The following is a 70,963-nucleotide window of genomic DNA, read 5'->3' as shown; positions in this document are numbered from 1 at the left end:
CCTCCCTCACATGGCCGTGGTCTCCCTGTTTCTCAGCACTGGTATATCTGCCAATCTGAAGTCCCCATCACTTTCTTCCCCATTTCTGGACCTGGTGCTGGCACTGTTATACACAGTGGTACCTCCTGTAGTGAACCCCCTCATCTACAGCATGAGGAACCGGGAGCTCAAGGATGTCCTCAAGAAACTATTTCTATGTATGTTTTTTCAGCATTAATTATATCTTCATCATCTTCACATGATTACCACAAACTGAAGAAAAGCTGGGAATGGCATCATGTAATATTTCTTTTTTTTTTTTTTTTTTTTTTCGCTGTTAATTTTTTTTAATTATTGCAATAGTTTTTACTCCACTTAAATAATATTATTAATTGATATTTCCAATCTACATTTTTTTTTTCTTACTCCTGAAATCTTTACTATTCTTCAAGCACATGGCTGTTTGAGTAGATTAAAAAAAATAATAATAAAAATAAAAATTAGATTATCATCTGTATCTCAGAGAGCAGCCCTGCACACAGGAGGGCTGCAGGAACCAAGAGCCCAATGCCACACGTTGCAGCAGCCCTGGTGTCTGTGGGGCTGCCCCTCACCGCCCGCTGGGCGCTCCCTCTCTGCTGCCTTGGAGTTGTGCTGCTGCTTCCCTGGAGCCACGGCCATGGGCAGCAGCAGGACGTGCTCTTTTCAGTGCTGCTCTCTTTGCACCACCTTTGCACGCTGTTCTCCTTTCTCCTTGCACTTGTGTCAGCCCGCAGGCATGCATTACATAGCAGTACAACAAAAAAAAATTTGCCTGCAGTGTGCCTGGAGTTGTCTCAAAGGCTTGGAAGTGCATTGATATGTCAACAGACTGAAGGCTGGACACTTGGGGAGGAGGGAATCCTGTGAAAAATGAGACAGCCTTGCTCTGCCAAAACGTTCCCATCATGCTGTAGGAAGACGTGACTGCAAACTTGTTTTTGATGGACTTGTTTATTGCCAGCTCACTCACAGCCCTGGATGGCACACCTGTAAACCTAGGAGCCACAGAAGGATGCCAGAGAGATCCTTGAGGTCCTGTTTGGAGACTTTCATGCTTCAAAACTATGAGACAAGCACGCTTACAAGTCAAGGACCCCCCACCTCTCTCTGCTGGATCAAAGCTGGGACCAGGACCTGTGATCTCTTTCTCTGTCCTTCCCCACCCCACCCCCCCCCACCCCCAACTCTGTCACTCCCTTTTCTTTCTTTTCCTCTCACAAAGTTGTCAAGTAACACAAGGCTTACTTTGATTTCTTAAAACATCACAAGCTGTAGCTGCACATGGAAATAACTGTAGAAGTGCCAGTACCTTACAGATAACTGTAGTGCACAGATTCACATTAAAACTGATGCCTGTGTCTGGACACTGAGTGTCAGTTTCACTGTTATCCAACCAGGGGTTGCAAATCAGCTGAGGTTCCCCATCCGCGCTCGTTGTGTAATCAGTGCAACCCACTTACTCCAAGTGGCATCAGTTGCATGATGGGTGGAGGGAACCTTTCATTTAAACATGCAGTTCAGCACTGGCAGTCGAGGTGCCAGAGGAGCTGTGTTTCAGTACCGACCACTTCAGAAGCAGCCCGAATCCCCTCATATGCAGCTAAGATCTCCTTCTCAGTTGCAGTGTAGCACTCTTTGGACCCTCTTTATACTCGCCTCCAAAATCCCAGGCATCATCCTCGGGTCTCTCCTGAGGATCTTTACCACAAACTCCAAGTGGGACCTTTCTCTCCAGCAGCAGTGTACAGGATGTTCTTTACATCCTGTCCCACACATACTGGCCCTAGGGCCATGGCATGGGCTATGTCCTCTTTAATCTGTTCAAAAGCCTGCTGCTTTTGAAATGTAAAGTCATTTTTCATCCGCGTCACCTGATGTAGGAAGTGCACAATAAGGCTATAGTTTGGAACATGCAGTCTCCAAAAGCCCACTACACCCAGAAAAGACTGTCTCTCTCTTGCTAGTGGGTGGAGACATAGCAGTGATGTTGTTGGTCACATCTGCTGGAATGTGATGACGCCCATCTTGCCACTTTATACCTAGGAACTGAATCTCCTGGGCAGGTCCATTCACTTTGCCTCGCTTAATAGCAAAACCAGCTTGCAGAAGAATTTGGATTATTCACTCTCCTTTTGTGAAGGTGACTTCTGCTGCACCTCCCCACACAACAGTATCACAAATGTAATGCAGGGATCCTTGAAATGCCCACCTCACTCTTTACTCCAAGTTCTCTCACACATTACTCTGGGTTTATTCACATTTTGTGTGTGTGTGTGTTTTACTCACACTTTCCTCAGCGTTTACTGAAACATTTCTTCAAGTTTACTCACACTTCACTCTGGGTTTACTCAAACTTTTCTCCGATTTTTACTGACACCCTGCTCCGGGTGTACTCACGCTCTACTCCTGGTCTACCCACACTTTGCTCCTGGTCTTCCTCACACTTCAAGTTTATTCACACTTTAGTCCAACTTTATTCACACTTCTCTACGTGCTTTACCCATACTTCACTCTGGTTTTTACACACACATTTCTTTAGATTTGCTCTCAATTCACATCCAGTTTTCTCTTCCGTCCTCCCCATGGGCAAAGAACCCAGAGTTCTGTGGTGGCACCAACCTTTCTGCCACTTATTCAAAGCCTGCCATTTCCTAGACTGCTCTGCATCCCTCACCACCCCAGAAGAAGGAGAGAGAAAAATACCACTTGTGAAGCCACTCTCTCAGCCATTCGCCCTAACCCCTGAAATCCTTTTGCATAGGTCGCAGGCTTCCCTGAACAATTTCATCACTGCTTACCTGAACTATCAAGAATGGGTAGTAATCAGAGGAGCGAACCAGACCTGGGACTTTTCTGGTGATGCTGGTGGTGCAGGGAGGCCCCAGGGAGGCCACGCACTCTGGGAGAGGTGGAAGGGCCGAGAGCTAGTAGATGGGTTTAACAAATGGATCACAACAGCAACGATCTGAGGAGGAATGGTAATTTACTAAATCCTACTGAACCAAAGTGTGCCCAAACTGTGAGTCCCCACGATAGTACAAGGGAAGCACATGCCCTTCTCTGCTGCAAACTGAGTGGGGCCTGAGGGAGAGCCACTGTGGTGCAGTCTGGATCTCCACCTATCTTCCTCTTCACACCATGTGCTCCAGGGAATTCTGCCCCTCCCCTCCCATCAGAATGCTCAAAATGCCCATAAAAGGCAGCAAGTGGAACCAGAACGCTAACTCTTTAACTCCCACTGCTTCACATGATGTTTTGGTGTGGAATACTGACATAAAAAGAAATCACAACACCACAACAGCCAGGACCTCATCACCCTCTCTCTGAAAAGATCCTCCCAGTCTCTAATCTAAATCTCAACTCTTGTAATTTAAAACATTTGTACCTTGTGATATCTGCCCATGTTAAAAGTTGATTTCCATCTTGTTTCTGAGCTCTCGGTGAGTACTGGAAGGCTGCAATGTGTTCTCCTCCAGGCTGTTTCTTCTCCCATCTCCCTCAGCCTGTCTTTCCAGGAGAGGTCCTCCAGCCCTCTGATCACCCTCGTGGCTTTCCTCTGGACCTTCTCTAAAAGCTTTACATCATGCTCCAGATGGGGCCTTCTGAGGGCTGAGTACAGAAGGACAGTGCCCTTGTTGAACCTCATGCTGTTTCTTTGGGCCCACTTTTCAAGCCTGGCCAGGTCCCTCTGGATGGCACCCCTTCATTCTGTCATGCCAACTGCACCACACAGCTTGGTGACATCAGCACACTTGCTGAGGGTGCTCTCTGTCTCATCATCCATGCCTCTGATAGACGTTGAACAGCTCTGGTCCCAAGGCTGACCCCTGTGGACATAACTTGTGATCAGCCTCCACCTGGTGGAGCCGATTTCCCAGAGAGCCATTTACCACAGTCCTTTGGCTGCGACCTTCCAACCAATTTCTTATCCAATGAACACTCTGCCCTTCAAATCCATCTCACACATCTCTCCACAGAGATAAGGAAGTGATGTGGGACCATGCCAAAGGACTTCCAAAAGTGCAGGGAGATTTCTGTACCACTCTGTGTAACTGATGTACTGACAAAGCATCCACATTATCATTCTGACCATAAAGAACCAGGACATGTATTGAACTGTGGGGAAAATACTGATTTCTCATTTAGATCCTTGTAATATTGAGCTAAAGAAAGCATTGTAGATCCTAGGACTAAGGCTGTGTTATAGTAAAACACATCTTTTTACAGCACACACGAAGAAATTGTTTATTAGATTGATTCTTTGCTTACAAGTGGCACCTGGTAGATAAGTGTGTTTCTGTAACTTAGCAACCTTCCCTTCAGTACCCAGAGAGCTGCTATTGGAATGGTCTGGAGTTCAGCAAAGGAATCATTACCAGAGCTGCAGTGACACAACAGACTGGGTCTGACAACAAGAACAGAAATAACAACTTGTACACAGGGGTAATTTGGGAAGTTATTATTAAATATTAGGGAAAAAAAGTCAGGACATGAGACAATAAAGATTAAATAGAAACATGGCATATCACTTTGATTAGAGTAAATAGGTAAGGAAGAAGAGGATGTGAAATCCTAACTAACAGTGAGCAGATGTATGTGTTGGAAATAATTTATATTATATAGAATATCAGTGAAATGTGTTGTGGGTTAGGTGCAGTTTCAAATAATATATTAACGTGAAAGGGATGCAGAATTCAATAGCTGATCCCAAGTGTGCAGAAAAAAACAAACAAACAACAACAACAAAAAACCCTGCATTGATATGTAGCCATTGACACACACAGTTTGTTGTCTTTGGGTTTTAAGCAAAGAAAGAATAAAACGCTTTGTGCCTCAACCCAGGAATTGCTGAGATGTGTTCTCTCCCCTGTCCTGTAGAGGGGCAGTGACAGAGCAGCACAGGGGGCACCTGGGAGCCAGGCAAGGTGAGCACAGCGCAGCTGGGCGCTGAGTTCCAGGCTGATTTTGGGGTCCCAGCCCCGCAGCATGAGGCTCCGTGTGCCTTCCCCTCTGCAGGACAGCCCGGCCCCACCGCCCCACAGGCAGCCCCTGGCAGCTCAGTGCAGGCACTGTGTGGGGCAGCATGCGTGCAGTAGTACAGAGATGGGCCCCCAGCACAGCCCCTGACACCACATGTCCTCCTTCTCACAGCACCTACTTCCTCCCCTTTAGTTCATCTTCCTCTTCATCATGGTGCACCCTGGCTCACCTTTTAGCTCTTTCCCCCCAATTTGGCAAACTTCCATTGCCTGTTTTGCCACAATCAACAACTTTCTATCTTGGTCTGGTGTAAGTGCAAACAGTTATATCAAACCCAAGAACAAGTCCTTGCACCTGGTGGAGGCAAAAAAGTGATTTCAGAGCTTCTGTGAAACAGGATCATTGATAAAAACAGGGCTGTTCACACACCAGTCAAAGCTAAACACAGAAGTTTTACCACGAGCACACACTGATTCCTTCTGCTAAAGTAATATATTGTTCAACCGGCTAATACATTGATCCCATTTGCTAATCAAGCCTATATCAGCTCCACGGTGCCTGCTGGCATCTCATTGGCCTGCAGACACAGAGGTGGAACATGGAGGCTGTGAGAAAGTCAGCACTGAGCCAGAGTTCCTATGGCCTCCAGGAGAAAGAGAGCACGGTGATGCCTCAGTACAAGTAGAAGGAAGCCAAACATATGTGTAGGACCATGATAACCACTAATGATAATTACACACACACACATATATATGAACAGCAAAGAAAAATGAAGTGATAAACATAAATAAATATTATAATCAGTAAGAAACATAAGTATGTTATTGTACAGAGTGAGTCACTTGCTGAGACATGTGAAGTTTAAGCCTGCTGAAATGTGACCAGGGCATCATTTTCCTCACTGCATCCTTGAGCTCCTGGTTCCTCATGCTGTAAATGAGGGGGTTCACTGCTGGAGGCACCACCGAGTACAGAAATGACACCACCAGGTCCAGGGATGGGGAGGAGATGGAGGGGAGCTTCAGGTAGGCAACCATGCCTGTGCTGACAAAGAGGGAGACCACGACCAGGTGAGGGAGGCACGTGGAGAAGGCTTTGTGCCGTCCCTGCTCAGAGGGCATCCTCAGCACGGCCCTGAAGATCTGCACATAGGACACAACAATGAAAACAAAACATCCAAATAAGACAAGGACACTACACATAATAAGTCCAACTTCCCTGAGGTAGGAGTGTGAGCAGGAGAGCTTGAGGATCTGGGCAATTTCACAGAAGAACTGGTTGATGGCATTGCCTTGGCAGAGAGGCAGAGAAAATGTATTGGCAGTGTGCAGCAGAGCATTGAGAACACCACTGCCCCAGGCAGCTGCTGCCATGGTGGCACAAGCTCTGCTGTCCATCAAGGTCCCGTAGTGCAGGGGCTTGCAGATGGCAACGTAGCGGTCATAGGACATGATGGTGAGAATGCAATACTCTGCCGATATCAGAAAGACAAACAGGAATGTCTGGGCAACACATCCAGCATAGGAGATGTGCCTGGTGTCCCAGAGGGCATTGGCCATGGCTTTGGGGAGAGTGGTGGAGATGCAGCCCAGGTCGAGGAGGGCGAGGTTGAGGAGGAAGAAGTACATGGGGGTGTGCAGGCGGTGGTGGCAGGCTACAGCTGTGCTGATGAGGCCGTTGCCCAGGAGGGCAGCCAGGTAGATGCCCAGCAAGAGCCAGAAGTGCAGGAGCTGCAGCTGCCGCGTGTCTGCCAACGCCAGCAGGAGGAACTCGCTGATGGAGCTGCTGTTGGGCATCTGCAGTTCCTGGGCATGGAGTCCTGTGCAGAGTGCAGAAGATAATGACGAGTCAAGACCATTCGCACAAACACTCTTCCCACTACTATACAGAAGTTTTTCTATGTCTATGGATAATGTTCATTTAACTCCATTACGGGAGTTTAATTTAATGAGCTTCACCGTACCTTAATAAGTAGAAACTTATGGGGTTCTTATTTCCTCTCTTTCTCTGATCATATCTCAGCTGCCTGGATATTTTGCTCTTACAAGCCATTTCCATGTCTCATGTCTTTACCTGTCTGCACGCAGAGTGCCCATCTCAAGTTCTCTGCATTCAAAGTTCTCTTAGAGAAAGCTGCCTGTTTGCAGACAAAGTGCATTGTTCCCGTCTGCAGAGAATTACGATAATTTCAGCTGGTGCTGTCCTTTGGGAGAGGAGAAACTGAAAGCACTTGAGGACATGATTCATATAACAGCAGAATGAGAAATGTACAATTCAGGATTCTCAGTGCTCATATTCCACAGCTCCTTTCAGATTTCTGTCTAAAACACTTCCCCTTTCCTATGTACAGAAAATGGAAAATCCCTGCCTTCTCTCTCCTCTTGCAAAGTGCCTTTGGAAACAGCCTACAGTGCAGTGTAGCTGTGATCCCCCTGCCCAGGCAGCAGCTGTGGCAGCAGAAGGCCCCTGCCCTGCCCTGCCCTGCCGGGGGGCTCCTTCCCCCACACATCTCCCCACAGCGCCGTGGGCAGCTCCCCGGGCAGGCTGAGTGCTGAGTGCTGAGTGCTGAGTGCTGAGTGCTGAGTGCTGAGTGCTGAGTGCTGAGTGCTGAGCCTGGCAGGCGGCAGAGTCCCTGGCCCGGCACACAGCCCCTGGGGCACAGCAGGGACCTGCTCTGCAGGACAGCCCTGGGCACCCGGCTGCAGCCCCGGCTGCACAGCCTGCAGCCGTCCTGGGACACGCAGCCCTCAGGGCTGTGCTCTGATGCTGCAGCACAGAAGCCCTCAGCTGGAGCAGGTCTTTTTCCGTGATAAAGAACCAGAGTTTGCAGCCTGATCTGCAATGGGATGTCACCAGCATAGTGATCCCTGCAGAAAAAGCCACAACATTGCCTGCAATGAGAAATTACCTTGTCAAGGGTTGTGAGCAATGCTCCTTCAGTGATCTCACAGCCTGCAAACGTACCTCACAGCCTGTAAGCACTTTCCTTCTGTCCCAGCCACCTGCAGATCATGCTCCCAGTCCAGCTGTGTGCTGCACAGGAGCTGCTCCTGGGCACAGCTGTCTCTCTGCTGTGCTGCCCACTACTATAAGCTCCCTGTGTCCCAGGAGCCCAACCCAGCTCAGCAGCAGAGAATGTGATTTCCTTCTCTCCCTCGAGGTATCCATGGCCCTCCTGAACTGAGAGCTCCTGCAACGCAGTAGGGTCATAGCTACAGAATGTACTTCAAAGTCAGCTCAATTAATCAACACATCCACTGGATTCCGAAAGCACAGTTGTTCCTACAAGAAGAAATTTTATCATGAGAGAAACAAATGGCAAATCTGGAAATGCTCCATTCATGACTTGTAAATGCAGTCGTAACATTACAGAACCATAGAAAAGTTTTGGCTGGAGGGGACTTTGAAGATCATCCAGTTCTGGTCCCTAGCCATGGCCAGAGTTGCCAAACACCAGATCAGGCTGCCCAGAATCTCATCCATTCTGACCTTGAATGCCTCCAAAGATGGGTCATCCACAGCTTCTTTTGGCAACATTTTCCAGTGCCTGTGTGTAAAAAAATGTCTTCTTAACATCTAACCTCGGTCCCCTTTTAAATTTAAAGCTATTTCCCCTTGTCCTGTTTCTATCAGGCCATCTCACCCTAACACTAAGTTTAGGCATTTCATCTTCAGATGCAAACCTTGGGGCTGAAATGGGATTCTGTTCCTCACAGGATCATGGGACCTAGAATCCCCTTAGCTGAGTTCAGATGTGCACAGTGAGGTGTCTGTGTGTGAGCCCCTCATCTGAATCCTTGCTCTTTATTCAACAGGGACTGCACTGCTCACACACACACACTCAGGGATGACCAAGGTGCCTGGGGTGATCCTAGCTGTGTGCTCGTGCTTGTAAACTGTGGTGGAAAATCTGTGAGACAGACAGCTCCTTCCTGAGCATCAGCTGAGGGCCAGAAGGGAGGTATTCTTGGCCATCCTAAATGCCACCACAGCCCTGTGCTCGGGGCACCCACTGTGCCTTTTGCACCTGTCCCCATGGAGCATGTTGTGTCATTCTGCTGACCAAAGGGATGAGCTCAGAGCACAAGAGCCAGATCTTCCTCTCTGCTCCATCTGTGGCATAGTCTGGAGTTCAAGGCATTACAAAGCTATGACACATCTTCAGTCTTTCACTGATGACACCTTATTAGTTTGCTCTGGGTCTCACTTGAATGGCATCAGAAGAAGTCTGGGGTTATGCCAGTTCCCAGTTGACAGGAAGCTGGCAAACATTGTTCCAGTTTTAAAGAAAAGTAAGAAAGAAGACCCCAGCAATTATGGACCTGTCTGTCTCACTGTCTCTCAGTGTGTTAAATTGATGGAGAAAATAATGCTGGGAGTTATTGAAAAACACCTGAAGAGGATGAATTAAGAAGAATTCTGTCATTGGTCACAGGCAATGCTTGCTAGTGAGGGGAAGGTCCTGTTTAACTTAACGTCCTTTTGTGAAGTGCTCACCCATCTGGTTGACCAAGGGAAGCCAGCTGCTTTCAGTGGAGCTTTTGATACTCTTTCTCATAGAATTTGCGGCATCCTCTGGAGTTCAAGGTGTTACAAAGCTATATGTCACATCTACATTCTTTCACTGACGACACCTTATTAGTTTGCTCTGGGCTCTCATTTGAGAGGCATCAGATGAAGTCTAGGGTCATGCAAGTACCCAGTTGACAGGAAGATGTCAATCGTTGTTCCAGTTTTAAATAAGAACAAGAAAGATTATCTAGGCCATTACAGAGCTGTCGGTCTCATTTCTATGCCTGGTATAATTATGCAAAAAAAGATGCTGGTATTTACTGAGAAACACCTCAGTAGAATAATTCTGTCAGTGGTCACAGCCCACACAATTTCGTGAGTGGAAGTTCCCGTTAAACTTAGTGTCCTTTTATGACAAAATCACACATCTGGTTGACCAAGGTAAAACAGCTGATGTTATCCTTGAGGATTTCAGTGGAGCTTTTGATATTCTTTCTTAGATAATTCTTCTGGACAACATTTCCTGCATAGGTCTAGACAGAAAAAACTGCTGGGTGAGCAGTGAGCAGTTGGCCAATGGATCCTGCCCAAATGATCACATTAAGTGGAGTTCGATCAGGCTGGTGGATGGTCACTAGCAGGGTTTCCCAGGGCTCCATTTGAAGGCTGCTTTTCTTCAATGTTTTTGTGAATGACTTGCATGTAGGACTAGAAGATGTTTGAGCCAGTTTGCTGGTGACACCAAATTCGGTGGAAATGTTTCCTCCATTGAGGGTGGAGAGGACTTACAGAGAGCTGTGCTGGAGTTAGAGAACTGGTTAAACACAACCACATGAAGTGTAACAAGAACAAGTGCCTGATTCTGCACCTGGGTAGGTGCAACCCTGGACATACACACTGACTGGGAAATGGGATACTGGAGAGCAGTCCCAATGAAAGGGATTGGGGGTCCTGGCCAGCATCAAATGGAACGTGAGTCAGCAGTGTGCCCAGGCAGCCAGGAAGGCCAACTGTCCTCTGAGTGCATTGAGCATGGCATTGCCAGCTGGGTGAGGGAGGGGTTTGTCCCACTCTGCTCTGCACAGCTGCAGCCTCAGCTGGAACACTGGGTGGACTTCTGGGCACCAAAGAACATAAAGGACATAAAACTATTGGAGACAGTCCAATGGAGGGCTCGAGCACTGAGACATCTGAAGTTCAAAGTTCTGTTGTGATTGAGTACATGTCCAGACTGGGCCCTTCTCACATCCCACATCCTGGCATGAGACACACTGCCCACATGGGACTTGGGCCTCACGGCATCCTTGCACCCCATGCAGAGTCTGGCAGCTGCTGTGCCCTGGTCTTTCATTTGACATCAGACAAACCTCCATCCCACTGCCCCAGGAAGGGCCCTGAGCCAGCACGAGGGACACGATCTCCCTGCCAAGGCTCTGGGGATCAGGCCTTGGCCTTTCTGCTTCAGAAGACAAAGGAGGCTTTGCTCAGCATCACAGCCACCATCCCAGTGCCTTGGTCTGCCTGCAATCACGGCTTCCAATTATCTGCTCTAACAAGTCCCTGGGGAAGCTGGCTTGTCCATGGCCCTCAGTGGGGCCCATTAATACTCCAGGAAACTTCACCGTTCCTTCTGATTTTGGCTTCTTGAGCACTTCTTGCAATCTTCTCTCAGCACTGGAGGTGGATGGACTCAGCAGCAAAAGTCCCGTGGGGCCCATTACAACCTGAAGAGCCCTCCTGTGCCTTGTGCCTTCCTGTCATCTTCTTCAGCTGTTCAGAACTTGTACAGCAAACTGGAGAGGTATCTCGAAAGTGCTTAAAGAGGAAGACAATGATGGGCATTTATGAAGACTATTTATTTATTTATTTTATAGTTGGGTTTAAACAAGAAGTTGCAGCAGCACTTTGTAAATTATATTGACCCAGGATGTCCCCTAATGAGCTTTGCCCCATCACTGTGTGGACAAATGTCCTCCCCAGCTACTCCACCCCATTTCTACTCCCATTGGCCCCATGGGACTTGCATCAGTTTTTCTCACATCACACTTCTCTGCATTCCTCCACTCGGTGTTAAACCTCATTTTACCAACTCCCACTGGCTTTCCTCAGTGAACCAGCTGCACAGGGGAAATGAAAGATTTTTTTTTTTTTTTTTTTTTTTTTTTTGCCATCAGCTGTAAACATCATGCAATTGAATGAACAGTAGAACAATGTAATCAACTGCATGCCTTGTCCAAACCACACCTAATGAGGTTTGTCTTTTACTGGGAATATCTGTACAAGAAATATGTTAGGCAGAGATAGGAAGACATAGATAGACAGTTAAGGAGTTGATCAAAGAGTCCATCAGACTTTGCAGAGATGGAGCACGTTCCAATAATCTCCCTGAAGTTCACAGATCAGCCAGATAACTGGGAGGTATCTGAGTGAACAAAGAGCAAGGGAAGGAAAAATTTGTAGAGCAGTGGGAAGAGCATGTGTCCAGATGGCCTGCAGAAAACTTGCCCTGAACCATGGTCATTGATTTCGGAGAGCTGGAGACACCTGGAGGATGAGGGACATCAAATACACAGCAGGGTAGAGCAGCGGTGGATGCTGGGCATCGGTCACAGGGCATTGGCACTGGCACCAATTCCTCAGAGAACCAGCTGCACATGGGCAATGAAAGATTTCTCTTTTTTCCAACAGACAGAATTCCTTCCTGATGAACAATGAAACACAGTCTGTGTCCCTGTACGTGAAGGCTTGTGTTTCCTGCTAACACAGTTCTGCAAAATGTTGTTCTTTTTGGAATAAGATAGAAAGGACACAAAATCCCCTGAAAGACTTGAATTTTCAACTTAAAAAAAACAGATCTCATGAGTATTTCAGAACTTGAGAGGTGCGTTAACTCATTTTCACTGATTTCTGTCTTGGTCTTCAATCCATTCAATTCAGTTCAGTTGCTTCAGTTTTATTGACATGAACATCTTTCAGACTTACAGCTTCAAAAATAAAAGAAAATCCGTCTGTGTTTTGAACAGAGCCTGGCGCTCCCCAGAATTTCCCTGCCGAGAATTGTCCATGGCAGCTCTCAGTGTTCCCACTATCTGGGTCACACTGTGGTACTGAGATCTTCTCACGTTCTCAGACCTTGTTTTAGAAGGTCACATGCAGCACAGGACGCTTCACGCCCTTCATGCCAGGTAGCATGCCCCATTTCACTGTGAGCTCACATTCACCCTAGCTTTCCTTTTGCTGTGTATAAATTTCTGAAAGCCCTTCTGTCTTTGATATGTCTGGGCAGGTTCAATTCTGTGTGAGCTTTAGACTTTCTAAATTAATCTCAGCAGGTGCACTAGGACAAACACTCTGCATTGCTCCCAGCTGACCACTTCTTGTTTCCAATTCCTATATCTGCTTTCTTTCTGTACCGTACACCACAGACACTTGAAGAAGCCAAGGTGTGCTCTCCTGAAACCCAAAGGTGTGAGGTTGACTTTTGCCCTCCCTTCAGACTCCTCAGCTCCACCATCCCATGGCCACTGCAGACCAGGTTCACTTTGACCTTCAACTTCTCCACCAGCCCTTCCTTGCCGGTGAGTATGAGATCTGGCAGAGCACCTCTCCTCTTTGGTTCCTCTGAGGTTTGGCGAAGAAACTGTCAGCTGCGCTGTCCAAGGATATCCTGGATCTTGTATGCCCTGCTGTGCCGTCCCTGCAGCAGATACTGGAGTGAAAAAGGCCCCCAAAGGGGACAAGGGCCTGACAACATCAGGCTCCCATCTGTCTGCAGAGGGCACCTTCCACTTGCTCTTCCTGATCAGGAAGCCAGGAGCAGACACTGTTGGTCTCCTCGGTTTGCCATTGCCATTCACTCTGACCTGGCTGCTCTGCCATCCCCAGGAAGAGCTCAGTGCACTCCCACAGAGAGCAGTTGCCCTTCCTTGTCTCCTCATCCATCTATCATAAAGACTTGTGCTACAGTCCAGTTGTGGAAGCCATTAAACCACGTCCCTGTGATCCAAGCAAGAACTCAGACCTGCAAGTGTACAAAGCTTTCTAGCCCAGCACATATTGGTGTTCTCATTCGTGTAAAACCACATAAGAAATCGTCCTGTTCAGGAGGCATTATTGGATTCAGTGCATCCATGGTATCTATGAAGGTAGCACATAATCATGGGACCCACTGTGGGGCGCCAAGTTGTCCAAGCAGCATGGACACTCCTGGGCATGGCTTTCCTGAAGGCCCTGTGCTGCATTTGCAGCTGCATGTGAGTGTGCTGGACAGCCCTGGGAACTGGTATGACACTAGGCTGCTTCTGATGTCATTCACATGAGAGCACATAGAAAACTGAGGCTTCTTCAGGTGAAGAACACAGATGTGTGTCAGCTCTGTAGTGCCTTGAGCTCCAGAATAGGCAGCAGATGGAGAACACAGGAAGATCTGCCTCTTCTTTTGTGAGCTCATCCATTTAGTCAGCTGAATAACTCTGCATGCTCCTTGGAGATGAGTAAAAAAGACATACTCCAGTGCCCTAAACGCAGTGGTCTGCTGTCATTTGGGATGGCCAAGAATACCTCTGTTCCATCTCTGGCCCTCAGCTGATGCTCAGGAAGGAGGTGTCTGTCTCAGGGATTTCCCAAGCACTTCCCAAGCACTAGCACACATCCAGGAGCACCCCAGGCACCTTGGTCATCACCCAGGGTCTGTGTGTGAGCAACTGACTCTCCTCTGGAGGACCAAGGACTCAGAGCAGGAGCTCACATGCAGGCAACTCCTTGTGCACATCTAAACTGAACCAGAGAAATCTCAAACCCATTTCCGCCATAGGGATTCCATCTAGGGATGAGATGCCAGTACTGCCTCAGCTGGATCACTGCCCTGCTAAGGGCAAGTCTACCCATCCCTGTCCATGCTGTGTGTTCTTTTCGTTACAGCAACACTGAATGAAGGACTAACAACAGTATGTCTGGAATTCGTCCTTGTCCAGTGGGCATTTGGTGGTTAATTCAGCATATTTCAGAGTACAATCATGACACTGTTGTCATTCAGGAGCTGTTGGCCACAGAGACCCAGGGACATCGCATGGGAGATCATTGGGAGGATAGAAATCACATCTTCCGCTGCTGAGCTGTTCTGAGCTCCTGGGACACAGGGAGCTCCTACAAGTGGGCAGTGCTGCAGAGACACAGCTCTGACTAAGAGCAGCTCCCGTGTACTGTGCATCAGTACTAGGGGCACATTCGGCAGGTGACATGAAGATGGAAGAGAAAGGAGAGAGGGATTACAGGATATAAGGGGTGTGAGCAGGCTGCGACCTCACTGCAGGAGCATTGCTTTCAGCCACTGACAAGGTAAGTCTCTCACTATAGGTAATGCAAACACTTTTCCGAGAGGGATCACCGAATCTGGCACATCCCAGTGCAGATCAGGCTGCATACACTCTGTGTTTCTTTATCATGGAATAAGAGCTGTTCCAGCTGACGGCTTCCCTGCTGCAGCATCAGAGCTCAGCCCTGAGGGCACATCAAGAGAGAATCCTGAATGCATTTTACCTCTCTGCTTTCCTTTAACGTATATATTCTTTCAGTAAAGCCATGGGAACTCTCTTAGGTTCCCTTTTTCATTTGAAAAAAATGAATCTGAAGACGGAGTGGTTTCTGGACAGCAAATAGGAATGCAGAGATTTGGGCTGGTGTCTGCATGCTCAGTCAGGGAAATGGCAGGAAAACAGCCCCCAGGATAAAAATCTGCAGACCACAGAGATATGATCAGGGAATTACCCCCTTCAGTGCAGGGACCTTCCTCTGAGCAAGCTCCCACCTAGAAAAGCCTCTGCCCACATGACCATGGGGTCCAATGCATGAACCAGCTCCTGTGCAGGCAGAGCTCCAGCAGAGCAGAGCAGCATCTCCCCAGGCACGTGTCCATCACCCTCTGCAGTGCACAGGGGCTGAGAGCCACTGCCTGGGGCTGTGGGCAATGCAGTCTGTGAGGCTTGGAAGGAGCTGGCTTTCCCTTAATGAGATGCCATCATTAGGACACATCTCCCTGAGGTGTCCTTAGGAACCGTGAGCTGACCTTCAGGATGCAAATATTTTCCCTAGTCATGAAATCAAAGTGCAGGGAAGAAGCAGAGAGATGCAATATGCAAATGCTGTGGGTTTGGTGAAATCAGTGTTAGGGGTCATTTGCAAGATGTGTGGTGATGAGGCACTGCTGAAGTACGTCGAGAAAGGGTGAATACACAGTGATGGGCAGAGGACTCCTGTTTTCTGAGCTGGGTCTGACTTCAGAACTTTATGGGAATGCAATCGTCTTGCGTCTGCTAAGTAGTCAAGCTCAGAGCAATTGGAAAGAAACCCAGTCAGCTCCCCTTGCCCTGCACTAAGCAGCAGTGAATCCCTTTGCCTCTCAGGTCTTACAGCTGTTCAGACTTCAGCAAACACTCCTTAGGCATGGTGAGCAGGATGAGAATTTGTAAGAAAAAGTGATCCCTAGAACTTCTATTTTTTATCCACATATTTTTGGCATTAACATTCAGATGCCAACCAGCACTTCTGCATTAGAAGTGATTTTATCTGATACATTCTGAAAGTAAAGTTTGACTCCACACCATCACCATGGTTCCATGTAACCATAGGGACAAGTCTGCTTCATTGAGATTAAAAGTGCAGAGACTCACATGGCAAATTTGACCTCATGAAATGTAGATCACATCATGGAGATGAATGAACACAGCCCACATGGAAAGACTTGTCCTTGACTTTTATCCTCTTTGAACAGGTCCTTGTGCCCAGAAGTACTGCAGATGCCCAACAGCAGCTCCATCAGCGAGTTCCTCCTGCTGGCGTTGGCAGACACGCGGCAGCTGCAGCTCCTGCACTTCTGGCTCTTGCTGGGCATCTACCTGGCTGCCCTCCTGGGCAACGGCCTCATCAGCACAGCCGTAGCCTGCCACCACCGCCTGCACACCCCCATGTACTTCTTCCTCCTCAACCTCGCCCTCCTCGACCTGGGCTGCATCTCCACCACTCTCCCCAAAGCCATGGCCAATGCCCTCCGGGACACCAGGACCATCTCCTACTCAGGATGTGTTGCCCAGACATTTCTGTTCGTCTTTTTCTTTTCAGCAGAGTATTGCATTCTCACCATCATGTCCTATGACCGCTACGTTGCCATCTGCAAGCCCCTGCACTACGGGACCTTGATGGACAGCAGAGCTTGTGCCACCATGGCAGCAGCTGCCTGGGGCACTGGGGTTCTCTATTCCCTGCTGCACACTGCCAATACATTTTCCCTGCCTCTTTGCCAAGGCAATGCCATCAACCAGTTTTTTTGTGAAATCCCCCACATCCTTAAGCTCTCCTGCTCACACTCCTACCTCAGGGAAGTTAGGCTTATTGTATTTTGTGTCCCTTTGGAGTTTGGGTGCTTTGTATTCATTGCTGGGTCATATATGCAGATCTTCAGGGCCGTGCTGAGGATGCCCTCTGAGCAGGGACGGCACAAAGCCTTCTCCACGTGCCTCCCTCACCTGGCCGTGGTCTCCCTGTTTCTCAGTACAGGCATGGTTGCTTATTTGAAGCCCCCCTCCATCTCCTTCCCATCCCTGGACCTGGTGGTGTCATTTCTGTACTCGGTGGTGCCTCCAGCAGTGAACCCCCTCATCTACAGCATGAGGAACCAGGAGTTCAAAGATGCTCTGCGGAAACTGATGACCAAAAGTGTTTCGAAAGCAGTGAACTGCCCACCTTTTTCTATCTAAGAGTTGTAATACAGATTTTAACGGAATCAAACTGTCTTACATGGTTTATATATTAGTTTCCTAAGTGTAATTTATTGAATGTTTTATTCTGTGTTTTGTATATTGTAATGTTTTTCACTTAAATGTCATTATCCACATCAATTACTACTCAGTTTGTTCCTATGCATTATAGCCCAGACACAATGTACATAAGGAAGCAAGCTCTCTGTGAATCTTGACAAAACAAAGGCCATGCAATGACTTTTTCTGTCTTACTTCCTGTGAGACATGTCTGGAGCTGCTGGGGTCAGCTGTTCTCAGCACCCCATAATCCAGCACGAAGCATGCAGCTGTTAATCAAACTGTGGAGTGACTGCAGCCTGCAATAGCTGACGGGCCATCCCTTGGCGCCTGGCTGGGGTCTGTGCTTTCAGGCTCACATCTGTCAGTGCCTCTGACAGGCCAGCAGCAGCACCTGGTTTGCACGCTGGTTGTCAGATCCCATCTTCATCAGTTCCTTGGAGACCATGCATAGTAAAATATCTTGGATATGGGTTTTCATCTCAGAGGCTTAAACTTTTCCCTGAAGTCTCCCTTCAGTCTTCTTTCCATTTGCCACACAGAGGTGGGCACTGCCTCCACGATGCCCTAGGGTAGCAGAATCACACATGAGAGCCAGGGAAAGGTTCCCCAGGACTCTCAGGAGACATTCTGGAGTATGAATTTGTAGGTAGGAAGTGCAACTGTGGGGTAGCACAGAGCTGCTGGGCAGGTGGTGCAGGTCCTCCTGCAGAGCTCTGTGTCCTTCTCCTTCCTGAGTCAGGTGCCACTTCCATCTCAGGAATGGAACAGACAACAGAGATGAGACAGAAGCTTTTCCATGAAAAGGCTCAGTGTTGCATTGAGACAGAATTCAGTGGTGTGGTGGCAGTGTTGTTGCTGACAAGAACATTACCAAGTAATGGACTGCACAGATTCCCACACTTACTCTCCCACTCATGCTAAAACCAAGCTGTCATGGTTTTGGTTTTTGCTTATTTGATTTTCAATATTCCACATCAAAACATCATGTACTGGAATTAAAGTGTTAATGCTCTAATTCTACGTACCTATCCCTATACATTACGGAAGTCATGGGATCTGACCCTTCCGGGGGGGGCGGTCTCTTACTGCCTGGCAGTGGGTGCTGGAGGTGCTTTCCTAGCCGTTCCAAGCTTTTTCAGGTTTGACTCGGTCTCGGGAACTCTCTCTCATATCTTGTTTGACTTATTAGTCTCAATTCCAATTAGATTGTATTATATTGTATTATTTTGCATTCCGATATCATAGTTAGTAAAATAAGTTTACCTCCATAGATTGTTGCCGCTGTTTCTTTCCTTTTCCCCCTTCCTTCCCATTTTGTGGGCCCAGGTGGGGGGTGGGGAGGGCAGGGGCCTACTGCCCCCTGTCACGGGCATAAACTGATCCAGTTGATTCCGTGACAAGAACTTATTAGGGGGCATCCTGGATCAATATAACTCACAAAGTACTGCTTAAACATCTTGTTTAAGCCCAACTATAAATAAATACTCAAGAGTACAAAGTCAGAAGGAACAGTAAAGTTTCCTGCAGTATTAATGGGCCCCACTGAGGGCCATGGACAAGCAAGCTTCCCCAGGGACTTGTTAGAGCAGATAATTGGAAGCCATGATTGCAGGCAGACCAAGGCACTGGGATGGTGGCTGTGATGCTGAGCAAAGCCTCCTTTGTCTTCTGAAGCAGAAAGGCCAAGGCCTGATCCCCAGAGCCTTGGCAGGGAGATCGTGTCCCTCGTGCTGGCTCAGGGCCCTTCCTGGGGCAGTGGGATGGAGGTTTGTCTGATGTCAAATGAAAGACTGTAGGACAGCAGCTGCCAGACTCTGCATGGGGTGCAAGGATGCCGTGAGGCCCAAGTCCCATGTGGGCAGTGTGTCTCATGCCAGGATGTGGGATGTGAGAGGGGCTCAGTCTGAACAAGCAGTCAATCGCAATGACACTTTGAGCTTCAGATCTCTCAGTTCTGGAGCCCTCCTTTGGACAGTCCCCAGTTGTTTTATGTCCTTTTTGTTCTGCAGTACCCAGAAGTGCACCCAGTGCTCCAGGTGAAGGTGCAGCAGTGCAGAGCAGAACGGGACAATTCCTTCCCTCACCCAGCTGGCGCTGCCATGCTCAATGCACCCAGAGGACAGCTGGCCTTCCTGGCTGCCTGGGCACACTGCTGACTCATGTTTGATTTGATGATGACCAGGACCCCCAATCCCTTTCATTGGGACTGCTCTCCAGTATCCCATTTCCCAGTCAGTGTGTATGTCCAGGGTTGCACCTACCCAGGTGCAGAATCAGGCACTTGTTCTTGTTACACTTCATGTGGTTGTGCCTATCCAGTTCTCTAACTTCAGCACAGCTCTCTGTAAGTCCTCTCCACCCTCAATGGAGGAAACATTTCCACCGAATTTGGTGTCATCAGCAAACTGGCTCAAACATCTTCTAGTCCTACATGCAAGTCATTCACAAAAACATTGAAGAAAAGCGGCCTTCAAATGGAGCCCTGGGAAACCCTGCTAGTGACCATCCACCAGCCTGATCGAACTCCACTTAATGTGATCATTTGGGCAGGATCCATTGGCCAACTGCTCACTGCTCACCCAGCAGTTTTTTCTGTCTAGACCTATGCAGTTTGTCCAGAAGAATTATCTAAGAAAGAATATCAAAAGCTCCACTGAAATCGTCAAGGATAACATCAGCTGTTTTACCTTGGTCAACCAGATGTGTGATTTTGTCATAAAAGGACACTAAGTTTAACAGGAACTTCCACTCATGAAATTGTGTGGGCTGTGACCAGTGACAGAATTATTCTACTGAGGTGTTTCCCAGTAAATACCAGCATCTTTTTTTGCATAATTATACCAGGCATAGAAATGAGACCGACAGCTCTGTAATGGCCTAGATAATCTTTCTTGTTCTTATTTAAAACTGGAACAACGATTGACATCTTCCTGTCAACTGGGTACTTGCATGACCCTAGACTTCATCTGATGCCTCTCAAATGAGAGCCCAGAGCAAACTAATAAGGTGTCGTCAGTGAAAGAATGTAGATGTGTCATATAGCTTTGTAACACCTTGAACTCCAGAGGATGCCACAAATTCTATGAGAAAGAGTATCAAAAGCTCCACTGAAAGCAGCTGGCTTCCCTTGGTCAACCAGATGGGTGAGCACTTCACAAAAGGACGTTAAGTTAAACAGGACCTTCCCCTCACTAGCAAGCATTGCCTGTGACCAATGACAGAATTCTTCTTAATTCATCCTCTTCAGGTGTTTTTCAATAACTCCCAGCATTATTTTCTCCATAACTTTATCACACTGAGAGACAGTGAGACAGACAGGTCCATAATTGCTGGGGTCTTCTTTCTTACTTTTCTTTAAAACTGGAACAATGTTTGCCAGCTTCCTGTCAACTGGGAACTGGCATAACCCCAGACTTCTTCTGATGCCATTCAAGTGAGAGCCCAGAGCAAACTAATAAGGTGTCATCAGTGAAAGACTGAAGATGTGTCATAGCTTTGTAATGCCTTGAACTCCAGACTATGCCACAGATGGAGCAGAGAGGAAGGTCTGGCTCTTGTGTTCTGAGCTCATCCATTTGGGCAGCAGAATGACACGACATGCTCCATGGGGACAGGTGCAAAAGGCACAGTGGGTGCCCCAAGCACAGGGCTGTGGTGGCATTTAGGATGGCCAAGAATACTTCCCTTCTGGCCCTCAGCTGATGCTCAGGAAGGAGCTGTCTGTCTCACAGATTTTCCACCACAGTTTACAAGCACGAGCACACAGCTAGGATCACCCCAGGCACCTTGGTCATCCCTGAGTGTGTGTGTGTGAGCAGTGCAGTCCCTGTTGAATACAGAGCACGGATTCAGATGAGGGGCTCACACACAGACACCTCACTGTGCACACCTGAACTCAGCTAAGGGAACTCGCAGCTCCCATGGTTCTGTGAGGAACCGATCCCATTTCAGCCCCAGGTTTTCTATCAGCTGATGAGTTGCCTAATTTTAGGCTTAGGCTGTGATGGTCTGATATTAACAGGACAAAGGGCAAGGACATTAAATAAAAAACTGGAGATTTAGTTTATCTGTTAGGGAGAAATTTTCTGCTCAGAATATATGGCACAGGTTGCCCATAGAAGTTTTGTGTCCCATCCCTGGAAGCATTCAAGGTCAGGATTGATGCAATCCTGGGCAGCTTGATCTTGTGATTGACAGCCCTTGCCCATGGTTGGGGGCTGGGAACTAGGTGATCTTTCAAGTCCCCTCCAACCTAAGCAATTCTGTGATTCTGTAATGTTATTACAGAATCTGCACTTACAGATCATGAATGGAGGATTTCCAGATTTGGCATTTGCTTCTCCCTTGGTCAAACTTCTTTTAGTACAAATAACGGTGCTTCTGGAAAACAGTGGACATCCTGATTAACTGAGCTGACTTTGAAATACGTTCTGCAGTGATGACCCTGCTGCCTTGCAGGAGCTGTCAGCTCAGGAGAAACATGGATATCTCCATGGAGAGAATGAAATCACATCCTCGGCTGCTGAGCTGTGCTGGACTCCTGGGACACAGGGAGCTTATAGAAGTGGCAGCACTGCAGAGAGACAGCTGTGCCCAGGAGCAGCTCCTGTGCCCCATGCAGCAGGTCTGTGGGCATGATCTGCAAGAGACAGGGAGAGGAAAGAAGGAAGAGAACTAACAGGCAGTGTGGCACGTTGGGCTGTGAGCTCATGGAAGAAGAATTGCTCACAGCCATTGACAAGGTAAGTTTCTCATTGCAGGCAATGTATCAGTTTTTATTGCTGGAATCACTAAATTTGGGGCATCCCATTTCAGGATGTAAACACTCAGTGTTTCTTTATCCATCAACTCCAGCTGAGGGCTTCTGTGCTGCAGCATCAGAGCACAGCCCTGAGGGCTGCGTGTCCCAGGACGGCTGCAGGCTGTGCAGCCGGGGCTGCAGCCGGGTGCCCAGGGCTGTCCTGCAGAGCAGGTCCCTGCTGAGCCCCAGGGGCTGTGTGCCGAGCCAGGGACTCTGCCTCCTGCCAGGCTCAGCACTCAGCACTCAGCACTCAGCACTCAGCACTCAGCACTCAGCACTCAGCACTCAGCCTGCCCGGGGAGCTGCCCAGGACGCTGCAGAAAGATGTGGGGGGGGAAGGAGGCCCCCGGCAGGGCAGGGCAGGGCAGGGGCCTTCTGCTGCCACAGCTGCTGCCTGGGGCTGGGGGATCGCAGATACACTGCACCCCAGAGTGTTTCTAAGAGCACTTTGCGAGTGGAGTGACAAGGCAGGGATTTTTCATTTCTTGTTCTTAGGGACGAGGAAAAAGTCGTAGGCAGAAATCTAAAAGGAACTGTGAAATATGAACACATCTCTGAGAATCCTGAACTGCACGTTTCTCAGTCTGCTGTTATGCAAACAATCTCCTAAAGTGCTTTCAAACTCTCGTCTTCCAAAGGACAGCACCAGCTGAAATTGTCATTGTTTCCCACAGAGATGAATAATGCACTTATCCTGCAGACAGGCAGCTTTCTCTAACAGAAGTTTAAGGGCACAGAGGTAGGGATGGGCACTCCAAGAGCAGACAGGATAAAGATATGAGACAAGGAAATTGCTCAAAGATGGAAAATATCCAGGAGGCTGAAATATGATTAGGAAACGAGAGGAAAATTAGAGCTCCCTAAGCTTCTCCTTCTTAAGGGATGGTGAAGCTCATGAAAATAAATTCAAGTTAAAGAGCTAAATGAACATTTTCCATAGAGAAAGAAAATACTTTTATAGCGTCTGTGTCTGTGTGAATGATCTTGACTCACCATTACTTTTCTGCACTCTGCACAGGACTCCATGCCCAGGAACTGCAGATGCCCAACAGCAGCTCCATCAGCGAGTTCCTCCTGCTGGCGTTGGCAGACACGCGGCAGCTGCAGCTCCTGCACTTCTGGCTCTTGCTGGGCATCTACCTGGCTGCCCTCCTGGGCAACGGCCTCATCAGCACAGCCGTAGCCTGCCACCACCGCCTGCACACCCCCATGTACTTCTTCCTCCTCAACCTCGCCCTCCTCGACCTGGGCTGCATCTCCACCACTCTCCCCAAAGCCATGGCCAATGCCCTCTGGGACACCAGGCACATCTCCTATGCAGGATGTGTTGCCCAGACATTTCTGTTTGTCTTTCTGATATCGGCAGAGTATTTCATTCTCACCATCATGTCCTATGACCGCTACGTTGCCATCTGCAAGCCCCTGCACTACGGGACCTTGATGGACAGCAGAGCTTGTGCCACCATGGCAGCAGCTGCCTGGGGCACTGGGGTTCTCTATTCCCTGCTGCACACTGCCAATACATTTTCCCTGCCTCTCTGCCAAGGCAATGCCATCAATCAGTTCTTCTGTGAAATTGCCCAGATCCTCAAGCTCTCCTGCCCTGGTTCTTACCTCAGAGAAGTTGGGCTTATCATATTTAGTGCCTTAATCTTTCTTGCTTGTTTTGTTTTCGTTGTGCTGTCCTATGTGCAGATCTTCAGGGCCGTGCTGAGGATGCCCTCTGAGCAGGGATGGCACAAAGCCTTCTCTACGTGCCTCCCTCACCTGGCCGTGGTCTCCCTCTTTGTCAGCACTGTCACATTCGCCTACCTGAAACCCCCATCACTTTCTTCCCCATTTCTGGACCTGGTGCTGGCACTGTTATACACAGTGGTACCTCCTGTAGTGAACCCCCTCATCTACAGCATGAGGAACCGGGAGCTCAAGGTTGTCCTCAAGAAACTATTTCTATGTATGTTTTTTCAGCATTAATTATATCTTCATCATCTTCACATGATTACCACAAACTCAAGAAAAGCTGGGAATGGCATCATGTAATATTTCTTTTTTTTTTTTTTTTTTTTTTTTTTTTTTTTTTCCGCTGTTAATTGTTAAAATTCTTGCAATAGTTTTTACTCCACTTAAATAATATTATTAATTTATATTTCCCATGTGCATTTTTTTTTTCTTACTCCTGAAATCTTTACTATTCTTCAAGCACTTGGCTGTTTGAGTAGATTAAAAAAAATAATAATAAAAATAAAATGTAGATTATCATCTGTATCTCAGAGAGCAGCCCTGCACACAGAGGGCTGCAGGAACCAAGAGCCCAATGCCACACGTTGCAGCAGCCCTGGTGTCTGTGGGGCTGCCCCTCACCGCCCGCTGGGCGCTCCCTCTCTGCTGCCTTGGAGTTGTGCTGCTGCTTCCCTGGAGCCACGGCCATGGGCAGCAGCAGGACGTGCTCTTTTCAGTGCTGCTCTCTTTGCACCACCTTTGCACGCTGTTCTCCTTTCTCCTTGCACTTGTGTCAGCCCTCAGGTCCTGCAGACCAACAAAAAACACTTTGCCTGCGGTGTGCCTGCAGATAATTGTAGTGCACATATTAGCATTAAAGCTGATGACTGTACCTGGACACTGAGTGTGTTTCACTGTTATCTAACCAGGAGCTGTGAATCTGGGCACCTCTCCCTGCCTTCGTGTGTGGGGTGTGACATGTTCCCTTATGACAATCCTCAAGGCAGGGGCAGAAGGATGGATGCCTCTCCCAAAGCTGGACTCAGCAATTCACTCACAGGGCTGCTCTCTGTAAAGACCCATTGCTTTGATGGGATTCTCCATTGGGACTGAGGGGACAGTTTCACAGTCCCACGGTAACCTGAGAGGCATGAACGTCTGACCTTTTTGCTTGCAGGGTGTCACAGAGCTATTTCAATCAATCTGTGCCCGTGACAGGGGGCATCAGGTGCGTAGGCCCCCTGGACCCAAAATGGGAAGGAAAAAGAAGAAGGGTAGGGATATGGGAGCTGGGCTCCAAAAACAGAACAGCTGCAACAATCTATGGAGGAAAACTTAATTTTACTCAATATGGTATCAGAATGCAAGATAACACAAAATAATACAATCTAATTGAAATTGAGGGGAATAAATCAAATAAAATAAGAGAGTCTCTGAAATTGAACATTCCATTTTGAACTGAAGGCGCATGGCTGGGGAGCACCACAACACTGCCAGGCAGCGGGAGAGGGAGAGATCCCGTGACTTCCTCCCATGACTTATCTTCCTCTCTGAATGCGCAGTCCCCTGGGAAATGCAGTTCTTCTTCTCTTCTGAGAACCAAATATCCAGAAAGTTGTCAGTCCACGGAACTGGAGCATTAACTCTTTAATTACCTGTGCTTTACATGATGTTATGATGTGGAATACTGATAACATGAGTAATAAAATCATGACATTCCACCCCTTACTCTACATCACTACATCATGCTTAATATATCTACATATATACAAAAAGAATAATTAAAATGCATTACACACACATGTCTATATACTTATATACACATGGAATTACTGACTGCATTCCCCAACATCAAATTCCCTTCTGGTACACATTGAACATCCCCATCTTTCTCCATCACCCACCAGGTGGACCCTGGTCTCTGTGCAAAATCAGTTCCACAGAGGAGAGGTTTGCCCTTTCCAGAGGCTGGAAGGACCCAAACTCTTTTCCCAACATGCACTGTACATGTACTACAGGGACTTTATCTCCCTCTACAGCATGTAGGAATCTGGATTGGGTAGGACCATCACGATTGATAGATCCTCTGGTATTGACCACCCAGGTGTCTTCTGCCAAATGCTTCTCCCACTGCTTAATTGTTCTGACACTCATTACTTTCAGCACAGTTTTTAACAACCCATTGTATTGTTCAGTTTAACCAGAGGCTGGTGCATGGTAGGGAATATGATAAATCCACTCAATGCCATGATCTTTGGCCCAAGTATTTCCAAGAGAATTTTTGAAATGAGTCCCTTTATCTGACTCAATTCTTTCTGGGGTGCACTGTTGCCACAGGACTTGTTTCTCAAGACCAATAAGGTGTTTTGGGCGGTAGCATGGGGTACTGCATATGTTTCAAGCCACCCAGTGGTTGCCTCCACCATGGTGAGCACATATCACTTACCACTGGTGATCGTGGCAAGGTGATAGAATCAACCTGCCATGCCTCCCCATATTTATACTTTTGCCATCGCCCTTCCCCCCAGAGAGGTTTCATCCTCTTGGCTTGTTTAATTGTGGCACATGTATCACAGTCATGGATAACCTGTGCAATAGCATCCATAGTTAAGTCCACCCCTCGGTCTCTAGCCCACTTATGTGTTGCATCTCTCTCCCTTAATGGCCCGAGGTCTCATGGGCTCACCGAGCTAGAAATAATTCACCCTTGTTTTCTGCCAGTCCAGGTCTATCTGAGCCACCTCAGTTCTGGCAGCTCGGTCTACCAGATGGTTTTTTTGCTGTTCATGTGCCCGACTCTTGGGCACATGTGCATCCACATGGTGCACCTTTGCAACCATATTCTTTATTTGAGCAGCAATATCTTTGCACAGTTCAGCAGTCCAAATAGGTTTACCCCTCCACTGCCAGTTATTTTGTTCCCACTGCTGTAATCACCCCCATAAGGCATTTGCCATCATCCATGACTTGCAGATGACACCAAGGTGGCAGGAAGTGTTGATCTGCCTGGGGGTTGCATGGCCCTACAGAGGGATCTGACAGGCTGAAGCCAATGGGATGAAATAGAATAAGGCCAAATGCCAGGTCCTGGGCTTTGACCACAGCAACCCCAGGCAACCCTACAGGTGTGGGGCAAAGGGGCTGGAAGACTGCATAGAGTAAGTGGACCTGGGGGTACTGGTCGATGCTCGTAGGAACACGAGCCAGCAGTGTGCCCAGGTGGCCAAGAAGGTCAATGGCATCTTGGCTTGCATCAGAAAAAGCATTGCTAGCAGGAGTAGGGAAGTCATGGTCCCTCTGTACTCTGCACTGGTGAGGCTGTAACTTCAGTGCTGCATTCACTTTTAGGCTCCTCACTGCAAGGAGGACATTGAGGCCTGGAGCAAGTCCACAGAAGGTAACAAGGCTGGTAAGGGGTCTGGAGCACAAGTGTTAAGAGGAGCAGCTGAGGGAGCTGGGATTGTTTGTATGGAGAAGAGGAGGCTCAGAGAAGACCTTATTGCTCACTGTAACTACCTGAAGGGAGGTTGCAGTGAGCTGGGGGTCAGCCTCTTCTCTCACGTGACAGTAATAGGACAAGAGGGAATGGCCTCAAGTTGCTCCAAGGGAGATTCAGGCTGGACTTTAGGAAATACTACATTACCAAAAGGCTGGTCAGGCCCTAGAATGGGCAGCCCAGGGAGATGGTGGAGTCACCGACCTTGGAGGTGTGTAAGGAATGTGAAAACATGGTGTTGAGGGACATGGATGAGTGAGAACTGTTGGTGATGGGTGGATGGTTGGACTGGATGATCTCAAAGGTCTTTTCCAACCTTGGTGATTCTAGGATTCTATGATCTCCAGACCCCTGGTCATCAAACTGGTCGAGGGGGCTCACCCTAACCAACATCAGGCAGTACTGCTTTGTCTGCAGATTATCACCTGCCTCATCTCTTCAACTACAGTCGTGTCTCTCAGGGAAGTCAGATGCAGCCCCACTCTCCTCTCCAGATTCTCTGATTAAATCAGAAGCAAACCATTACGCTATGATGAGCAAACCATGCTATCTCCCACTATGATGTCAGAATCTTTCTTTCCCACTGTTCCCTTCCCTGCGCGTGAAGCAGCAATCTGCTGATCGTCAGAGGGCTTATTTTGCCATCAGAAGGTGTCTGTGGTCATCTGAAGGCTTTGTTGGTTGTCAGAGTGTTCCATTGATTGTCAGAGGTGTTCATAAACCATCAGAAGGCCTCATTAATCAAGAGCGGGTGTCACTGGTCATCAGAGGGCTTCACTGATCATGAGGATATTTGAGGAGTCCATGGGTGGGGATATGCAGACCTTGTTTTATGTGGCAGGGTAGGGGATAGGGGGACTGAGGGAAGAGGAATGAAGCAGACCCAAAGGAGGGACAGGTAGCTGCAATAAACGAGGGGGCTAAAGGAGAGTGATGTGATCGCACTGTGGCCATACAGAGGTAGAGCAAAGGGTGAAGAGTTTGGAGGAGGATCTGGGAGAAAACAGAGGCAGGGTATTGAGGCTGCATGGCAGCATGAGGAGCTCCAACCTTCAGGACTTTGGAGCAGATGATGAGAGAGTGGGGAAGCCCACAGGGGTGTAGGTCACTGTGTGCATGGCATGGAGCTGGGGACCCCTCCCAGCACTTCAGGGTGGCCACTGCCGGGCAGGACCAGGTCCAAGCAGTCCCTGCTGAGCATGAGAACAAGGACACAGACACAGAGTGTAGCTTTGCTGAGGGATTTATTGATCATCAGAGGGTGTCATTAATCATCAGGGTCTTCATTGGTCATCAGAGGGCAACCTTGGTCATCAGAGGTCAGCGCTGGTCATCAGAGAATGTCAAAGGCCATCAGAGGTGAGGAGAATCCTTGTCCCTGCAGGGTTTGTTCCCAAGGTCTTAGGGCAGGAGAAGAAGGGCTGGCAGCAGCCAACAGGCCCAGGGCAGGATGTGGGTCCCCTTGGGACAGCAGCCACAGCTCCTGTCCCACCTGCACGCTGACCCTTGGCTATCCATAGGGCAGCCTGAGCTTGCCCCTTCCAAATCCCCTCCTCTGCACTGCCCCATAGAGTGCAAGGGAAGGTATGGAGGTGACAGTGCCCAGGTCCCCCTGGAGCAGGCCAGGGACAGTCCCCTCCATACCATCCATCCCCAGCCCCTGATCCCTGGTCCTTAGGGCTACGGGACACCCAAGGTCCCCAAGTGCCCTGTGGGGTTGCAGGTGTCCCCGTGCTGCTCACCTAGACACGCAGATCCAGGACCGCGCGTTTCTCACGTGGGGGATTCTCCTCTGCTCTGCTGAGCACGACCTGGGGAGAAAGGAGGTATAGGGACACACTGAGGGACAATGGGAAACGCTGGAATACACTGGGAACACCAAGGAAAAAGGGACACACTGAGAGGCCCTGAAGGCGCAGGGATCCATTGTGGGCACTAGAACACCTAGTCCAAAGCAAGGTCCTGTAGTCTGCTCAGCCCCAACTGCCCTCCATTGCCTCCTTCCCCTGCCCATTGATTGCCCACCGCGGGAGGGAGCCAAACATTGGCCTTGGGGCCCAGGGGTGTCTCCAAGACCCAGGAAAAGAGAGAGGACAGCAACACATCGCACCCCCGTTCTTATCCTAGGGTCACCTCTCAACTTACAGGTCCAGGAATGTCAACGAGGACAGGTGGTGGTTCCTGGGGAAGAAGAGCCAAGGGGCAGCCATGAGGGAACTGTGAGATTGGGTGTCCCCACCCAAGCCCCCAGTTTGGCCCTAGGGCTGCCCCCACGCTTCTGGCTGCCAAGTTCTGTGTGCACTTCTGCCCATGGAGAAACACAGGGTTGGGGTAGGACATAGGGACAGGACAGGAGCTTGGGGGGTTCAAGCAAGGGGAATAGGGATGACAAAGAGATGAGACTTGGGAGTACCAAATGAAGAGGAACGAGGATCTCAAAGAGAGGTGAATGGGGGAAAATGAAAGAGAGGGGACTGGGGACCTAAACAGATGAGAATTGGGATGCCAAAGGAAGGAGATTTGTTGGTGCCAAAAGGATGGGATATGGGGACCCAAAGAGAGGGCATTTGGAGCTCCAAAGAGAAGGCATTTGGGGACCCAATGAAAAGGGGAGTAGAGTGCAAATGGAAGGAATTTGGATGTTCCAAGTTGAGGGGTGGCCTCTGCCAGGCAGGGGCAGACTCCACCTGTCCCTGCGGAGCTCCCTGCAGGGCAACCCTTGGACACAATCTGTGTGGCTGCCCGGGCACTCACCACAACAACTTCCGGTGCTTGCACAAGTGGCTGTGGGGAGAGGAGTAGGAGAGGGAGTGAGAGAGACCTTGGCATCAGGGAACCCCATGGCCAATCCCCTCCAGCCCCAGCCCACATCCCCCATGGATGCTTCACCTGAGCTTCCACTGTGCAGCACAGGGCAGCGAGGAGCATCACGAGGCTGAGCGCAGCTGCCTTCATCTTCCTCTGTGCTCTGGGAGCTGGGTGAGGCTGCAGGAAGCAAGGGCTGCATTTATCCTCCCACTGTCCCTCCCACAACCCCCAAGTGCCCCTGGGTTTGGCAGGCTCCGTTGGCACAGACTGACCTGGCATGCAGCCATCCCCTTTCCCAGCCCCAGGGCACAGGAGGCAACCAGGGATCAGAGGAAGAACATTGAGTGCTGGGATCCCCATGGCATTGAGCCCAAAGCTCCCAGATACCAGCACCTAGCACACCCCAGCCTTTCTGTCCCCAGGACCACCGTCCCCATATCAAGGCTTTGTCCAAGGATTCATCCCTGACTTCTCTTGAGTCCTGTGATGCAAGTTGTTGGGCTGATAGTTTGGGGAACTGGGGATATAGCATTTGGGGGAGGTGAGAGGGCAACTGGGATGTGGGCAGTGAGGAAATTAGGGAGATATTTGGAAAGCAAGGAGACATAGGGATATGGGGACACAAAGATATGGGAGCATCATGGAGATATGGGGGCATCATGGGAACATAAGAATATCATGACAATATGGGGAAATCATGAAGATATGGGGATATGGGGACATGCAGCCAAATGGGAGCTGGTTGGTGACAGGGACCTGGAAGTCTGTGGGGACAGGTGGGTGATGGGGACACATAAGCACAGGGAGGCTGGCAGTGTCCACTCAGTGTCTTTCTGGTCATGCAGGAGGTCAGGAGTGAATAACAGGCCTGGGCTATGGCAGACACGTTTCCTCCTTACCAAACCTGAAGACCATGACTTTTAGAATCATGGAATCTCAGAATCACGGAATACCTGAACCACAGAAGTCACAGACTCATAGAATCAATGAGTCATGGAAGCACAGAACCACAGAATCACAGTACCATAGAATTATCGAATCATGGAATCATTTAGGAGGGCCGAGACCCCTAAGGTCACGTCAGGAGATGTGTCATGTATTTTCTGCTCTCTTAAATAGCCAGCCTCAGAAGTCCCCACGTTTCATCCAGAAATCTGTGCCGCATGTCTGACATGGCAGTAGTGCTGCCTCTGTCCATGAGGACAGATTGTCATGAGGACACCCAGGCAGGGAATCCAAGGCTGGGGGTGAAAATTGGCATTAAGTTCTGAAGTCACTGGGCTGTGTGCCTCAGCTTCAGCAGAACAAAGGTGTCCTATGGGCTTTGTGTCATCATGATACAGCCTCCTGTCAGGGCTGTAAGTGAAGCTTGTTTTATCCAGATGAAAGGAAGGAAATAATAGAGCACTGATAAATGGCTTAGAACTGCAAACAGCTCAAGGATTTGTCAAGGAAAGATGATAAGCCAATGTGAAGTGCTCCATCCGACAGAACAGCCAGCTGGTCACAGCTTCACGGGGCATTTCCCATAAATAAGAGAGCTGTTTGTGTGTCCTCTCTGAAAACAGCAGTTCAGTGTTTGCTTTGGAAATTGCCCAGAGAGCAGCCAGCTGGAAGAGCTTCCTTTGGGCTGATTCTGCTCTGCACAATCTTTGTCAGAGCTTAGCAGTGCTGCCTTATTCACTATATTTAAATACAGCGTGGCATTATTCCTGCTCTGGAGTTCTTTTGGAAAGAACCAATGAACTGCCCGTGCTGCCATCACTGAGGAATATTGACCGAGGTGAGGAACGGGCTGTTTTTGTGATAAACACAAAGCAGGTGGATGACACTTGATCGCAATTTCACGTGAAAGGTTCTCCTCAGGAAAACCCCTTGGCTGGTTTGAGGACATCTACAAAGAAATACTCAGGCTTTTGTAACAGCACAACACTGAACAAGTAAAAAGTGATGAGGTCTGAGTTCTCAGGCTGTGATCTCCCCCTGCAGTGATCTCCCCATCATGGCATCATGGCATCATTGAGGTTAGAAATGACCTCTCAGGTCATCCAACTGTTAACTCAGCACCATCAAATCCACCGCTAAACCCATAGCTGTGACCTGTCACCAGATCTGTGCTGTGTCACCCTGCTGGGCCCTGAGCCTGTGCTGCTGGGGAGCAGGTGAGGGACTTCCATGGCATGGCACGTCCTGGGTTGGGCTCGATGACCTCATCTTCTCCAACCTCGATGATTCTGAGAGTCTAGGACATTCACATTCTAGCATGCTAGGATTCTAGGTTTCTACATTTATAGGATTCTGTGTTTCTAGGATTTGACGCTTCTGGAATTCTAGAGTTGTAGGAGTGTAGGAATTTAAGCACGTAGGATTCTTGTCTGTAGGATTCTAAATTTCTACTTTTCTTAGGTTTGCAGGATGGTAGGATTATAGCTTTCTTAGATTTCTAGATTTCTATGAAGTAGGATTCCAGGTTTCCAGGATTAAAGAATTATAGTGTTCTATGTTTCCAGGATTTAGGTTTTTTGTATGCTAGGTAGGTTTCTAAGATTCCATGATGCGAGGATTCTAGATTTCTTCAGTTTATAGAATTCTAGGTTTCTAGGATTTATAGGATTACAGGATTCTAGGTTCAAGGCTTTCAGGTCTCTAGAACTGTAATTTTCTAAGGTTTCTCTAGTATTCCAGGATTCTGGTTTTCTAGGGTTGCAGGATGGGCTCTCACGACGACACACTGATGGAAGGGGGTTAAATTTTACCTGCTGCCTAAGGCTCACTAAAGCCTTTTGCAAACCACAACAGGAAAAATAAGCTCTAATCTAATTTTACCCATTGTTTAAGGCTCACCACAGCAAGATCAAGTCTCCATAGATAACCATAGTTAGTCAGCATGGGTTCATGGAGGGCTCTGGTGAGGCTGCACCTTGAGTACTGGGTTCAGTTTTGGGCCCCTCGCTGCAAGAAAGACATTGAGGCTCTGGAGCAGGTTCAAAGAAGGGCGACAAAGCTGGTGAGGGGTCTGGAGCACAGGCCTGATGAGGAGAGGCTGAAGGAGCTGGGATTGTTCAGTCTGGAGAAGAGGAGGCTCAGGGGAGACATTATTGCTCTCTATAACTACCTGAAGGGAAGTTGTAGTGAGCTGGGCTAAGGCCTCTTCTCTCGTGTAACTGGTGAATGGACTAGAGGGAATGGCTTCAAGCAGTGCCAGGGGAGATTTAGGCCTGACGTTAGGAAATAGTACTATTCTGAAATAGTGGTCAGGCACTGGAATGGGCTGCCCAGGGAGGTGGTGGAGTCACCAACCCTGGAGGTGTTCAAGGAACGTTTGGATGTTGTGTTGAGAGACACGGTTTGGTGAGAACTGTTGGTGATAGATGATGGTTGGACTGGATGATCTAGAAGGTCTTATCCAACCTTGGTAATTCTGTGATTCTGTGGTTCCTCTCTTTGCCATTTCCATTCGCTCTGACCTGCTCTGCCATCCCCAGGAAGAGCTCAGTGCACTCTCACAGAGGGCAGTCGTCCTTCCTTGTCTCCTCACCCATCCACTGTAAAGACTCTGTATCCCCCTTGTGCTGCAGTCCAGTTGTGGAAGCCATATAATTGTGTCTCTGTGGTCCAAACAAGAGCTCAAGCCTGAAACTGCACAAAAATTTCCGGCTCATCATATTTGTGTGTTTTCAACAGTGCAAAACACATGCCAATTGGGAAACATCATTAGATTTAGCATGGCTGAGGAGCGCATCTATGGTATTTGTGTTCAGAAGGTGGCACACAGGCATCGGACCCATTGTGAGGCTTGGAGTTGTCCAAGCAGCACAGACACTCTGAGGGCATGGCTTTCCTAAAGGCTCTGTGCTGCATTTGCAGCTGCATGTGAGTGTGCAGGACAGCCCAGGACACTGCCATGACTTCTGAGGCCAGTCACATGAGAGCCCATAGAAAACTGAGGTTTCATCGGACGAAGAACAAAGATGTGTGTCAGCTCTGTAGTGCCTTGAGCTCCAGAACAGGCAGCAGATGGAGAACAGAGATGATCTGCCTCTTCTTTTGAGAGCTCATCCCTTTTGCCAGCTGCATAACTGCATGCTCCATGGAGACAAGTGAAAAAGGCACACTCAGGTGCCCTAAACAAAGGGGTCTGTTGTCGTACAAGATGGCCAAGTATATCTCCATCCCCTCTCTGGCTCTCAGCTGATGCTCAGGAAGGAGGTGTCTGTCTCAGGGATTTCCCACACTCTTTAGAAGCACTAGCACACATCCAGGAGCACCCCAAGCACCTTGGTCATCACCCAGGGTCTGTGTGTGAGCAACTGACTCCCCGCTGAAGGACCAAGGACTCGGAGCAGGAGCTCACATGCAGGCAACTCCTTGTGCATGCCTGAACTCAACCAGAGGAATCTCAGATCCTGTTGGTCCGTGGGGAGCAGAATCCCATTTCCATTGCTGGGTTTCCATGTAGGGATGAGGTGCTTGCACTGCCTCAGCTGTATCACTGCCCTGCCCAGGTTTAGTCCACCCCTCCCTGTCCTGCTCTGTGTGCCCTTTTTGTTTTAGCAATCACACTCTGGTAGGACTAAGTATGTCTGGAGTTAGTCACTGTCCACTGGACGTTTGGTGGTTAATTTAAAGTACAGTACAAAGATTTCAAAGTACAGTCATGGTGCTGTTGTCTTTCAGGAGCTGTTGGCCATGGAGACCCAGGGACATCTCAGGGGAGATCAGTGGGTTGGATAGAAATCGCATCATCTGCTGCTGAGCTGTGCTGGGCTCCTGGGACAGAGGGAGCTCCTACAAGTCGTCAGTGCTGCAGTGAAAGAGCTGTGCCCAGGAGTAGCTCCTGTGCAGCACACAGCAGGACTGGGAGCATGATCTGCAGGTGACAGAGAGAAGAAGGAGGAGAGCTTGCAGCCTGCATGGCATCTGAACAGGCTGAGAGTCCACTGGAGGAGCATTTCTCACAGCCCTTGACAAGGTAAGTCTCTCATTGCAGGCAGTGCAGTGGCTTTTATTGCAAGGATCACTACATTTGGGACATTCCATTGCAGATGAGGCAGCTGAGACTGTTTCATTATCAGTGAAAAAGACCCACTCTAGTTGAGGGCTTCCGTGCTGCAGCATCAGAGCACAGCCCTGAGGGCTGCGTGTCTCAGGACGGCTGCAGGCTGTGCAGCCGGGGCTGCAGCCGGGTGCCCAGGGCTGTCCTGCCCCAGGGGCTGTGTGCCGGGCCAGGGACTCTGCCGCCTGCCAGGCTCAGCACTCAGCACTCAGCACTCAGCACTCAGCACTCAGCCTGCCCTGGGAGCTGCCCAGGACGCTGCAGGGAGATGTGTGGGGGGAAGCAGGGCAGGGCAGGGCAGGGGCCTTCTGCTGCCACAGCTGCTCCCTGGTGCAGGGGCTTAGTACTCCAGGGCACTTCTGAGGGCACTTTGCAAGAGGGAGAATAAGGCAGTTGTTATGCTTCAGGGTGGGCTTTCCTGAGCCTGTGCTTATCCAGCAGCTCTATGTGTCTCAATGGGTCTCTATGGGATTTCTATGGGTTCCTATGGATCTCTATGTGTCTCTGTGGGTTCCTGTGAGTCTCTATGGGTCTCTATGGGTCCCTAGGGATCTCTATGGGTCTGTGTGGGTCTGTAAGGCTCTCTATGGTTGCTTCTCCCAAAGCTGGTCTCAGCAATTCACTCACAGGGCTGCTCTCTGTAAAGACCCATTGCTTTGATGGGATTCTTCGTGGATTGAGGGGACAGTTTCACAGTTCCAGGGTAACCTGAGAGGCGTGAACTTCTGACCTTTTGGCTTGCAGGGTGTCATAGAGCTGCCTAGATCAATCTGTGACTGTGACAGGGGGCAGAAGGCCTGTAGGCCACCCGGACCCAAAATGGGAAGGGAAAAGAAGAAGGGTAGGGATGTGGGAGCTGGGCCCAAAAACAGAACAGCTGCAACAATCTAAGGAGGAAGATTTTTACTTTCACTAAATATGATATCAGAATGGAAGGTAACACAATATATAATACAATCTAATTGAAATTGAGTGGGATAAATCAAATAAAATAAGAGAGTCTCTGAAATTGAACATTCCACTTTGAACTGAAGGCGCATGGCTGGGGAGCACCACAACACTGCCAGGCAGCGAGAGAGGGAGAGATCCCGTGACTTCCTCCCATGACTTATCTTCCTCTCTGAATGCACAGTCCCCTGGGAAATGCAGTTCTTCTTCTCTTCTGAGAACCAGGTATCCAGAAAGTTGTCAGTCCACAGAACTGGAGCATTAACTCTTTAATTACCTGTGCTTTACATGATGTTATGATGTAGAATACTGATAACATGAATCATAAAACCATGACATTCCACCTCTTACTCTACATCACTACATCATGCTTAATATATCTACTTATATACAAAAAGAAAAATTAAAATGCATTACACACAGGTCTATATACTTATATACACATGGAATTACTGACTGCATTCCGAACATTAAATTCCCTTCTGGTACACATTGAACATCCCCATCTTTCTCCATCACCCACCAGGTGGACCCTGGTCTCTGTGCAAAATCAGTTCCACAGAGGAGAGGTTTGCCCTTTCCAGAGGCTGGAAGAACCCAAACTCCTTTCCCACCATGCACTTTACATGTACTACAGGGACGTTATCTCCCTCTACAGCATGTAGGAATCTGGATTGGGCAGGACCATCACGATTGATAGATCCTCTGGTATTGACCAACCAGGTGTCTTCTGCCAAATGCTTCTCCCAGTGCTTAATTGTTCCGCCACCCATTGCTTTCAGCATAGTTTTTAACAACCCATTGTAGAGTTCAATTTTACCAGAGGCTGGTGCATGGTAGGGAATATGGTAAATCCACTCAATGCCATGATCTTTGGCCCAAGTGTTTACAAGAGAATTTTTGAAATGAGTCCCATTATCTGACTCAATACTTTCTGGGGGGCCATGTCGCCACAGGACTTGTTTCTCAAGACCAATATGGTGTTTTGGGCGGTAGCATGGGGTACTGCATATGTTTCAAGCCACCCAGTGGTCGCCTCCACCATGGTAAGCACATATCACTTACCATTGCGAATCAACCTTGCCACAGCTCCCCATGTTTATACTTTTGCCATCGCTCTTCCTCCCAGAGAGTTTTTATCCTCTTGGCTTGTTTAATTGTGGCACATGTTTCACAGTCATGAATAACCTGTGCAATAGCATCCATAGTTAAGTCCACCCCTCGGACTCCAGCCCTCTCATATGTTGGATCCCTTCCTTGGTGGCCCGAGGTCTCACGGGCTTTCTGAGCTAGAAATAATTCACCCTTGTTTTCTGCCAGTCCAGGTCTTTTTGAGCCATCTCAATTTTGGCAGCTCAATCTACCTGATGGTTTTTTTGTTGTTCTTCAAGTAGCCCAACTCTTGGGCACATGAGCATCTACATGGTGCACCTTCACGACCACATCCTTTATTTGGGCAATATGTCTTTGCCCAAGCAATGTCTTTGCACACTTCAGCAGCCCAAGTAGGTTTAGCCCTCTGTTGCCAGTTACGTAGGAATGGAATGTTGTTTCTGCATTAGATATTTAAAAGGAGAAATCGATCTGAAGAAGTAGAGCACAGTGTATTTGTATTTTGTAACTTGTCCTTAGAAATAGCTGATGTGAAAAAGTAGAAATACCATCTATGTATTTAGAAATATAGTTGCTGAATTGTGTGATTAATTCTTGCTTGCAAAACTGCCATAGTTTTTAAATGTTCCAAATAGAGTAGGTACAGTATTATGGACTAGAAAGCATATAGTAGGGCTGTTCTGTTTGGATAAGAGACCCTCAGCAAAAGAAAAACAGACTTAACAAACATCAAAAAAGCCAGGGCCTCCATGCAAGGCTGGATTGCCTTGCTCTGTGGGTAGGTTGAGATGCAACAGCAGGCATCGTGATACTCCCCCTTATCCTCTTTCCAAGCTTATCTCTATGCAAGGACGAGCAGATGTCCAGAAACAATGACCGAGTGTTGAATGAGCAAATGTGAGAAGTTAATTAATTAGCAATATATGCTTAGTTGGCAACAATTGATGTTTAGCCAGTATCCGTATGTTTACTTGAGCATTGGGAAGATTGTGAAGCCGAAGCACTCAGCCAATTTGCAACCAGGGGAGAAAGAGGTAAGCGTCAAGTAATATAAGGCATAAAAGATGTAACGCTGTTTTCTGTGTGCTCTCATGGTTGCAGAAGATCTATGGGGCAGGATAGAGATCTCTGCTTTATCAGAGATACTGTCCTGATAAATTATTCGGGTATTTCCAGCAGTTATTTTGTTCCCATCGCAGTAACCACCCCCACAAGGCATTTGTCATCATCACAGAATCACAGAATCACCGAGGTTGGAAAAGACCTACAAGATCATCCAGTCCAAGAATCCACCCATCACCAATAGTTCTCACTAGACCATTTCCCTCAACACAAAATCCAAACGTTCCTTGAACATCCATGGCTTGCAGATGACACCAAGTTGGCAGGAAGCGTCGATCTGCCTGGTGGTTGCATGGCCCTACAGAGGGATCTGACAGGCTGAAGCCAATGGGATGAGGTTCAACAAGACCAAATGCTGGATCCTGGGCTTTGGCCACAGCAACGCCAGGCAATGCTTCAGGTGTGGGGCAGAGGGGCTGGAAGACTGTAGAGGAAATGGACCTGGGGGTATTCATTGATGCTCATAGGACCTGGGGGTATTCATTGATGCTCATAGGAACGAGCCAGCAGTGTGACCAGATCCGAGTGGTCCTGCTGAGCATGAGAACAAGGACACAGACACAGAGTGTAGCTTTGCTGAGGGATTTATTGATCATCAGAGGGTGTCATTAATCATCAGGGTCTTCATTGGTCATCAGAGGGCAACCTTGGTCATCAGAGGGCAGCGCTGGTCATCAGAGGATGTCAGAGGGCATCAGAGGCGAGGAGAATCCTTGTCCCTGCAGGGTTTGTCCCCAAGAACTTTGGGCAAGAGAAGAAGGGCTGGCAGCAGCCAACAGGCCCAGGGCAGGATGTGGGTCCCCTTGGGACAGCAGCCACAGCTCCTGTCCCACCTGCACGCTGACCCTTGCCTATCCATAGGGCAGCCTGAGCTTGCCTCTTCAAAATCCCCTCCTCTGCACTGCCCCATAGAGTGCAAGGGAAGGTATGGAGGTGACAGTGCCCAGGTCCCCCTGGAGCAGGCCAGAGACAGTCCCCTCCATACCATCCATCCCCAGCCCCTGATCCCTGGTCCTCAGGGCTACGGGACACCCAAGGTCCCCAAGTGCCCTGTGGGGTTGCAGGTGTCCCCGTGCTGCTCACCTAGACATGCAGATCCAGGACCGCGCGTTTCTCACGTGGGGGATTCTCCTCTGCTCTGCTGAGCACGACCTGGGGAGAAAGGAGGTATAGGGATACACCGAGGGACAATGGGAAATGCTGGACCACACTGGGAACACCAAGGAAAATGGGACACACTGAGAGGCCTGGACGGCACAGGGACTCATTGTGGGCACTAGAACACCATGGCCAAGGCAAGGTCCTGTAGTCTGCTCAGCCCCAACTGCCCTCCATTGCCTCCTTCCCCTGCCCATTGATCTCCCACCGCAGGAGGGAGCCAAACAGAGGCCTTGGGGCCCAGGGGTGTCTCCAAGTCCCAGGAAAACAGAGAAGACAGCAACACATCGCACCCCCGTTCTTATCCCAGGGTCACCTCTCAACTTACAGGACCAGGAATGTCAACGACGACAGGTGGTGGTTCCTGGGGAAGAAGAGCCAAGGGACAGCCATGAGGGAACTGTGAGATTGGGTGTCCCCACCCAAGCCCCCTGTTTGGCCCTAGGGCTGCCCCCACGCTTGTGGCTGCCAAGTTCTGTCTGCACTTCTGCCCATGGAGAAACCCAGGGTTGGGGTAGGACATAGGGACAGGACAGGAGCTTGGGGGGCCCAAAGCAAGGGGAATAGGGATGACAAAGAGATGAGACTTGGGAGTACCAAATGAAGAGGAACGAGGATCTCAAAGAGAGGTGAATGGGGGAAAATGAAAGAGAGGGGACTGGGGACCTAAACAGATGAGAATTGGGATGCCAAAGGAAGGAGATTTGTTGGTGCCAAAAGGATGGGATAGGGGGACCCAAAGAGAGGGCATTTGGAGCTCCAAAGAGAAGGCATTTGGGGACCCAAAGAAAAGGGGACTAGAGTGCAAATGGAAGGAATTTGGATGTTCCAAGTTGAGGGGTGGCCTCTGCCAGGCAGGGGCAGACTCCACCTGTCCCTGCGGAGCTCCCTGCAGGGCAACCCTTGGACACAATCTGTGTGGCTGCCCGGGCACTCACCACAACAACTTCCGGTGCTTGCACAAGTGGCTGTGGGGAGAGGAGTAGGAGAGGGAGTGAGAGAGACCTTGGCATCAGGGACCCCCATGGCCAATCCCCTCCAGCCTCAGCCCACATCCCCCATGGATGCTTCACCTGAGCTTCCACTGTGCAGCACAGGGCAGCGAGGAGCATCACGAGGCTGAGCGCAGCTGCCTTCATCTTCCTCTGTGCTCTGGGAGCTGGGTGAGGCTGCAGGAAGCAAGGGCTGCATTTATCCTCCCACTGTCCCTCCCACAACCCCCAAGTGCCCCTGGGTTTGGCAGGCTCCGTTGGCACAGACTGACCTGGCATGCAGCCATCCCCTGCCCCAGCCCCGGGGCACAGGAGGCAACCAGGGATCAGAGGAAGAACATTGAGTGCTGGGATCCCCATGGCATTGAGCCCAAAGCTCCCAGATACCAGCACCTAGCACACCCCAGCCTTTCTGTCCCCAGGACCACCGTCCCCATATCAAGGCTTTGTCCAAGGATTCATCCCTGACTTCTCTTGAGTCCTGTGATGCAAGTTGTTGGGCTGATAGTTTGGGGAACTGGGGATATAGCATTTGGGGGAGGTGAGAGGGCAACTGGGATGTGGGCAGTGAGGAAATTAGGGAGATATTTGGAAAGCAAGGAGACATAGGGATATGGGGACACAAAGATATGGGAGCATCATGGAGATATGGGGGCATCATGGGAACATAAGAATATCATGACAATATGGGGAAATCATGAAGATATGGGGATATGGGGACATGCGGCCAAATGGGAGCTGGTTGGTGACAGGGACCTGGAAGTCTGTGGGGACAGGTGGGTGATGGGGACACATAAGCACAGGGAGGCTGGCAGTGTCCACTCAGTGCCTTTGTGGTCATGCAGGAGGTCAGGAGTGAATAACAGGCCTGGGCTATGGCAGACACGTTTCCTCCTTACCAAACCTAAAGACCATGACTTTTAGAATCATGGAATCTCAGAATCAGGGAATACCTGAACCACAGAAGTCACAGACTCATAGAATCAATGAGTCATGGAAGCACAGAACCACAGAATCACAGTACCATAGAATTATCAAATCATGGAATCATTTAGGAGGGCCGAGACCCCTAAGGTCACGTCAGGAGATGTGTCATGTATTTTCTGCTCTCTTAAATAGCCAGCCTCACAAGTCCCCACGTTTCATCCAGAAATCTGTGCCGCGTGTCTGACATGGCAGTAGTGCTGCCTCTGTCCATGAGGACAGATTGTCATGAGGACACACAGGCAGGGAATCCAAGGCTGGGGGTGAAAATTGGCATTAAGTTCTGAAGTCACTGGGCTGTGTGCCTCAGCTTCAGCAGAACAAAGGTGTCCTATGGGCTTTGTGTCATCATGATACAGCCTCCTGTCATGGCTGTAAGTGAAGCTTGTTTTATCCAGATGAAAGGAAGGAAATAATAGAGCACTGATAAATGGCTTAGAACTGCAAACAGCTCAAGGATTTGTCAAGGAAAGATGATAAGCCAATGTGAAGTGCTCCATCCGACAGAATAGCCAGCTGGTCACAGCTTCACGGGGCATTTCCCATAAATAAGAGAGCTGTTGTGGGTCCTCTCTGAAAACAGCAGTTCAGTGTTTGCTTTGGAAATTGCCCAGAGAGCAGCCAGCTGGAAGAGCTTCCTTTGGGCTGATTCTGCTCTGCACAATCTTTGTCAGAGCTTAGCAGTGCTGCCTTATTCACTATATTTAAATACAGCGTGGCATTATTCCTGCTCTGGAGTTCTTTTGGAAAGAACCAATGAACTGCCCGTGCTGTCATCACTGAGGAATATTGACTGAGGTGAGGAATGGGCTGTTTTTGTGATAAACACAAAGCAGGTGGATGACACTTGATCGCAATTTCACGTGAAAGGTTCTCCTCAGGAAAACCCCTTGGCTGGTTTGAGGACATCTACAAAGAAATACTCAGGCTTTTGTAACAGCACAACACTGAACAAGTAAAATGTATGAGGTCTGAGTTCTCAGGCTGTGATCTCCCCCTGCAGTGATCTCCCCATCATGGCATCATGGCATCATTGAGGTTAGAAATGACCTCTCCGGTCATCCAACTGTTAACTCAGCACCATCAAGTCCACGGCTAAACCCATAGCTGTGACCTGTCACCAGATCTGTGCTGTGTCACCCTGCTGGGCCCTGAGCCTGTGCTGCTGGGGAGCAGGTGAGGGACTTCCATGGCATGGCACGTCCTGGGTTGGGCTCAATGACCTCATCTTCTCCAACCTCGATGATTCTGAGAGTCTAGGACATTCACATTCTAGCATGCTAGGATTCTAGGTTTCTACATTTATAGGATTCTGTGTTTCTAGGATTTGACGCTTCTGGAATTCTAGAGTTGTAGGAGTGTAGGAATTTAAGCACGTAGGATTCTTGTCTGTAGGATTCTAAATTTCTACTTCTCTTAGGTTTGCAGGATGGTAGGATTATAGCTTTCTTAGATTTCTAGATTTCTATGAAGTAGGGTTCCAGGTTTCCAGGATTAAAGAATTATAGGGTTCTATGTTTCCAGGATTTAGGTTTTTTGTATGCTAGGTAGGTTTCTAAGATTCCATGATGCGAGGATTCTACATTTCTTCAGTTTATAGAATTCTAGGTTTCTAGGATTTATAGGATTACAGGATTCTAGGTTCAAGGCTTTCAGGTCTCTAGAACTGTAATTTTCTAAGGTTTCTCTAGTATTCCAGGATTCTGGTTTTCTAGGGTTGCAGGATGGGCTCTCACGACGACACACTGATGGAAGGGGGTTAAATTTTACCTGCTGCCTAAGGCTCACTAAAGCCTTTTGCAAACCACAACAGGAAATATAAGCTCTAATCTAATTTTACCCATTGTTTAAGGCTCACCACAGCAAGATCGAGTCTCCATAGATAACCATAGTTAGTCAGCATGGGTTCATGGAGGGCTCTGGTGAGGCTGCCCCTTGAGTACTGGGTCCAGTTTTGGGCCCCTCGCTGCAAGAAAGACATTGAGGCTCTGGAGCAGGTTCAAAGAAGGGCGACAAAGCTGGTGAGGGGTCTGGAGCACAGGCTTGATGAGGAGAGGCTGAAGGAGCTGGGATTGTTCAGTCTGGAGAAGAGGAGGCTCAGGGGAGACATTATTGCTCTCTATAACTACCTGAAGGGAAGTTCTAGTGAGCTGGGCTAAGGCCTCTTCTCTCGTGTAACTGGTGATAGGACTAGAGGGAATGGCTTCAAGCAGTGCCACAGGAGATTTAGGCCTGACGTTAGGAAATAGTACTATTCTGAAATAGTGGTCAGGCACTGGAATGGGCTGCCAGGGAGGTGGTGGAGTCACCAACCCTGGAGGTGTTCAAGGAACGTTTGGATGTTGTGTTGAGAGACACGGTTTGGTGAGAACTGTTGGTGATAGATGATGGTTGGACTGGATGATCTTGAAGGTCTTATCCAACCTTGGTAATTCTGTGATTCTGTGGTTCCTCTCTTTGCCATTTCCATTCGCTCTGACCTGCTCTGCCATCCCCAGGAAGAGCTCAGTGCACTCTCACAGAGGGCAGTCGTCCTTCCTTGTCTCCTCACCCATCCACTGTAAAGACTCTGTATCCCCCTTGTGCTGCAGTCCAGTTGTGGAAGCCATATAATTGTGTCTCTGTGGTCCAAACAAGAGCTCAAGCCTGAAACTGCACAAAAATTTCCGGCTCATCATATTTGGGTGTTTTCAACAGTGCAAAACACATGCCAATTGGGAAACATCATTAGATTTAGCATGGCTGAGGAGCGCATCTATGGTATTTGTGTTCAGAAGGTGGCACACAGGCATCGGACCCATTGTGAGGCTTGGAGTTGTCCAAGCAGCACAGACACTCTGAGGGCATGGCTTTCCTAAAGGCTCTGTGCTGCATTTGCAGCTGCATGTGAGTGTGCAGGACAGCCCAGGACACTGCCATGACTTCTGAGGCCAGTCACATGAGAGCCCATAGAAAACTGAGGTTTCATCAGATGAAGAACAAAGATGTGTGTCAGCTCTGTAGTGCCTTGAGCTCCAGAATAGGCAGCAGATGGAGAACAGAGATGATCTGCCTCTTCTTTTGAGAGCTCATCCCTTTTGCCAGCTGCATAACTGCATGCTCCATGGAGACAAGTGAAAAAGGCACACTCAGGTGCCCTAAACAAAGGGGTCTGTTGTCGTACAAGATGGCCAAGTATATCTCCATCCCCTCTCTGGCTCTCAGCTGATGATCAGGAAGGAGGTGTCTGTCTCAGGGATTTCCCACACACTTCCCAAGCACTAGCACACATCCAGGAGCACCCCAGGCACCTTGGTCATCACCCAGGCTCTGTGTGTGAGCAACTGACTCCCTGCTGAAGGACCAAGGACTCAGAGCAGGAGCTCACATGCAGGCAACTCCTTGTGCATGCCTGAACTCAACCAGAGGAATCCCAGCTCCTGTTGGTCCGTGGGGAGCAGAATCCCATTTCCATTGCTGGGTTTCCATCTAGGGATGAGATGCCTGCACTGCTTCAGCTGGACCACTGCCCTGCCCAGAGGAAGTTCACCCTTCCCTGTTGTTGTCTGTGTGTCCTTTCTGTTTCAGCTGACACACTCTTGTATGGCTATGCATATGTCTGGTATTGGTTAGTGTCCAGTGGACATCTGGTGGTTAATTCAGCAGATTTCAAAGTACAGTTATGATGCTGTTTTTCAGGATCTGTTGGCCATGGAGACCCAGGGACATCTCAGGAGAGATCAGCAGGGAGGATAGAAATGACATCCTCTGCTGCTGAGCTGTGCTGGGCTCCTGGGACAGAGGGAGCTCCTACTAGTCGTCAGTGCTGCAGTGAAACAGCTGTGCCCAGGAGCAGCTCCTGTGCAGCACACAGCAGGACTGGGAGCATGATCTGCAGGTGACAGAGAGAAGAAGGAGGAGAGCTTGCAGCCTGCATGGCATCTTAACAGGCTGAGAGTCCACTGGAGGAACATTTCTCACAGCCCTTGACAAGGTGAGTTTCTCATTGCAGGCAGTGTAGTGGCTTTTACTGCAGGGATCACTAAATTTGGGACATCCCATTGCAAAACAGGCTGCATTGCAAAACACTCTGTTTCCTTATCATTGAAAAAGATCTACTCCAGCCAAGGGCTTTCCTGCTGCTGCATCAGAGCACAGCCCTGAGGGCTGCGTGTCCCAGGACGGCTGCAGGCTGTGCAGCCGGGGCTGCAGCCGGGTGCCCAGGGCTGTCCTGCAGAGCAGGTCCCTGCTGTGCCCCAGGGGCTGTGTGCCGGGCCAGGGACTCTGCCGCCTGCCAGGCTCAGCACTCAGCGCTCAGCGCTCAGCACTCAGCACTCAGCACTCAGCTCTCAGCACTCAGCACTCAGCACTCAGCACTCAGCCTGCCCGGGGAGCTGCCCAGGGCACTGCAGGGAGACATGTGGGGGGAAGGAGCCCCCCTGCACAGCAGGGCAGGGCATGTGCCTTCTGCTGCCACAGCTGCTGCCTGAGCAGGGGGATTGCAGCTACACTGTACCCCAAAGTGTTTTCTAAGATTCTTTGCAAGAGGAGAGACAAGGCAGGGATTTTCCATTTCCTTTTCTCTGTTCTTAAGGAAGGGAAAAGAATTGGAGGCTGAAATCTAAAAGGGGCTGTCAACTTTGAAAACATCTCTTAGACTCCTGAATCGTACTATTATCTTTTTTTTTTTTTTTTTTTTTTTTTTTTTCCCTTGGGAAACTGTCACATGGAACGTAGTTTCAGCTTCACCTTTCTTCACCTTTCTTGAAGGAAAGGAACTTGTAGACATGAATAATGCACTTATCCTGTAAACAGGCATCTTTCTCTATCAGAATTTGCTGTGCACAGATGTTGGGATGGGGACTCTGAGTGCAAACAGGGTAAAAATATGAGTCATGTAAATTGTTCATAGGAGGAAAATATCCAGGAGGCTGGGATATGATTAGGAAATGAGAGGAAAGTAGGAGCTCCTTCAACTTCTCCTTCCTAATGGATTGTGAAGCTCATGAAAATAAATTCAAGTTAGGGAGTTAAACAAACATTTTCCGAAGTGAAAGAAAAACATTTATAGACTGTTGAGGGAAGAATCCCTGCGAATGGTCTTGTCTCCTCATTATCTTTTGCACTCTGCACAGGACTCCATGCCCAGGAACTGCAGATGCCCAACAGCAGCTCCATCAGCGAGTTCCTCCTGCTGGCGTTGGCAGACACGCGGCAGCTGCAGCTCTTGCACTTCTGGCTCTTGCTGGGCATCTACCTGGCTGCCCTCCTGGGCAACGGCCTCATCAGCACAGCCGTAGCCTGCCACCACCGCCTGCACACCCCCATGTACTTCTTCCTCCTCAACCTCGCCCTCCTCGACCTGGGCTGCATCTCCACCACTCTGCCCAAAGCCATGGCCAATGCCCTCTGGGACACCAGGCACATCTCCTATGCTGGATGTGCTGCACAGGTCTTTTTTTTGTTGTTTTTGTTTTCCGCAGAGTATTGCATTCTCACCATCATGTCCTATGACCGCTACGTTGCCATCTGCAAGCCCCTGCACTACGGGACCTTGATGGACAGTAGAGCTTGTGCCACCATGGCAGCAGCTGCCTGGGGCACTGGGGTTCTCTATTCCCTGCTGCACACTGCCAACACATTTTCACTGCCTCTTTGTCATGGCAATGCTGTGGATCAGTTCTTCTGTGAAATCCCCCAGATTCTCAAGCTCTCCTGCTCAGAATCAGACATCCTCAGGGAAACTGGGATTCTTGCTTTTAGTTTTTCTGTAGTCCTTGGATGTTTTGTTTTTATTGTTGTGTCATATGCACAGATCTTCAGGGCTGTGCTGAGGATGCCCTCTGAGCAGGGACGGCACAAAGCCTTCTCCATGTGCCTCCCTCACCTGGCTGTTGTCACCTTGTTTGTAAGCACTGTGATTTTTGCCTGCCTAAAGCCCTCTTCTATTTCCTCCCAATCTCTTGACCTGATGGTTTCATTTCTGTACTCAGTGATACCTCCCACTGTGAATCCCTTCATCTACAGCATGAGGAACCAGGAGCTCAAGGACGCTTTGCGGACTCTCAGAAGAATCCCACAGTAGCTCAGAAACTATTAGAACAATATTTTGTTATTTTTCTTTGTTGCTATTTCTTAAAACTTGCATTTTGAATTTAAGCCTCCTACTTGTTAGCTGTTTATTTTGACCCAGTCATCTCATGTACCTACAGAAGTAGGGTTCCTCTGTAGATAAACACTATAACTGAGCCAGAAGAAGTTCATTTCTTCCAGCAGCCATTTCTCTCCTTCTGCTCTGGACCTGGTGGAACAAAGTTGTTATGCAGGAGGATTTCAGGGACCAGAAGCCCAGCTGCCAAATGGAGCAGCAGCCCTGGTGTCCCTGGGCGATGCTCCTCACTGCCTGGTTGTCTCCCGCTATCTGTGCCCATTGAGCCGGGGCTGCTTCTTTGCTGGGGCCATGGCGATGGGCAGGGCAGGAGGTGGTCTTTTGAGTGCTGCTCTTTCCACTCCCACGCTTTCCTACACTCCTGTACCCATGCTGTACCTCTACACTCCTGGTAGCCCTCGGGTCTCATGTCATTTCACAGCAGCCCTGTTGCATCTCACAGTGGCAGTCCTGTGGTTGCAGAGTTGCTCTTTTTTTATTATTATTTGCTGGAGTTCTCCACAGACTGAAGGACACAGGCTGAGAGTCCTAGGTGATCTGGAAGTGATTGAGTGCTGAACCAAGAGCTCCTTTCTTGGTGGCATTTATTCTGGTATTATAAAACCATAGAATGTCTTGGGTGGAAAGGGGCCTTAACAATTCCTTCCTAAGTACCCGTCAAGAGAAGGGTTGCCTCCCACTAGATCAGGTTGCCCAGGGCTGAATCCAGCCTGGCCTTGAGGACCTCCAGATTGCCCTCTTTCTCTGTACCAGTGCCTTCCCACTCCCTGAGTAACTACGTTCCTGCTATTGTGTAATCCAAATGTCTTGTCTTTTGGTTTAAAATGTTGCCCCATTTTGTATCACGTTCTTCCTAAGCAAAAGGTCGGTCTCTCTCCTGTTCATAAGCTCTCTTTAATTATTGAAAAGGCTTCTCTAGAGCTCTCTCCAGACTGACCTCCACCTTTCTTCATATGAGAGGTGCTCCAGCTCTCTGGTGGTGCTGCTCTGGACCCACTCCAACAGTTCCACATCCTTCTTGTGCTGGCGACCTCAGAGCTGGATGCACTACTCCAGCTGGGGCATTACAAGGGCAGAGTAGAGGGGGACAATTCCCTCCCTCCACTGCTGGGCACTCCTATCTGATGCAGCCCAGAACACAGTTGACCTTCTGGGCTGCACATTGCTGACTCAAGTCCAGCTTTTCACTCATCAGGATTCCCAAGACCTCTGCAGGGCTGCTCTCTACGAGATCTTCTCCCACTCTGTAGAAATATCTGAGATTGCCCTGACCCAAGTGCAGTGCATTGTGCTTGACCTTGTTGAATCTTATTAGGTTCATGTGGGCCACCTTCTCAAATCCAACCAGGTCTCTCTGAATGGTGTCCCTTCCTTCTGCTGTGTCAATTGCACCCTTCAGCTTGGTGTGATCACCAAACTTGCTAAGGGAACACTTGATCCCACTGTCTATGCCATTCATAAAGATGTTGCAGATCACCTGTCCCAAGGACAACATTCGTCACAGGCCTCCATCTGGACATAGGGCTGTAGATTTGACTTGAATTTCCAGGAGTGTGTCTACACATCTTTTGGTTACATCTTTTGGTTTTGATTTTGATTGCAGGGAAGGAAATTCTCTGGGCAGCCGGTTCCAGTGATCAGCAGCCCCCAGTAAATAAATTCTTCCCTGGACTTGGATGAAATGTTATGTGTTTTATCTGGATCCATTTGCCCCTTGTCCTTTTGCTAGGCATCACTGAGAAGAGCCTGGCTCCCACTTCTTCTGGCCTCCCGTCAGATGTTTATATACACTGTCAAGGTATGTCTCCTTGGAGCTTCTCATCTCCAGGCTGGACATGCCCTGCTCTCATAGCCTCACCTGTTAGGAAGGTGAACCCAGTCCACTTTTTGAAGATCTTTGTTGGTCCTGCTTCCCTTAGCCAGTGCTCCCTGTATACTGGTGAGTGAGTGATGTTAGCAGTGCTGAACAGAGAGGAACGATCCCCTCCCTTGATCTGCTGGCTATGCTAGTCCTACTGCTGCCCAGCAGCTTTCAACCTCCTTTGCAGAAACAGCACATTGCTAGCTCATGGTGAGCTTGTTGTCCACAAGGAGCCCAAGTTCCTTCTGACAAAGCTGCAGGGAACTGTCATTCAATCAATTCCCCTCCTGCACTGATGCTGGGCGTTTCTTCTCCCTGTCTACTGAGTCTCCTGTTCCCATAAAATAAAAGCCTGTTGCTGATAACCGCTGCACAAACAACTGCTGACAGCCAGAACCTGTCCAGTCCCCAGGGCTCTCCTCCTTACCAGCAGGACTGAGGAGAATATGACACTGGTCACTGTGATGTTTGGAATCAAACTCTGTAACCCAAGTAAGATTACAAAGCAGGTCTGGTTTATTCAGCGGTGCGTGTACACTGGGTGCACATGCCAGACCCAGTGTCTGCCATCCCTTATTTTTCTAACAAGCTCTACATTCTTACTTCTATAAATTATCTCTAACTATTGTCCCTTCCCCCCCCCCTTCCCCCCCCCCCCCGCCTTGTTTTCAGTCACTGTGAAGCTTTCTTACATTTTTATGTTCACTTATGGGGCCCTTCTCACCTTTCAGGACCTGCCCAGGAAATTCAGTTCCTAGATATAAAGTGGCAAGAAGGACATTGTCACATCCCGACAGATGTGATCAACAAAATCTCCATGATTCCGCCCATGTCTAAGAATGAGACACAGACTTTTCTGGGTGTAGTGGGTTTTTGGAGAATGCATGTTCCAGACTGTAGCCTCACTGTAAGCCCCCTGTAGCAGGTGACTCTGAAGAATAATAATTTTGCATGGGGTCCTGAGCAGCAGCAGGCTTTTGAACAGATTAAACAGGAGATAAGTTCTACTTGGAGTCTGTGGGAAAGAGCCTCAGGAGAGACCCGAAGCTGACTCCTGGGATTCTGGAGTCAAGCATATAAGGGGTCCGAAAAGTGCTACACTCCAACTGAGAAGGAGATCTTAGCTGCGTATGAGGGAGTTCAGGCTCCTTCTGAAGTAATCAGTACTGAACCACAGCTCCTCTGGCACCTCGATTGCCAGCGTTGAACTGGATGTTCAAGGGAAAGGTTCCCTCCATCCATCATGATACTGATGCCACTTGGAGTAAGCTGACTGCGCTGATTACACAATGCAGATGTGCAAAACAGAGTGCAGATGAGTAAACTCAGCCGTTCAGGAATCCTAGAGATGATCATGGACTGGTCTGAGCATAAAAATGTTTGGAACGTCACGAGCAGAAGAAGTATTGTGTGCTAAAGAGGAATCACCATACAATGAAATACCAGAAAATGAAAAGAAATATGCCCTGTTCACTGATGGATCGTGTCGTATTGTGGGAAAGCATCGCAGATGGAAATCTGCTGTGTGGAGCCCCACACGACACGTTGCAGAGGCCACTGAAGGGAAAGGAGAATCAAGCCAATTTGCAGAGGTAAAGGCTGTCCAGCTGGCCATAGATGTTGCTGAATGGGAGAGGTGGCCAATGCCTTATCTTCACACTGACTCATGGATGGTGGCAAATGCTCTATGGGGGTGGTTACAGCAGTGGGAGCACAATAACTGGCAGTGGAGGGGTAAACCTATTTGCCCCGCTGAAATGTGCTCAGATATTGCTGCCCAAATAAAGAATATGGTTGTAAAGGTGCACCATGTGGATGCACATGTGCCCAAGAGTCGGGGTACTGAAGAACAGCAAAATAACCATCAGTTAGACCGAGCTGCCAAAATTGAGGTGGCTCCAGTATACCTGGACTAGCAGAAAACAAGGGTGAATTATTTCTAGCTCGGTGGGCCCATGAGACCTCAGGCCATCACGGGTGAGATGCAACATATAAGTGGGCTAGAGACCGAGGGGTGGACTTAACAATAGACGCTATTGCACAGGTTATTCATGACTGTGATACATGTGCCACGATTAAAAAAGCCAAGAGGATAAAAACTCTCTGGGGGGAAGGGCGATGGCAAATGAATAAATATGGGGAGGCATGGCAGGTTGATTCTATCACCTTGCCATGATCTCACAGTGGTAAGTGTTATGTGCTCACCATGGTGGAGGCAACCACTGGGTGGCTTGAAACATATGCAGTACCCCATGCTACCGCCCAAAACACCTTATTGGGTCTTGAGAAACAAGTCCTGTGGCGACATGGCACCCCAGAAAGAATTGAGTCAGATAATGGGACTCATTTCAAAAATTCTCTTGTAAACACTTGGGCCAAAGATCATGGCATTGAGTGGATTTATCATAACCCCTATCATGCAGCAGCTTCTGGTAAAATTGAATGCTACAATGGGTTGTTAAAAACTATGCTGAAAGCAAAGGGTGGCAGAACATTTAAGCACTGGGAGAAGCATTTGGCAGAAGCCCCCTGGTTAGTCAATACCAGAGGATCTATCAATCGTGATGGTCCTACCCAATCCAGCTCCCTACATACCGTAGAGAGAGATAAAGTCCCTGTTGTACACGTAAAGAGCATGCTGGGAAAAGCAGTTTGGGCTCTTCCAGCTTCTGGAAAGGGCAAACCTCTCCGCGGTACTGTTTTTGCCTAGGGACCACTGGGTCCACTTGGTGGGTAATGCAGGAAAATGGGGATGTTCAATGTGTACCACAAGGAAACTTGATGCTGGGGGAGTACAGACAGTAATTCTATGTGTATGTATATAGACGTGTGTGTGTAATGCATTTTAATCATTTTTGTTTGTTTGTATACATGTATATATATGTAGTATATATATATATATATATATGATATAGTGATGTAGAGCAAGGGGTGGAATGTCATAGTTTTATGTTTTTTGGTTTTCAGTATTCCATATCATACCATCATGTAGTGCACTGGGAGCGGAAGTGTTAATGCTCCAATTCCAGGTACCTATCCCTATACGTCACAGAAGTCATGGGATCTGACCTTTCTGGGTGGGGCGGTCTCTTACTGCCTGGCAGTGGGTGCTGGAGGGTGCTTTCCTAGCTGTTCCAAGCTTTCCAGCTTTGACTCGGTCTCAGGAACTCTCTCTCTCCTATCCTATTTATTAGTCTCAGCTTCAATTAGATTGTATTATATTGTTATCTTGCATTCCGATATCACAGTTAGTAAGGTAAATTTTCCTCCATAGATCACTGCCACTGTTTTTTTCCTTCCTTGAGCCCAGCTCCCATCTCCCTGTCCCTTTTCCCTTTGCCTTCCAATTTTGGGGGGCTGGGGGAGGACCAAGGGCCTACTACCCCCTGTCTCAGGCATAGATTGAGCTATTTAACTCTGTGAGAGTGAAATATTTCGGCTGTGTACACTCCCTCTTCCGGGCCTACCCACACTTTACTCTGGGTGTTTCTCTCACTTTACTTTGAGTTTACTCACCCTTTGCACGGGGCTTGCACACTCTGTACTCTGAGATTACTCTGTCTCTACTCCGGTTGGACTCACACTTTACTCTGGGTTTTACTCACACTTTACTGCACATTTACTAAAACCTTACTCTGTTTATCCTCACTTGGGCTTACCTCAAATTTTACTCCAAGTTTACTCGCACTTTACTCTGGGCTTACTCACAGTTCTTTCTTGAGTGTGTTGGAGTCACACTTTACTCAAGTTTTACTCACACTTTTAGTCAACTTTCCTCACACTAAAGTGTTCCGAGTTTACTCACACTTTACTCTCGGTGTACTCACATTTTTCGATCTGTTTTACTCACACTTTGCACCAAGCTTGCACATTCTTTACTCTGGGATTACTCTTACTCTTCTCCGGGTGGACTCACACCTTACCCAGGGTTGTATTCACACATTACTCCGTGTTTATCATCACTTTCCTTCAGGTCTTCTCACTCTTTACTTGAACTTACCTCACATTTTACTCCAAGTTTACTCGCACTTGACTCCAGGTTTACTCACACTTCTTTTTTAGTGTGTTTGACTCACACTTTACTCAAAGTTTACTCCAACTAGTCTTCAACTTCATTCACTCTTTACTCTGGGTTACTCACACTGTCCTCCGGGTTTTACTGACACCCTACTCCGGGTGTGTACGCTCTCTCTTCTGGGCCTACCTACACTTTACTCCGGGTGTCACTCACACTTGACTCCGAGTATGCTCACACTTTTCTACCTGTTTTATTCACACTTTGCGCCAGACCTCCACACTCTTTACTCTGGGTTTACTCTGATTCTACTCCCAATGGACTCACATCTTCCTCTCTGTCTTACCCACACTTTACTCCACGTTTACTGACTCTTTAATCTGGGTTTTCGTACACTTTACTTGGGGTTACCTCACACTTCTTTGTTCAGAGTGTTTGACTCACACCTGACTCTGGTAGACTAGAATAAGAGTGAAGCCAGAGAAAAGAGTGTGCAAGCCTTGTGCAAAGTTTAAGTAAAACCATTAGAAAACGGTGAGTAAACCAGGAGTAAAGTGTGAGTAAACACAGAGTAAAGTGTGAGCGACTCCTGGAGAAAAATGTGGGTAGGCTCAGAAGAGAGAGTGTACACATCCAGAGTAGGGTGTCAGTAAAACCCAAAGTGTGAGTAAAGGCAGAGTAAAGAGTGAGTAAAGATGAAGAAAAGTTGGAGTAAACCTTGAGAAAAGTGTGAGTCAAAAACACACTAAAAAGGAACTGTGAGTAAACCTGGAGTAAAGTGTGAGAAAGCTTGGAGTAAAGTGTGAGCTTACCCCAAATCAAGTGTAAGAAAACCCTGAATAATGTGTTAGCAAACATGGGACAAAGTGTGAGTAAATGCCAGAGAAAGGTGTGAGTCCACCCGGAGTAGAATAACAGTAAAACCAGAATAAAGACTGTGCAAACCTGGTGCAAAGTGTGAGTACAACAGGTAGAAAACTGTGAGTAAGCCATAAGTCAAGTGTGAGAAATACCCAGAGTAAAGTGTGGATAGGCCCGGAAGAGAGAGCGTACACACCTGGAGTAGGGTGTCAGTGAAACCCACTGAAAAGTGTGAGTAAACCCAGAGTAAAGTGTGAGTAAAGTTGAAGAAGAGTTTGAGTAAACCTTGAGTAAAGTGTGAGTCAAACACTCAAAATAGTGGAGTGAGTAAACCCAGAGTAAAGTGTGAGTAAAGTTGGAGTAAAGTGTGAGGTAAGCCCAAGATCAGTGAGAGAAAACAAGGAGTAAAGTGTTAGTAAATGGGAAGTAAAATGTGAGTAAAACCCAGAGTAAGGTGTGAGTCCACCCGGAGAAGAGTAAGAGTAAACAGAGTGTGCAAACCCGGTGCAATGTGTGAGTAAATCCCAGAGTTAGTATGAGTCAAGGACACTCAAAAAAGAAGTGTGAGTAAACCTGGAGTAAAGTGCGAGTAAACCCGGAGTAAAGTGCAAGGTAGCCCCAAGTGAAGTGTGAGAAAATACTTAGTACAGTGTTAGTAAACATGGAGTAAACGGTGAGTAAAACCCAAAGTAAGGTTTGAGTACACCTGGAATAATGTAAGAGCAAATGCAGAGTAAACAGTCTGCAAACCTTGTGCAAAGAGTGAGTGATTCCTTGAAAAATCTGTGAGTTAGCCAGGAGTGAAGTGTGAATAAACCACAAGAAATGTGTGAGACAAACACGGAGTGAAGTGTGAGTAGAACGGCTGGGGTGGGGCAGAATTCTGCGCCACGAGAATGACAACAGTGTGACACCAACCAGCCTCTGCACAGGGATACAAGGAAGCAGTGAGGCCCCATCACCACGAGCATAATAAATCTCCTCACAAACCATAGCCAAGGGAACAAAGACGTTATTGCTGTTGGAGCCCTCCATCCTCACCAGCACCCACTGCCTTCTCCTCTGCAGGATTTCCAATGCTGTTCCAGCCCAGCCCCTATTTCCCTGTGATCTGCAGACGCCCACCTCTCCTCCCCACCCCGCTCTTGGTGGAGAGATCATTTCACTGCATTGCGATCATTTCACTGATGTATCTCAATCCTCTCGGAACTTCCTTTGAAACACAAAGCCATGCTGAGTGGTCCCTCAGCATGGCCCCACATCATCACGCTTCCAGTGACATTTCTTCTTCCCCATGCCCAGTCTCGAGCTTTCAAGCTGCACTTTGAGGGAGTTTCCCCCCCCCTCCCCCCTTCCACATTTCTACTACCAAGGTCAACTCCATCATGTTGGAAATCACTTCCTCATGGATATGCCACAAATCAGCTTTCTTGTGGCCGGTCAGCCATTGAGAAGAAGGAACCTCACCATCATCTTCCAAGGCACGTGCCAGCTTCTCAAGTAGACACGACCAAGTCACGTCCCTCCTGCTATTGAGGTGTGTACACACGCAGAAGAGCCATCACAATCTCTTACACAAACCTCCTTCTCCCTCTATAGGTGCTACCAGGTGCTTCGGCAAAGAGGATCCCACAGTCAGCAGGCACTGACAAATGTGATCCTGGAAGCACAGACCCCAGCCAGGCGCCAAGGGATGGCCCGTCAGCTATTGCAGGCTGAAGTCACCGCACAGTTGGATTAACAGCCGAATGCTTCATGCTGGATTATGGGGTGCTGAGAACAGCTGACCCCAGCAACTCCAGAAATGTCTCACAGGAAGAAAGACAGACAAAGTCATTGCATTCCCTTTGCTCTGATAAGACTCACAGAGAGCCTGGTTCCTCTTGTACAGTGTGTCTGGGTTACACTGCATAGGTACAAGCCGGATAGAAATGGATAGGTGTAATGAAGTTTCAGTGAAAAAGTTTGGAATACATAAAACACAGAATAAAACATTCAATAAATAACACTTAAGAAATGAATGCTCAAACCAAAAGAGAACAGCGTGATTATGTTAAAATCTGAATTACAAGTCACGTATAGAAGAAGGTGGGCAGTTCATTGCTTTCAAAACACATTTGTCCATTAGTTTCCACAGAGCATCCTTGAGCTCCGTGTTCCTCATGCTGTAGATGAGGGGGTTCAAAACTGGAGGCAACACCGAGTACAGAAATGACACCAACAGATCCAGAGGTGAGGAAGAAATGGAATGGGGTTTCAGGTAGGCAGCCATGGCAGTGCTGAGAAACAGGGAGACCACAGCCAGGTGAGGGAGGCACGTGGAGAAGGCTTTATGCCGTCCATGCTCAGAGGGCATCCTCAGCACGGCCCTGAAGATCTGCACATAGGAGAACAGAATGAAAGCAAAACAGCCAAAACAAAGAACACTACTAGCCACAAGAAACCTAATTTCCCTAACGAGACCAAGTTTTGAACAGGAGAGCTTGAGGATCTGAGGGATTTCACAGAAGAACTGATCCACTGCATTGCCATGACAAAGAGGCAGTGAAAATGTGTTGGCAGTGTGCAGCAGAGCATTGAGAACCCCAGTGCCCCAGGCAGCTGCTGCCATGGTGGCACAAGCTCTGCTGTCCATCAAGGTCCCGTAGTGCAGGGGCTTGCAGATGGCAACGTAGCGGTCATAGGACATGATGGTGAGAATGCAATACTCTGCTGAAAAGAAAAAGAAAAAGAAAAAGACCTGTGCAGCACATCCAGCATAGGAGATGTGCCTGGTGTCGCAGAGGGCATTGGCCATGGCTTTGGGGAGAGTGGTGGAGATGCAGCCCAGGTCGAGGAGGGCGAGGTTGAGGAGGAAGAAGTACATGGGGGTGTGCAGGCGGTGGTGGCAGGCTACGGCTGTGCTGATGAGGCCGTTGCCCAGGAGGGCAGCCAGGTAGATGCCCAGCAAGAGCCAGAAGTGCAGGAGCTGCAGCTGCCGCGTGTCTGCCAACGCCAGCAGGAGGAACTCGCTGATGGAGCTGCTGTTGGGCATCTGGTACTTCTGGGCACCAGGACCTATTCAAGGAGGAAAAAAGTCAAGGACAAGTCTTTCCATGTGGGCTGTGTTCATTCAGCTCCCTGATGTGATCTACATTTCATGAGTTTGTGTTTGCCATGAGGGTCTCTGCACTTTTAATCTCAATGAAGCAGACTTGTCCCTGTGCATAGGAACGTGGTGATCGTGTGTGGGAAGATTTTTGTTTCAGTATGTATCAGATAAAATCACTACTAATGCAAAAGTGCTGGTCTGCATCTGAACCTTAATGCCAAAAATATGTAGGTCAAAAATAGAAGTTCTAGGGATCGCTTTTTCCTACAAATTCTCATCCTGCTCACCATGCCCAAGGAGTGTTTGCTGAAGTCTGAACAGCTGTAAGACCTAAGAGGCAAAGGGATTCACTGCTGCTTAGCGCAGGGGAAGGGGAGCTGACTGGGTTTCTTTCCAATTGCTCTGAGCTTGACTACTTAGCAGACGCAAGACGATTGCATTCCCATAAAGTTCTGAAGTCAGACCCAGCTCAGAAAACAGGAGTCCTCTGCCCATCACTGTGTATTCACCCTCTCTCAATGTACTTCAGCAGTGCCTCATCACCACACATCTTGCAAATGACCCCTAACCCTGATTTCACCAACCCCACAGCATTTGCATATTGCATCTCTCTGCTTCTTCCCTGCACTTTGATCGCCTGACTAGGGGAAATATTTGCATCCTGAAGGTCAGCTCACGGCTCTGAAGGGCACCTCAGGGAGATGTGTCCTACTGATGGCATCTCATTAAGGGAAAGCCAGCTCCTTCCCAGCCTCACAGACTGCATTGCCCACAGCCCCAGGCAGTGGCTCTCAGCCCCTGTGCACTGCAGAGGGTGATGGACACGTGCCTGGGGAGATGCTGCTCTGCTCTGCTGGAGCTCTGCCTGCACAGGAGGTGGTTCACGCATCGGACCCCATGGCCATGTGGGCAGAGACTTTTCTAGGTGGGAGCTTGCTCAGAGGAAGGTCCCTGCACTGAAGGGGGTAATTCCCTGATCATATCTCTGTGGTCTGCAGATTTTCATCCTGAGGGCTGTTTTCCTGCCATTTCCCTGACTGAGCATACAGACACCAGCCCAAATCTCTGCATTCCTATTTGCTGTCCAGAACCCACTCCGTCTTCAGATTCATTTTTTCAAGTGAAAAAGGGAACCTAAGAGAGCTCCCATGGCTTTACTGAAAGAATATATACGTTAAAGGAAAGCAGAGAGGTAAAATGCACTTAAGGGTTATCTCTTGATGTGCCCTCAGGGCGGAGCTCTGATGCTGCAGCAGGGAAGCCCTCAGCTGGAACAGCTCTTATTCCATGATAAAGAAACACAGAGTGTATGCAGCCTGATCTGCACTGGGATGTGCCAGATTTGGTGATCCCTGTTGGAAAAGTGTTTGCATTACCTATAGTGAGAGACTTACCTTGTCAGTGGCTGAAAGCAATGCTCCTGCAGTGAGGTCGCAGCCTGCTCACACCCCTTATATCCTGTAATCCCTCTCTCCTTTCTCTTCCATCTTCATGTCACCTGCAGAATGCGCCCCTAGTACTGATGCACAGTACCTGGGAGCTGCTCTTAGTCAGAGCTGTGTCTCTGCAGCACTGCCCACTTGTAGGAGCTCCCTGTGTCCCAGGGGCCCAGCCCTGCTCAGCAGCAGAGGATTTCATTTCTATCCTCCCAATCATCTCCCATGCGATGTCCCTGGGTCTCCGTGGCCAACAGCTCCTGAAAGACAACAGTGTCATGATTGTACTCTGAAATATGCTGCATTAACCACCAAATGTCCAGTGGACAGTGACTAATTCCAGACATACTGTTAGTCCTACCAGAAAGTGTTGCTGTACAAAAAAGAGCACACAGGCAAGGACAGGGAGGGGCAGACTTGCCCTGGGCAGGGCAGTGATCCTGCTGAGGCGGTGCTGGCATCTCATCCCTGGATGGAAACCCTATGGCAGAAATGGGTTTGGGATTTCTCTGGTTCAGTTCAGATGTGCACAAGGAGTTGCCTGCATGTGAGCTCCTGCTCTGAGTCCTTGGTCTTCCAGTGGAGAGCCAGTTGCTCACACACAGACCCTCGGTGATGACCAAGGTGCCTGCGGTGCTCCTGGATGTGTGCTAGTGCTTGGGAAGTGCTTGGGAAATCCCTGAGACAGACACCTCCTTCCTGAGCATCAGATGAGGGCCAGAGATGGAACAGAGGTATTCTTGGCCATCCTAAATGACAGCAGACCACTGCATTTAGGGCACTGGAGTATGTCTTTTTTACTCATCTCCATGGAGCATGCAGAGTTATTCAGCTGACTGTATGGATGAGCTCACAAAAGAAGAGGCAGATCTTCCTGTGTTCTCCATCTGCTGCCTATTCTGGAGCTCAAGGCACTACAGAGCTGGCACACATCTTTATTCTTCAACTGAAGAAGCTTCAGTTTTCTATGTGCTCTCATGTGAATGGCATCAGAAGCAGCCTAGTGTCATACCAGTTCCCAGGGCTGTCCAGCACACTCACATGCAGCTGCAAATGCAGCACAGGGCCTTCAGGAAAGCCATGCCCAGGAGTGTCCATGCTGCTTGGACAACTTGGCGCCCCACAGTGGGTCCCATGATTATGTGCCACCTTCATAGATACCATGGATGCACTGAATCCAATAATGCCTCCTGAACAGGATGTCTTCTTATGTGGTTTTACACGAATGAGAACACCAATATGTGCTGGGCTAGAAAGCTTTGTACACTTGCAGGTCTGAGTTCTTGCTTGGATCACAGGGACGTGGTTTAATGGCTTCCACAACTGGACTGTAGCACAAGTCTTTATGATAGATGGATGAGGAGACAAGGAAGGGCAACTGCTCTCTGTGGGAGTGCACTGAGCTCTTCCTGGGGATGGCAGAGCAGCCAGGTCAGAGTGAATGGCAATGGCAAACCGAGGAGACCAGCAGTGTCTGCTCCTGGCTTCCTGATCAGGAAGAGCAAGTGGAAGGTGCCCTCTGCAGACAGATGGGAGCCTGATGTTGTCAGGCCCTTGTCCCCTTTGGGGGCCTTTTTCACTCCAGTATCTGCTGCAGGGACGGCACAGCAGGGCATACAAGATCCAGGATATCCTTGGACAGCGCAGCTGACAGTTTCTTCGCCAAACCTCAGAGGAACCAAAGAGGAGAGGTGCTCTGCCAGATCTCATACTCACCAGCAAGGAAGGGCTGGTGGAGAAGTTGAAGGTCAAAGTGAACCTGGTCTGCAGTGGCCATGGGATGGTGGAGCTGAGGAGTCTGAAGGGAGGGCAAAAGTCAACCTCACACCTTTGGGTTTCAGGAGAGCACACCTTGGCTTCTTCAAGTGTCTGTGGTGTACGGTACAGAAAGAAAGCAGATATAGGAATTGGAAACAAGAACGGGTCAGCTGGGAGCAATGCAGAGTGTTTGTCCTAGTGCACCTGCTGAGATTAATTTAGAAAGTCTAAAGCTCACACAGAACTGAACCTGCCCAGACATATCAAAGACAGAAGGGCTTTCAGAAATTTATACACAGCAAAAGGAAAGCTAGGGTGAATGTGAGCTCACAGTGAAATGGGGCATGCTACCTGGCATGAAGGGCGTGAAGCGTCCTGTGCTGCATGTGACCTTCTAAAACAAGGTCTGAGAACGTGAGAAGATCTCAGTACCACAGTGTGACCCAGATAGTGGGAACACTGAGAGCTGCCATGGACAATTCTCAGCAGGGAAATTCTGGGGAGCGCCAGGCTCTGTTCAAAACACAGATGGATTTTCTTTTATTTTTGAAGCTGTAAGTCTGAAAGATGTTCATGTCAATAAAACTGAAGCAATTGAACTGATTTGAATGGATTGAAGACCAAGACAGAAATCAGTGAAAATGAGTTAACACAACTCTCAAGTTCTGAAATACTCATGAGATCTGTTTTTTTTTTAAGTTGAAAATTCAAGTCTTTCAGGGGATTTTGTGTCCTTTCTATCTTATTCCAAAAAGAACAGCATTTTGCAGAACTGTGTTAGCAGGAAACACAAGCCTTCAGGTACAGGGACACAGACTGTGTTTCATTGTTCATCATGAAGGATTTCTGTTTGTTGGAAAAAAAGAGAAATCTTTCATTGCCCATGTGCAGCTGGTTCTCTGAGGAATTGGTGCCAGTGCCAATGCCCTGTGACCGATGCCCAGCATCCACCGCTGCTCTACCCTGCTGTGTATTTGATGTCCCTCATCCTCCAGGTGTCTCCAGCTCTCCTAAATCAATGACCATGGTTCAGGGCAAGTTTTCTGCAGGCCATCTGGACACATGCTCTTCCCACTGCTCTACAAATTTTTCCTTCCCTTGCTCTTTGTTCACTCAGATACCTCCCAGTTATCTGGCTGATCTGTGAACTTCAGGGAGATTATTGGAACTTGCTCCATCTCTGCAAAGTCTGATGGACTCTTTGATCAACTCCTTAACTGTCTATCTATGTCTTCCTATCTCTGCCTAACATATTTCTTGTACAGATATTCCCAGTAAAAGACAAACCTCATTAGGTGTGGTTTGGACAAGGCATGCAGTTGATTACATTGTTCTACTGTTCATTCAATTGCATGATGTTTACAGCTGATGGCAAAAAAAAAAAAAAAAAAAAAAAAAAAAATCTGTCATTTCCCATGTGCAGCTGGTTCACTGAGGAAAGCCAGTGGGAGTTGGTGCAAATGAGGTTTAACACCGAGTGGAGGAATGCAGAGAAGTGTGATGTGAGAAAAACTGATGCAAGTCCCATGGGGCCAATGGGAGTAGAAATGGGGTGGAGTAGCTGGGGAGGACATTTGTCCACACAGTGATGGGGCAAAGCTCATTAGGGGACATCCTGGGTCAATATAATTTACAAAGTGCTGCTGCAACTTCTTGTTTAAACCCAACTATAAATAAATAAATAGTCTTCATAAATGCCCATCATTGTCTTCCTCTTTAAGCACTTTTGAGATACCTCTCCAGTTTGCTGTACAAGTTCTGAACAGCTGAAGAAGATGACAGGAAGGCACAAGGCACAGGAGGGCTCTTCAGGTTGTAATGGGCCCCACGGGGCATTTGCTGCTGAGTCCATCAACCTCCAGTGCACAGAGAAGATTGCACAAAGTGCTCAAGAGTACAAAGTTAGAAGGAACAGTGAAGTTTCCTGGAGTAGTAATGGGCCCCACTGAGGGCCATTGACAAGCAAGCTTCCCCAGGGACTTGTTAGAGCAGATAATTGGAAGCCATGATTGCAGGCAGACCAAGGCACTGGGATGGTGGCTGTGATGCTGAGCAAAGCCTCCTTTGTCTTCTGAAGCAGAAAGGCCAAGGCCTGATCCCCAGAGCCTCGGCAGGGAGATCGTGTCCCTCCTGCTGGCTCAGGGCCCTTCCTGGGGCAGTGGGATGGAGGTTTGTCTGATGTCAAATGAAAGACCAGGGCACAGCAGCTGCCAGACTCTGCATGGGGTGCAAGGATGCCGTGAGGCCCAAGTCCCATGTGGGCAGTGTGTCTCAGCAGAGGATGAGGCATGTGAGAAGGGCCCAGTCTGAACAAGCAGTCAGTCACAATGAAACCTTGAACTCCAGATCTCTCACCTCTTCTGCCCTCCTTTGGACAGTCTCCAATAGTTTTATGTCCTTTATTTTCTTTGTGTTCTGTGGTGCCCAGTAGTGCTCCCAGTGCTCCAGGTGAGGCTGCAGCAGTGCAGAGCAGAATGGGACAATCCTTCCTGCACACAGCTGGCATTGCCATGCTCAATGCACCCAGAGGACAGCTGGCCTTCCTGGCTGCCTGGGCACACTGCTGACTCATGTTTGATTTGATGTTGACCAGGACACCCAGCCCCTTTTATTGGGACTGCTCTCCAGTATCCCATTCTCCAGTCAGTGACTATCTTCAGTGTTGCCCCTACCCAGGTGCAGAATCTGGCACTTGTTCTTGTTATAATTCATGTGCATTTTATGTTTACCCAGTTCTCTAACTTGTCCACATCTCCCTGAAAGTCTTCTCTACCCTCAGTAGAGGAAACAGCTGTACCCAGCTTTGTCTCATCAGCAAATGTACCCAAAGCATTTTCTAGTCCTGCATGCAAGTCATTGAGGAAACCTTATAGAGAAGTGGCCCTCAAATGGAGCCCTGGGGAACCCTGATAGCGAACGTCCACCAGCCTGAGGGAACCTCATTTAATTTAACCCTTTAGAGCCAGACCCATCGGCCAACTGCTCATCCATCACATTATGTTTCTGTTTAGCCCTGTGCAGGAAAATTTGTCTGGAAGAATTAAGTAATAGTATCAAAAACTACGGTGAAATCTTCAATGGTAACATCAACTGGCTTCCTTTGGTCAACTAGATGTGTGATCTTGTCATAAAAGGACATTAAGTTTAATAAGAACTTCCTCTAGTGAATTTGTGTTGGCTGTGACCAATGACAGAATTGTCCTTCAGGTGTTTCTCAGTAACTCCCAGCATCTTTTTTTCCATAATAATACCAGGAACAGAAGTGAGACTGACAGCTCTGTAATTGCCTGTGTCCTCTTTCTTGCTCTTGTTTAAAACTGGAACATTTGCCAGTTTCCTGTCAGCTGGGAACTCCAGAATTTGCCACAGATGGAACAGAGAGGAAGATCTGGCCCTTGTGTTCTGAGCTCATCCATTTGGGCAGCAGAATGACACGACATGCTCCATGGGGACAGGTGCAAAAGGCACAGTGGGTGCCCCAAGCACAGGGCTGTGGTGGCATTTGGGATGGCCAAGAATACCTCCCTTCTGGCCCTCAGCTGATGCTCAGGAAGGAGCTGTCTGTCTCACAGATTTTCCACCACAGTTTACAAGCACGAGCACACAGCTAGGATCACCCCAGGCACCTTGGTCATCCCTGAGTGTGTGTGTGTGAGCAGTGCAGTCCCTGTTGAATAAAGAGCACGGATTCAGATGAGGGGCTCACACACAGACACCTCACTGTGCACACCTGAACTCAGCTAAGAGGACTTCTGGCTCCCATGATCCTGTGAGGAACAGAATCCCATTTCAGGTCCAGGGTTTGCATCTGAAGATGAAATGCCTAAACTTAGTGTTAGGGTGAGATGGCCTGATAGAAACAGGACAAGGGGAAATAGCTTTAAATTTAAAAGGGGACCGAGGTTAGATGTTAAGAAGACATTTTTTTACACACGGGCACTGGAAAATGTTGCCAAAAGAAGCTGTGGATGACCCATCTTTGGAGGCATTCAAGGTCAGAATGGATGAGATTCTGGGCAGCCTGATCTGGTGTTTGGCAACTCTGGCCATGGCTAGGGACCAGAACTGGGTGATCTTCAAAGTCCCCTCCAGCCAAAACTCTTCTATGGTTCTGTAATGTTACGACTGCATTTACAAGTCATGAATGGAGCATTTCCAAATTTGCCATTTGTTTCTCTCATGATAAAATTTCTTCTTGTAGGAACAACTGTGCTTTCGGAATCCAGTGGATGTGTTGATTAATTGAGCTGACTTTGAAGTACATTCTGTAGCTATGACCCTACTGCGTTACAGGAGCTCTCAGTTCAGGAGGGCCATGGATACCTCCAGGGAGAGAAGGAAATCACATTCTCTGCTGCTGAGCTGGGTTGGGCTCCTGGGACACAGGGAGCTTATAGTAGTGGGCAGCACAGCAGAGAGACAGCTGTGCCCAGGAGCAGCTCCTGTGCAGCACACAGCAGTGCTGGGAGCATGATCTGAAGGTGACTGGGACAGAAGGAAAGAGCTTACAGGCTGTGAGGTACGTTTGCAGGCTGAGAGATCACTGAAGGAGCATTGCTCACAACCCTTGACAAGGTAATTTCTCATTGCAGGCAATGTTGTGGCTTTTTCTGCAGGGATCACTATGCTGGTGACATCCCATTGCAGATCAGGCTGCAAACTCTGTTTCTTTATCATGGAAAAAGACCTGCTCCAGCTGAGGGCTTCTGTGCTGCAGCATCAGAGCACAGCCCTGAGGGCTGCGTGTCCCAGGACGGCTGCAGGCTGTGCAGCCGGGGCTGCAGCCGGGTGCCCAGGGCTGTCCTGCAGAGCAGGTCCCTGCTGTGCCCCAGGGGCTGTGTGCCGGGCCAGGGACTCTGCCGCCTGCCAGGCTCAGCACTCAGCACTCAGCACTCAGCACTCAGCACTCAGCACTCAGCACTCAGCCTGCCCGGGGAGCTGCCCACGGCGCTGTGGGGAGATGTGTGGGGGGAAGGAGCCCCCCGGCAGGGCAGGGCAGGGCAGGGGCCTTCTGCTGCCACAGCTGCTGCCTGGGCAGGGGGATCACAGCTACACTGCACTGTAGGCTGTTTCCAAAGGCACTTTGCAAGAGGAGTGAGAAGGCAGGGATTTTCCATTTTCTGTACATGGGAAAGGGGAAGTGTTCAGACAGAAATCTGAAAGGAGCTGTGGAATATGAGCACTGAGAATCCTGAATTGTACATTTCTCATTCTGCTGTTATATGAATCATGTCCTCAAGTGCTTTCAGTTTCTCCTCTCCCAAAGGACAGCACCAGCTGAAATTATCGTAATTCTCTGCAGACGGGAACAATGCACTTTGTCTGCAAACAGGCAGCTTTCTCTAAGAGAACTTTGAATGCACAAAAGTTGAGATGGGAACTCTGCGTGCAGACAGGTAAAGACATGAGACATGGAAATGGCTTGTAAAATATCCATGCAGCTGAGATATGATCAGAGAATGACAGGAAATAAGAGCCCCATAAACTTCTACTTATTAAGGTACGGTGAAGCTCATTAAAATAAACTCCCGTAATGGAGTTAAATGAACATTATCCATAGACATAGAAAAACTTCTGTATAGTAGTGGGAACAGCGTTTGTGCGAATGGTCTTGACTCGTCATTATCTTCTGCACTCTGCACAGGACTCCATGCCCAGGAACTGCAGATGCCCAACAGCAGCTCCATCAGCGAGTTCCTCCTGCTGGCACTGGCTGACACGCGGCAGCTGCAGCTCATGCACTTCTGGCTCTTGCTGGGCATCTACCTGGCTGCCCTCCTGGGCAACGGCCTCATCAGCACAGCCGTAGCCTGCCACCACCGCCTGCACACCCCCATGTACTTCTTCCTCCTCAACCTCGCCCTCCTCGACCTGGGCTGCATCTCCACCACTCTCCCCAAAGCCATGGCCAATGCCCTCTGGGGCACCAGGCACATCTCCTACTCAGGATGTGCTGCACAGGTCTTTTGCTTTTTTTTCTTCATCTCAGCCGAGTATTGCACTCTCACCATCATGTCCTATGACCGCTATGTTGCCATCTGCAAGCCCCTGCACTACGGGACCTTGATGGACAGCAGAGCTTGTGCCACCATGGCAGCAGCTGCCTGGGGCACTGGGGTTCTCAATGCTCTGCTGCACACTGCCAATACATTTTCACTGCCCCTCTGCCAAGGCAATGCTGTAGATCAGTTCTTCTGTGAAGTCCCCCAGATCCTCAAGCTCTCCTGCTCACAGTCCTACCTCAGGGAAGTTGGACTTATTATGTGTAGTGTCCTTGTCTTATTTGGATGTTTTGTTTTCATTGTTGTGTCCTATGTGCAGATCTTCAGGGCCGTGCTGAGGATGCCCTCTGAGCAGGGACGGCACAAAGCCTTCTCCACGTGCCTCCCTCACCTGGCCGTGGTCTCCCTGTTTCTCAGCACAGGCATGGTTGCCTACCTGAAGCCACCCTCCATTTCCTTCCCATCCCTGGACCTGGTGGTGTCATTTCTGTACTCGGTGGTGCCTCCAGCAGTGAACCCCCTCATCTATAGCATGAGGAACCAGGAGCTCAAAGATGCTCATCGGAAACTGATGACCAAATGCGTTTCGAAAGCAGTGAACTGCCCACCTTTTTCTATCTAAGATTTGTAATACAGTTTTTGACAAAATCAAACTGTCTTACTTGTTTTACGTATTACTTTTCTAAGTGTAATTTATTGAATGTTTTATTCCGTGTTTTATGTGTTCTAATGTTTTTCACTTAAATGTCATTATCCACATCAAGTACTACTCAGTTTGTACCTATGCAGTGTTGCCCAGTCACACAGTACATTATAAAGCAGGATCTCCATGAAGCTTATCCAAACAACGGGAATGCAATGACTTTGTCTGTCTTCCTTCTTGTGGGACATTTATGGAGCTGCCAGGGTCAGCTGTTCTCAGCACCCCATAATCCAGCACGAAGCATACAGCTGTTAATCAAACTGTGCGGTGACTGCAGCCTGCAATAGCTGACGGGCCATCCCTTGGCGCCTGGCTGGGGTCTGTGCTTTCAGGCTCACATCTGTCAGTGCCTCTGACAGGCCAGCAGCAGCACCTGGTTTGCACGTTGGTTGTCAGATCCCCTCTTCCTCAGTCCCTGTGAGACCTTGTGTAAGAAAATGTCTTGGATATGGGTTTTCATCTCAGAGGCTTAGACTTTTCCCTGAAGTCTCCCTTCAGTCTTCTTTCCATTTGCCACACAGAGGTGGGCACTGCCTCCACGATGCCCTATGGTAGCTGAAGCACACATGAGAGCCCAAGAAGGGTTGCCCACGGCTCTCAGGACATTCTGGAGCATGAATTTGTAGGTAGGAAGTGCAACTGTGGGGTAGCACAGAGCTGCTGGGCAGGTGGTGCAGGTCCTCCTGCAGAGCTCTGTGTCCTTCTCCTTCCTGAGTCAGGTGCCACTTCCATCTCAGGAATGGAACAGCCAACAGAGGTGAGACAGAAACTTTTCAAGAAAAGGCTCAGGGTTGCTCTAAGAGAGAGAATTCGGTGGTGTGGTGGTGGTGTGTTGAGCTGAAACTCAACCCCATTGACCCTTAGCCTTGCAGCTCCTGTGGCTTGGCGACAGTGCTGCTGTGTGGCTGCAAACACAAGCAAGGACACGCAGTAGGCACTTGTGTCACACAGTTTCCACCACAGCAAGTCCATTGTTAATGGAGATCTCCTCATGGCAGTGCCTGAAGGCTCAGGGCTTCTATAATTGTTGCTGCCAAGAACATTCCGAAGGAATGGACTGCACAGATTCCCACACTTACTCTCCCACTCACGCTAAAACCAAGCTTTAATTGCTAGCATTAAAATATTGAATTTAACAATTGTTAAATACCCTCACTGCAGCCCAAAACAGAACGCTAATCCGTAATGCTTACCTGTACCCTAACACTGTCCTGAAAACCTTAGCAGAACACCAAGCCCTCTCACCAAACCTTTGCTTAATCTCTGCCCCAAAAGGTGACGTCTAACCCCTAATCCCTATCCTGAACACCCAACACCCACAGACCCTGCTCCTGCGCTCTGCCCTCTTGAACATCAACCCCTCCCCTAACCCTAAACTTTGGGTACTTGGCTCTTCAGGACAGAGCAGGACTGGTGGAGTCTTAGAGCAAATCCATGTAATGCAGTGATGAATGTGAGGCGATGTCTGTACAGGAGGTGACGTGTGACTGATCAGCTTGAGGCCATAAGGAGGAGGTGGGTAGGAATGCTGCCATGAGCTCAGCTCTACCTCAGGCCCTCATGGGCCTGCAGGTGGCACGAGGCTGTGAAGGTGGCTGTGAGGTCACTTCTGTATGTGCAGTTGACAGGCCAGCCCCAGGAGCGTGTCCCAGAAAGGAATGGTGTGCTGCCTTCTGCCTGAAGCAGCTGGTGGTCAGCCCTTGACTTCTGGCTGGGATCTGTGCACACAGGATCACATCTGCAGTGTCCCTGAGAGGCCGACAGAAAGTGCCAGGTTGCCGTGTTGCCTGTGGGATCCTCTCTGCCTGAGCACCTGGTAGGGCCCATGGAGGAAGAAGGAGGTTTGTGTAAGGGATTGTGATGGCTCTTCTGTGTGAGGACACAACTCCATAGCAGGAGGGACGTGACTTGGTTGTGTCTGTCCATGAAGCTGGCACGTGCCTTGGAAGATGATGGTGAGGTTCCTTCTTCTCAACGGCTGACAGGCCACAAGAAAGATGATGGGTGGCGTTTCCATGAGGAAGTGATTTCCAACATGATGGAGTTGACCTTGGTAGTGGAAATGAGCAAAGGGGGGAAAAAACTCCCTCACAGTGCAGCTTGAACACTAGAGACTGGGCATGAGGAGGAAGAAACATCCCTGGAAGAGTTATGATGTGGGGCCATGCTGGGGGATCACTCCATGGCTTTGTGTTTCAAGGGACGTTCAGAGGGGCTTGAGAGACATCAGTGACATGACTGCAGTGCCAGGGTCAGAGCGGGGCAGAGAGGAGAGGTGGGTGTCTGCAGACCACAGGGAAATAGGGGCTGGGCTGGAACAGCATTGGAAATCCTGCAGAGAAGGCAGTGGGTGCTGTTGAGGATGGAGGGCCCAAAAGCAATGAAATATTTGTCCCCTTGGCCATGGTTTGTGAGGAGATTTATTATGGTTATGGTAATGGGGCCTCAATGCCTCCTGGCATCCCTGTGCAGAGGCTGGGAGGTGTCACACTGCTGTCCTTCACATGGAGTACAATCTGCCCCACCACACCAACCCCAGGATGAGCCCTGAGCTCATTCCCTCACATATGATGGATCTCCCCTCCGGGGTCTGGATGTCAGGCCTTGTCTTTCTTCATCAAACAAACCAGAAGATTTCTCAGCACAGTGCTTTACCTAACTATAATCATTGCCTCCAATTCCCTGCTCTAACAAGTCCAAGGGAGGCTGTGTTGGTAATGTCCCTCAGTGGGCCCCATTACTACGCCAAGATCCCTCATCTTTTTCTTCCACCTTTACTTTCTCAAGTGCTTACAGCATCCGCCTCTCAGTACCTGAAGTTGATAGACCTGGCATCAAATGTACCACGCGTCTCTCTGAAGTGCAGAAAGTTGCAGTGAGCCATGTCTGTTTCATAATATGCTTAAAGTCAAGATTTATACAGCTAGGTGGAGAGGTTTCTTAATGTAGTAAAGGAAGAAGATTTCAAAGGGCACCCGATAATTCTTTTTGTTCTGATTTAAAGTAGTGCATCTTGTTGCTTTTGGAGCATCTTTCACCAACTGATGTTGATCCAGAGAGTCTCCTAAGGAGATCTGCATAGGCAGGAAAAGCAATTGCTTCAGGTCTGACACAGTACGGACAACCTGACTGCTCACCTCCCCAGGCCTGACGTGTCTGCTGTATGCCACCTGGCACTTGCATCACTTTTCCCGACAGCAGAATTCTCCACTGAAGTCTGCAGCTGGATGTTACAGTTCCTTCAGACCATTCCTTTACCTGCTTTCCTTAGAGAACTGTCTGCGCACAGGCACAGGACAGGTTTCCAACTTTAAATCAAGCAACAATAAAATACAATACAACTTCCCTAAAAACAGAGCATGCTCCTCAGCCATATCCCACCAGTGTGGTTCACCTTCCCAATAGGAGAAGTACTTTACATAGGTAGATAGGAAATGATAAATGTTAATAGGAAACACATTAATTGAAGGATAAATGATAAGGAGCAAAACCCCACTGTGTGATCACAAGCATCCCACGCCATCTCCAGAGGCCTCAGAGGTCCTTTCTGGAACAGGCAGCTTT

The 70,963-nt window shown here is 48.8% G+C and overlaps 4 protein-coding genes across 4 annotated transcripts; all 4 read left to right on the top strand.

Annotated features, from left to right (window-relative positions):
• Positions 1–16,307: 16,307 nt before the first annotated feature.
• On the top strand, positions 16,308–17,264 carry LOC149914648 (olfactory receptor 14C36-like). The gene has a single exon (XM_090126475.1). The coding sequence runs from the start codon at positions 16,308–16,310 to the stop codon at positions 17,262–17,264; it is 957 nt and encodes a 318-aa protein (XP_089982601.1).
• A 5,905-nt stretch (positions 17,265–23,169) lies between these two features.
• On the top strand, positions 23,170–39,954 carry LOC149914647 (olfactory receptor 14A16-like). The gene is made up of 5 exons (XM_090126473.1): positions 23,170–24,057; positions 25,025–25,075; positions 27,196–27,256; positions 39,252–39,315; positions 39,879–39,954. Exons 1-5 carry the CDS (start codon positions 23,170–23,172, stop codon positions 39,952–39,954), a joined length of 1,140 nt encoding a protein of 379 aa, XP_089982599.1.
• A 6,707-nt stretch (positions 39,955–46,661) lies between these two features.
• LOC149914646 (olfactory receptor 14J1-like) lies at positions 46,662–47,588 on the top strand. The gene has a single exon (XM_090126472.1). The coding sequence runs from the start codon at positions 46,662–46,664 to the stop codon at positions 47,586–47,588; it is 927 nt and encodes a 308-aa protein (XP_089982598.1).
• An 18,773-nt stretch (positions 47,589–66,361) lies between these two features.
• On the top strand, positions 66,362–67,318 carry LOC149914645 (olfactory receptor 14A16-like). Its single transcript, XM_090126731.1, has one exon. The coding sequence runs from the start codon at positions 66,362–66,364 to the stop codon at positions 67,316–67,318; it is 957 nt and encodes a 318-aa protein (XP_089982857.1).
• Positions 67,319–70,963: the final 3,645 nt, after the last annotated feature.

The sequence above is a fragment of the Phasianus colchicus genome, chromosome 29 (assembly GCF_987193195.1).
Source record: "Phasianus colchicus chromosome 29, bPhaCol1.hap1.1, whole genome shotgun sequence".
NCBI classification, from domain to species: domain Eukaryota; kingdom Metazoa; phylum Chordata; class Aves; order Galliformes; family Phasianidae; genus Phasianus; species Phasianus colchicus.
The sequence above is the reverse complement of the archived record's forward strand: the minus strand, read 5'-3'. Positions and strand labels throughout refer to the sequence as shown.

Coding starts and splice junctions, on each gene's coding strand:
- LOC149914646 (XM_090126472.1), top strand. CDS start 46,662: ATGCCCAACAGCAGCTCCATCAGCGAGTTCCTCCTGCTGGCGTTGGCA.
- LOC149914648 (XM_090126475.1), top strand. CDS start 16,308: ATGCCCAACAGCAGCTCCATCAGCGAGTTCCTCCTGCTGGCGTTGGCA.
- LOC149914645 (XM_090126731.1), top strand. CDS start 66,362: ATGCCCAACAGCAGCTCCATCAGCGAGTTCCTCCTGCTGGCACTGGCT.
- LOC149914647 (XM_090126473.1), top strand. CDS start 23,170: ATGCCCAACAGCAGCTCCATCAGCGAGTTCCTCCTGCTGGCGTTGGCA. Junction 24,058..25,024: donor TGAGGAACCGGGAGCTCAAG/GTTGTCCTCAAG, acceptor TTTTGCTTGCAG/GGTGTCACAGAGCTATTTCA. Junction 25,076..27,195: donor CCCGTGACAGGGGGCATCAG/GTGCGTAGGCCC, acceptor ATTCACTTTTAG/GCTCCTCACTGCAAGGAGGA.